A 72,089-nucleotide genomic window follows, 5' to 3' on the forward strand; every position below is an offset into this window, starting at 1 on the left:
CATCCTTTTGGGGCTGGGGTGAGCTTGGTTGCGCTTGTTTTTCCGCGGAAGAAAAACTTGTTGGCTGCAACCTGGACCATACAGAGTTCTGTTTGGCCCTCTTATCTTTGCTGCGCGGTGATTCAGCCTGATGCGCTCTTTCTCTTGCCCTATCTTGGGCAATCTGTTTCTCATTTCTCGCGAAAACTCGCGATGCCTCCATTAACTTGGCCCACGTGGTGGGCATACCATCTTTGCTTACGAGAGCTCGTCGTAACTGATCACTGCGCGCGCCTTGTATAAAGGCCACGCGCAGGAGCTGCTCAGTTATGCCCCCGATTGCCAGGGACTCCTGATTGAAACGAGTGATGTAATCTTCAATCGTTTCATCATTCCTGCGGATGCAGTGCATGATGTCATCAGGATCGCGCGTGTGCCTGCGCTGCTGTACGAAGTGGGCCTGGAACTTTTCTAATAGTTCCTCGAACCCATCAATTTGCCCTGTCGGCAAGCTCTCGAACCATACTCGCGCTGCGCCCGTGAGGCAGCGGGCAAACATATGACACCATGTTGGCATCGTCCAGCTCTCTAGGTTTCCCGTGTTATAGAAACCTTGCAAAAAGTCATCTGGATCTGTCGTGCCATCATATTTCCCCAGACCACTTGGCATCTTGGTCTTGTGCTGGATGGGAGCCTGCGCGATGCGCGCAGTAAACTTTGAGTGTTTTACCAGGATGGCTGGTCTGTAGGGTGTGGTTACGTCCACTTGCCCTCTGACCGGTGGGCTGTATGGCATGTGCAGATCCGGATCTGCTCTGGCTCCTGGCGCCATGTTCACAGGCGCGCGGAGCTGCGAGCCTCCTGCATGAGTATCCCTTGTCTTTCTCATGCTATGCACCTCTTCATCACTGAACTCTGTGTGTGCAGTGTGAACAGAATGCCCTTCTTCCGGCGCGCGCGGCCTTTTTGTGGGCTGCTTCTCCATCGCTTGCCTTTGTGTTTGGTCGGCTAGCTTCTTCTGTTTGATCATTTCAGTGTACTTTTCCATCAGACGCCGCTGCTCATTTATGAGCCATTCATTCGGATCGTCTGCTTCATCTTCTGGACCCATTGGTCCCTTCAGCTTCGCGCCGGCCATATTTTGTAACGTGTGATCGTCTGGAGGAGTTTCAGTCTGGCCGTGAGGGGTTGTGACGAAGGGACGGTTGCTGGTGGTACGCGTAGAATCACGCGGAACCCTCAGAACCTGCTGTCCGTCGTTAACACCCTCACGTTCAATATCCTCCAGAGCTTGATCAACGTTACGAACTCCAGAAACCATGGTGATTGAATTTTTTAGATCTGGATGAGATCTGATTGCCGTTTGTAACAGTGGATGGCGCCAATGAAGAAACGTGGATCTACTCACTGGTAGCAGATCTACTTTCCTCGGGTGTGATTAAACTATTTTACCGATGGTTCTTCTGGATCCGAGTTCTTCCACCTACAAAATGAACAGCGCCGTTACTTACCCCTCAGAAAGGGACAGAGGGGTCCTCTTTGGGGTAACCCTCTGGCGTGAGAATCAGTATCTTTTGGAGAAGATAATAATGTTGTATGTAAGTGAATCTCAAGAGTATTGCTGAATCGCTGAATACTCTTGATTTGTGTGACTGTGTGTTTTTCTGTAACTGACTGTGAGTGAATATAATTCAATATGATTGAATGTGATATCACTGCTTGTAACTGTCAATGATTGAGTGTGAATGAATGTGTCATCAAAGTGGAGTTGATGCTGTATTTATAGTGCTAGGGTTTCCACTGGTTGGGCTCAGCCTCGTTGGCCTCCTCCAATCGCACTGCGCCATGTGTCCTCTGGGACACCTGGCGCTTTCTCGTTGGTTGTAATCATGTGGTAGCACATGTGTCATGCTGAGTTGTCGACCTTTCATTTGGCAGCTGTCAACATCAGCATATTCTTACTCCTTAAAAAGATGCCTTCTAGAAGATTGTCTGACGTGCACAATCAAGGTTGCCCTAATCCTGATTTGGATAAGGACGAGGTTGATTATGTGCACGTGTGATATGCGCCCATCCTGAGGATGCGCGAAGTCTTCTTTTTATTCTCACGCGCAGATATTTCATGCGCAGGTGTGATATGCACGAGCGTGTGATATGCGCCACGCGCTGGTGCGCCATGCGCATATGTGACGCGCGAGCATATGTGATGTGCAAGAGCATGCGATATGCGCCGCGCGCATATGTGATGCGCGAGCATATGATGCCTGAGCATGTTTTGTATGCGCCATGCGCCTGGGTTTTGGCTTTGTGCCTTCATAATGTCTTTATCTTGTGGGTTGACCCGCCTTGCTTGGTGTTGAGGCGGGTACATACCTCTTCATGAAGAAATGAGCAAGATTAGTGTTAACAAAGCTGCTAAGTTCGCTAGGAAGCACACAAGGTTTGTGTACGAAAGTGATGGGGAATCCGAAGGAGAGCGTCATCAAAGGGGAGCATTTGAGGGTTGTTGACTCTGCTAAGAGTCAAGATGCTCTTTCACAAGCTGGAAACATGCAGGTGAGCCATCATCAAATTACTATGTTTTTTCATTGTTTTACTTTATATAAACTAATTCTTTTTCCCTTCTTTAAACTACTTTTTAGAAACAAGTAGCAAAACATCTACCTATACTATTAAAGCAATAAGCTTTTTGGACAAATATCTATCTATTGGTGTATCACTATAGTTTCCATACATATTAAGACTTCTTAAATTTTTTGATAATTAAATAATTCAAAAGTAAACATTATTTAAAAGTAAGCAATTCAATTCATATATTAATGCTAATGATTATGATATTAAATAAAATAGTACCTCTTAATTTACATGTGGAAAGTTGAATCTTATTTAGCTCTACATATTTTATTCATATACTTTCAACACACAATGTTGGTGGGTTAGACGCTTTTATATTAACGATTTTATATTCCTCCATGTCTTTTGAAGTTAACCATTATTCTTCGTATGCAGTAGACCGACGTATGTTATTTATGTTTTTTGGGAATTTTTATAATTTCTATGTTTTTACAATTACATTATGAACATCCAATAGAAAAGCCACAATTGTAACTAAACTTAATACTCTCGGTTGTCCTGTTTTTATAATTATTATGTTTTGTGTATTAAAATTCTTCATTAAATCAACAAAATTAAACAACACGCTACATACATTTTTTTCTGTCAACATTTATGGTGTTCCTCATTTTCATATGGTAACCTTACTATATTGTAATACAGTTATCCTCATTTATGGTGTTCCTCATTTTCATACTGTTTCATTACGAAAGTTGATTGATCAAAAAGTAAATATATGAAACAAAGTTGAGATGTCAAAAAAAATATAAGTGTAAAAACCATTATGTCAAAAGTCTAAAAAACCAAAGTTTGTAATAAAAGTTGAGATGCTAAAAAGATAATTATTTGAAATTATTATGATAAAATTATAAGAAAAAGAACTTTAGTATTACCTTTAAATGTATATATAATACTTGTGCAATGGTTAGTTGTACATTATGTAAGAATATTTGAATATTGATAAATCGTAAATGTGTGAGTGTAGAAAATAATGGTTTTTAATATATATATATATATATATATATATATATAATGTATAGTCAAATAACAATTGATTTTTTTATAGTATCAATTATACAAAATATAACATATGTAATTAATCAATAATAAGTAAACTAACATAATGAAATATGTTGTAACCATATTTTAAATATATTTTAACATTAATGCCGAAATTTAACTTTGGATATTAGCTTGTAATAAATAAAAGAGTAACATAAGATGTAATAATGTCACCAACCTAAACCAATTAAATTATGATGTTTATTTTAAGTGAATGTGATAAATACTAACTATTAAAATTTTAAAGAGTATTATTTAAATATTCCTATTGAAGTTATGAGTTTTTAAAAATATATTATTTTCTACAGATATTAACACCGCATTAGTTTACTTTTCTCAGTACAATTGACAACATTTTTTGGGTCCATTATAAATATTTAGCCAATTCGCTTAAATCCAATTACATTATAGTTATAGTGTATAATCAAATAATAATTGATTTTTATAGACTATCAATTACACAAAATGCAACATACATAATTAGTAAAAAAAATAAGTAACTAGAAATAACGGAATATGTTGTAACCATATTTTAAATATATTTTAACACTTAATGCTGAAATTTAACTTTGGTTGTTTTTGTTAGCTTGTAATAAATAAAAGTGTAACATAAGATGTAATAATGTTGCCAACCTAAACCAATTAAATTATTATCTTTATTTTAAGTGAATGTGAGAATGCTAACTACTAAAATTTTATAGTATATTGTTTAGATATTCTTACTGAAGTTATGAATTTTTAAAAACATATTATTTTCTACAGATATTAACACTGCATTAGTTTACTTTGCTCAGTACAACTGACAACATTTTTGGGGTCCGTTATAAATATTTAGCCAATTCACCTAAATCCAGTTAAATTATAATTTTCATATAACGTGTACGTATTTTTCGACATGATGCTACGCAAGAAAGACAGACATAATAAGTTTCAGTTATCTTTTTTACAATATAATTTCTTATGTTAACTCCTTAAGTTCTATATTATGTGTTTGCAGTATTCATTACAAAATTTATTTGTGAAATATATATGTTTTTATAGGTTTTTTTCATATTTTTATGATTCTACATTATATTTATTTGTGTATTTAAGTTACGTACGTAATAATATCATGTTGTTCAAAAAAAATATACTACAAATTATCTTGTCATTTAAAATTATATGCGTTTGTTAGACGATTTCTATATTTCTACCCGTGTCGTACACGGGTCAATAGCCTAGCTGTTCATCATAGGAGTATTGCTTAATATTAACGTATGACTTTCTAGCTTTCTCATCATCTGAATAGATGGCATAACTTTCCTATTTTGTTCAATGATTTGAGCTAAAACAAGAAACCAACAAGTTTTCTTAATCAACATAACTTGAATCAACTCAATTATACATAAATAGGTTGAGACTATATATTTATATTACTTAATTACACCTGTGTAACAAGCATCCTATAGCGGTAGTGAAAGACTGAAATCCTTGGCTCGAAAAGCATTGCCCCCATGCTTCTTACTGTTTAATGTATCATGTAGTTGATTAGTCCACATTTATACCGAAAGTTACAACAGATAAATGAATAAATAAACAAGCGTTAATGCGATTTTATAAACTAGCTTATGATCGTTTGAAATAATAATACCTCATATGTAACCCCTTCATCGCCACTATATCCAATCTTTTCCAGTATCTCGTGTATGTATGGAATGGCGGTTAAATCCATTCTTGAGTAAGCACCTCCAAGTGGTGACTAAGTCAAGATTTGTATTGCGGGTGTTCGTTTCTTACTAATTCCCAGTAATACAAGGGATGAAATCTGTTTAACTATAACAAAATTAAAACAAGAAAATTTGGCTCTAATAATGCTCACGGGTGTCTATTAATGTTGTATTTGTAGGGTCTCTTTGTATTTAGCTCATGGGCCCAAGTTACGTTTCTTTAGGGTTTATGATTTCTTTTCTTGATTTAGTTAAAATGTGCAGTCATTTTTTGAATAATATTGTAACATAATATATTATAATGTACATGAGAGGAGTAATAAGTGCACTTACATCTGTTTGTTTCTGAAGAGTAGTAAGGGCAGCCACAACTGACACAACATTTGGCCTCTCTTGAGGTTCATGTTGTAAACAATGTGATGCAATTCTTATTAGTTCAGTTGCATCATCTTTAGAGTCATTACCCTCCATATATGAATAAATTAGCATCTCCCAGTCATTTCCTTCTATTAAATGTTGCCCCTGCAAACATAAAGTGTTTAAAGAATCATGGTTTAGGTGGTGTTTGTTTTCTGAAAAAACTCTGTGGGAGCTCTTTTGTCTGCGTCGTGTAGACAAAGCTTCTGCAGACGTTTCATTAAAAAACATCTACGTAGGCTATTCTTGGTGCAGATCTGGCCAACTTCTTTTAACCTCATCTAACCTCATAAACCATCGTTTTCCTTCACAGACTCAACCCTAGCCATCACCCCTCGCTCCTCCACTGGTCATCGCCCCTCCACAACCCCTACCCCACCTATCGAAATCCAACACTAAAGGCATAAACCTACTGTACTCTACTTTGCTACCTCTCGTCCCCTCTGCTCTCCACCAACGCGTGTCATCTCTTCCGAACTTCGACGTTGACTGTAAGTGAAATTAACAACCTTCGAATTTTTTGTTTGCTAAATTTTCTCATGATAAGATTAAAATTAGTCATTAGGTTTTCGTGTATTTGAAAGTTGAAATCAATTATATAGCATTTGATAACTCATGTTGAAAAGACCTAGGTTTGATTTTGTTTGAGGAGATTGAATCATTAACCCTAAACTAGATAAGTGAAATTGAGAGGGCATGACATAAGAGGTGATGGTCAACTTGAGCATTTGTTGATTTTTTAGTGCAAAATAGAGTTAGATTGAAGGTTCTTATGGTGATGGTTAATGTGTGCATTTGTTGATTTCCTGGAGCTTATGCAAAATACAGTTTTTCTCTGGCTTCTTGTTTTTGGTCAAGTTCATGTGATATGAATATGCTCAACTGCTTTGTCTGATATGTTGTAACTTGTTTGAATATGCTCAATTGATGTGAAATATGTTCAATTGATTTGTGCCTTTATGTTGTTGCTTGTTTATTGATTAACATAAATGGGAGAGAAACAAAAATATTTTCAAATGAGCATCTAAAATGTTTATTAGAGACTTACATTGAAAAGATAAATATTGTGGGTAAAAAAGGATTGAGTTTGCACAAAGACTCATGGAATAAGTTAGGAAGAGTTCTTAAGGAAAAGTTTGGCTTGGATTTGACTTAAAAACAAATGAAAAATGCCTATGATAATCTTAAGGGATTTTTACATATTTCCCCTTGCTAAATACCTTTAATTACATATTTCCCCAAGCTCAAAAATCAATTACATATTTTCCCTTTTCATATAAAATTACCTATTTACCCTTATACATCAACTCATATCATATTCTTCAACTCCCTCCCACTTATTTGAAACACCGCCATAGACCCAGCCCCTGCTACCACTGTTCGGCACCATGGAACCGCTAAGGAGTTAATCAATTTGAGGAAGCATTGATCTCATCTTCTGTGCATGAACATTTCATTTTGGATATGGATAATCGCCAAAGTGAGAAAAGATGTGGCGACAGCTGTTAAAGATATTAGGGCAGCATTTCATTTTTGGTTGTAATTAACATATTCAATCTTGGTACTGAAAGTCTCCATGTATTTGATTTTGAAATTTTAGTGGTTTTGGTACTGAAGTTTTGCTCTTGGTTCTGAAAATTATTAGGTTCTGAATAAAATTTTTGGTTGTGAAACATTTCGGGTTTATGAAAATATGATTTGATTATATCCAATATTATTTCTATGTGAATTGTATTCAAAGTTATTATTATAAACAAGGCGGTGTGTGAATGGAAAATACACCGATCATTTGATTGTAAACATCTATTTGGTTCTGAAAATTGGTTTTTAATTATGAAAAAGGTAACCGGTAATAAGAAAACTCATGGGTTGAAAAGATGATGCTTATTTTTATTTTTACTTATTTGATTTAAGGGGATTTTGAAAGGTAAGAGTAATTTAGCTCATCAAAAAGTTTATTTTAATGTAATGGGTAAATATGTAATATATATGTTTTAGAAAAGGGATATATGTAATTAATTTTTTAATTGTGAGAAAATATGTAATTAATGATGTTAGTAAGGGGAAATATGTAAGTACCCCTAATCTTAAAACCAAATACGTAGAATGAGTGTATTTGAAAAACAAAACTAGCAGCATATGCAATGCTCAAACAAATACTTTTACCTTAGCGAACGAATGAGGAAGAGTTTAAGAAGGTATGTTCCTATATATATATTTTTTTTAATATCTACCTATAAACAAAAACTGGTACCATTTTTTTTTACTTTAGGTTTAGGGGCATCCAAAGGCTGCATCATTGAAAATAGTTCTATTGCCTTTTCCAGAACTTTGTGCACAATTGTTTGATGGTAATACTGCCACTAGAATTGCAAATGGACCTCAACCCAAATAACATTAGTAGTCAAATCATCTTCTTGTCATTGTGTCCAAACACTTTTGATTATGGACACCGTTTTCATGACACAAAAGATGATGCCGACACTTCTCATCACACCTCTGAGTCTACACCTGAGCCTACTTCTAAGCCTAATCCTGAGCCTGCCCCCCAGCCTAATCCAAACAAAAGAGCAAAAATCTCAAAATCATCATCTATCAATGCTGATGATTTAGCACTTGATATGCAAAAGGCTATGCAATATTTGATTAAAGGCAAAGAAGGGCTAACAGTTGTTGAATGTTCTGAGAAGTTAAAGTTGGTTGGGTTAGAGAAGTAGACCCTCAATTCTTAGCTGTTTTTCATATTTTTTGAGCGTCCTTAGACATGAGAGAGGCATAGATGATATTGCCAGATATTCCTATTCCTGGCGTATTAAGAGGATGGATCGCGATGATGACTACAAGTTTAGGACTAATAAAGTAGTGAAGAACATGTGAAGAAACACTAACCGGACCCCGGGCAGATTACTGGTAACCTGGGGGTTAGATAGATGTTTCCCACGAGGGGTTAGACCCTTGGAAGATGGTTCTTCTGATAACCTGCAAAACAGACACCGTGAGCTCGTCACTGAGAAGGGGGGGGGTTCCTCCTTGTGACCACCCTCCGGCGTGAGAATCAGACTAGATTGCTCTTTAAATATAAAAGTATATTAAGAGATTGCTAGAGCAGATATCAGGTATATATATGATGATAAGAGATAATGTGATGTTGAGATGATCATACCATTTGGGGTATTTATAGCCGAAGGTAGGTTCCCAAGGAGGTATGGCCGGCTGCTACAGTGTTCATGTTCATCACCAGTAGCCTACGCACGTGCCCTGCTGGTAGTTGGTGGGTAGGCAGCGGCTGATAGTGACCAGGCTTGCTGTGTACTATTCCCTTTCCACCAACTGCCGGCTACGCACGTGGTATGACAGTAGTTGGTGAGTAGGCAGCGGCTAATAGTGATACAGTACAGGAGCATGCTGCTCGCCATACTGTATCAGTGAGCTGTCGTATCTCTGATCAGATCTTTCGCCCATACCTCGTCAGGTACAGTAAAAGATCCTTCAGTATACGGACTGGCTTATTTGGGCGGGAGTATTCCCCCTCCCGCCTCTGTGCGGGATTGCTCCCGGCTTGGCTCATTCCTACAGGTGACACTGAATGATCGAGAGCTAAGTGCCTTGTGCGTGTAGCCATGCTGCGCGGGTGGCCTTCCCTAATGGCTTGTATCCGAGGCTGCGGGGACAGGCGGAGTCCTTCACCATTGGGAGGCATTTCCTGCTGGACCAGCTTGCGTACTGCGCGTAAGGACGTCACGTCTCTGAGCATGGTAGGTCCTGCGGATCCAGTTGGTCTCTGCGCAGACGTCCCTGTTTAAGGTGAGTCTTGCGGGTCCAACTGGGCTCTGCTGGGACCTACCTCTTCAAGTCCCCCCAGTCCAATGTTCTTCTCCTGAGTGTTTAATAAAGTGAGGTGAACTTTTGGACTTGAGCAAAGGGTTTTGAAAAGGGTTTTGTAAGGTTTTCCATGGGGATTCTTTCCGCGGAAGTCCTTGTCACTTGCAGAAATGCCCGAGTTTCCTGCTTGGTCTTTGGGTATGATGCGGGTAGGTCTGTAACCTCCTCGCAAGTCAGGAGCATTGAGTCCCAGTTGTATGGATTTTCCATGAGGTTTTGGTAGTTTTGAACATAGTGATCAATTATGTTAAGACCACCAATTCCATCCTGGAGCTTCAAACAACGTAGTTCTCGACGTTCCCGCTATGCGGGGATGTTATTTCCGTTTCCGCAAGCATTGCCCAGAAGATCCTTCTTGGTTTCAATTCCCAGCGGAGCGCTAGGTATGTGAAGGGTTTTGCCTTAACACTGTACCTGCGCTCGTCTTACGGTTACTTTACTTACAAGGTATTCCTGGCGTCAATTCCCTGCGGGTGCTAGGTATGTGAAGGGTTTTGCCTGAACACTGTACCCGCAGCCGTCTTATAGTTACTTGGTTGCCGAGGTACTTGGCTTCAATTCCCTGCGGGTGCTCGGTATGTGAAGGGTTTTGCCTTTACACTGTACCCGCATCCGTCTTACGGTTACTTGTTTGCCAAGGTTTATTTGGCTTCAATTCCCTGCGGGTGCTAGGTATGTGAAGGGTTTTGCCTTTGCACTGTACCCGCATCCGTCTTACGGTTACTTGTTTGCCAAGGTTTATTTGGCTTCAATTCCCTGCGGGTGCTAGGTATGTGAAGGGTTTTGCCTTTACACTGTACCCGCAGCCGTCTTACGGTTACTTGTTTGCCAAGGGGTAAAGGGGTATTTTCCCGCTTACTTTTTAATATTTTCGAATTTTGAATTTTGAAATTCGAAGAGTTGGTGAAAAGATAAGAACAGTCCAAACCTCTGAAACGTCGTGCGACGGTTTCTTCTGACTGTGTCAGGACGTGCAGGAAGTTATGGTGACGTGACAGAACATGGTCATTCCAGTCGCTTTTTCAGGCGCGTGGGCGCGATTTTTCGGGCGCGTGGCCGCGAAATTACTGGCACACGTCCTTTCAACAGCTGTTTCCAGCTTGCTTTTTGCCACGTGTCATAGTTTCATTGCACATTCGATTTCTCTCTCCTCCGCATTAAATTCACCGCATTAATTGCGATTACTATATAAAGGGGGAGTGGGTTATTTGCAATTCACACTTTTCACTCTTCTCTTCATCTTTAAGGCGATTTCCGGCGAATACTCCTTTATTCAATCGAGCATTCTCTCGAAATCGTTCTCTTCTTCCTCTGCAAGATGTCTTCTCGTGATGCTGAAGCTATAGCTGACGACAGGGGTACTGCTGGCGAGTGCCAGTGTGCTCTGCCCGGCGATCAGTACCGGTATGTTGTCAGGAAGTTCATGCTCGATCATCTCGAGCCTGAGTTTCCTGAATCCCACCAGACCGTGTACGATGCCCCCAGAGGCAAGATCGGGGTTTATGCTGCATTTTTTGTCTATGGGAATCTTAGATTCCCATTGACAAAATTTGTTTACCGTGTCCTTGAGAGGCACGGTGTTCATTTGACCGAGCTGCACCCCATGACGATCGCCAAGATTCGCCATTTTGAGTGGGTGTGCCGGATTTTGGGCATCGAGCCCCATGTGGACCGCCTGATGACCTTCTATACCTGGAGGTGCATCCAGGGGTGGTACACCCTGACGACCCGTATTAAGGGTCTGAAGATTTGCGACACCGAGCGCAGTCTTCGCGCGTGGAAGCAGGAATTCTTCTACATTTCTGCCCGCGCCATCCCCCTTGCCATGAAGTTTAAAAATGGCCAAGCGATACCGAGCCTTCACGCCCCCAATTACCAGGAAGCGGAATGGTTTTCGAAGATATCCCGGGTCCAATCTCCGGTTTACCGGTTTGCGGAGTCCGGGATGGTCATTTTAGGGATGAGCCGGGTGTGGAAGGATGCGTCTCAGGTTCCCATCCTTCTCGAATACGGTTTGAACTCTATCCCCTATGGTATGTCTTGTCTTTTCTTTTTGATACGAGTTTGTCTTCTAACTGTTTCTTTTCTTTCAGAGGGAAATGATTTAGAGTCGCTTCTGTACCCGCGGGAAACCGACGGTCCTGCGCGGATGGGTACTCGTGCTCTGGACGAGGGCGAGTTGCCCATCCTGGAGCAAACGGCGGATCGGTTTGTGGAGGTCTATCCGCTGGGCCACGAGATCCTGAGCCACCGGCGGCCAGGTAAGGCGATATTCTTTCCTCAATCCCTCAATGCTGTACCCGCTGCTGGAATTCCTGACCCGTCTTCTTCTGAGGAATCCTCAGATGCTCCTCCGTTGGTGCGGAAGAAGAAGGCTGCTGCCGGCGTGAAGGGGAAGGAGAAGGCCTCCACAGCTGATCCAGTGGTTTTATCTGACTCGGAGTCAGATAGTGAAGAAGTGGCGGGGAAGCCCGGTGGTGAGAAGACCACTGCTCCGGAGGCTACGACCGTTACCTCCGGAGAACCAACGAAGACGACGGTAACCGGTACCAAGAGGCCGGCTCCATCGGGTTCCTCCCCGCCCGTCCGTACGTTCAGGGTCAAGAAAACCCGTAAGTACAATCATAATGTCTTTGTAGATTTATTACTTCATAAATTTATCTAACACTTTCTTCTTTGTGCAGGCGTGGATGTTGACGCATTCCGGGGTGAAGCGCAGGGGAGTACCTCCCCGCCAATGACGGTAGGCTCGGTCAGCCTTCCTGAGGCGTCGACCCAGGCGCCTGCGCCTGCATCCGCTGGTCCAGTTGCTCGTTCCTTTGAGCTAACTGTTCCGGCCGAGATGACGTCACCGCCGGCCGTGCGTGCGATTTTTACAGCATCCTTCACGGAACCGGCGGTTACTGCTGCTGCTGAGGAGGTGGCGACCGCGGCGGCGACCACAACGGCGACCACGGCGGCTGCCACCATGCCCGCGCCACCGGCACCGACGGCCGGACCATCAGGTACGCGCAGGGCTTCCCGCCGATCTTTGCCCCCTTCCCGTCTGCCTGACCTGTTGGATGGATTTCCTTTAGGTTCAGGTGATGGGTTTGGCGGCTATCGGCCTGTCATTGACCCTACAGGTGCGTAGGGTTCCTTTCTTTTTCCCTTATGTTTTTTATCATCTTTTCCTTACTGCCTTTGTTTCTTTTGCAGTGTCGGATTCCAATGAAGTGTATGTTCCACGATGGAACATACGCCGAGGAACAACCCTTCGCACACCTGTGGAGTGCGTGGACTGGGCTCGCCACGCTGCTCCCCCGGGTGCGTTGGGGGAAGCCATGGTTAGCTACCAGGAGGGTAGGCTAACCAATGAGCTTCGGGTTCTCCAGGCCCGGATGCAGCCGCGCGTCGAGCTGCTTTGTCGTGAAAACGACAAGTTGAAAGCAGCTCGCGCCAAGGACGTATCTGAGGCGCGTGCTCTTCGGGAGGAGAACCAACAGCTGGCGGCAGCTGCCGCCGACAAGGAGAAGGCCTTCAAGGCCCTCGAGGTTGAAGTTCAGGCGCGACTCGAGGCCTGCTCCAAGGCTGCCCAAGCTGTGAATGAACAGCTTCGGCTGGCCAGGGAGACTGCGCGAAACGCAACCGAGAGGGCAGCCAAGGCTGAAGCCGTTGCTGAGCCTTTGCGTGTGGAGAATGAGGAGCTCAAGGCCAAATTAGAGGCTCTCCAACGCGCTCATGATGCCTTGGCAATGGAAGATGCCAAGAAACTCCAGGAAATCTTGGACCAAAGGGGGGTGCTTGACCACACCGAGCGGAAGCTTAAGGGCGTCGAAGAGGCTGCCGCAAAGGAAGTTTTACTTGCCAACCTTAACAAGAGCGAAGCCGAACGCGCCCATAACGAAGCTCAAGCTGCCCTCCAATGGCTTCTTCGAGAAGCGTTGCCTCAGGTATGTTTAGTTTTATCTTCACGCTTTTCTTTTGTAAGAAAAGGTTCTAATACTTGTGTTTTCTTTGTAGGTTGTGCGTCGGGTCTTTTCAGAGTCCTCTTACGATGATGCTATGACCGCAGCCCTCAACGCTTCTCATGAGGATGGGGAAAAGGCCGGCTTCCTGCTTGGTCTAGGGTTTGTTGAGAAAGGCGTCCCGCCTTCCAACTTCCCTTTGTTCGATGTGGATACCGAAGCCATTTATGACCAAGCATTGAACCAATACGCCGCCTTCCCGCATCCAGTGGTGGAAAAGGTGGGCGAAGTAGCTGCTGCTGATGATGGGTTAGCTGTCCTCAAAGCGTTCCTCGAACCACCCCGTTCTTCTGACGGAGCGGGTCCAAGTGGAAGCGGCCCTGAAGCTTGATCCTGAAGATCCCTTCCCATTGCTAAGATGACTTGTATAGTTTTATTCTTTTAGGCGGGTAGTTACCCGGCCATTCTTGTAATAGTTAATTTGTGAAATATAAATCTTTTTGCGTATAAGATTGTTATTTCCTTCTTTGGGTTCCTTGCTTTATAAACTTATGACTTGCATACTTAGTTTAAATTAGCAATTTTCCAAGTGTTTAGAATAAGAACCTTTGAACGTGGTTGATAATGGGTTAAAGTTTCGCTTCCTCCTTCGTGATTGTGCGGGTAGAACCGTCACTTGCACTTGGTAGGATGGCTAAACTTTAACCTTCATCTGACCTGCGTGTAGGTTTTCCTTTTCGAAATTTCTAAGGCATTAAGATAAGTTAACCTTTGAACGTGGTTGATAATGGATTAGAGTTTTCGCTTCCTCTTTCGTGGTTGTGCGGGTAAAACCGTCACTTGCACTTAGTAGGATGGCAAAACTTTACCCTTATCTGACCTGCGTGTAGGTTTTCCTTTTCGAAATTTCTAAGGCATTAAGATAAGTTAACCTTTGAACGTGGTTGATAATGGATTAGAGTTTTCGCTTCCTCTTTCGTGATTGTGCGGGTAAAACCGTCACTTGCACTTAGTAGGATGGCAAAACTTTACCCTTATCTGACCTGCGTGTAGGTTTTCCTCACCTTTTGAGGATAAGTTAACCTTTGAACGCGGTTGATAACAGGAAGTCTTGCTTCCTCTTTCGTGATTGTGCGGGTAGAACCGTCACTTGCACTTAGTAGGATGGCAAAACTTTACCCTTATCTGACCTGCGTGTAGGTTTTCCTCACCTTTTGAGGATAAGTTAACCTTTGAACGCGGTTGATAACAGGAAGTCTTGCTTCCTCTTTCGTGATTGTGCGGGTAGAACCGTCACTTGCACTTAGTAGGATGGCAAAACTTTACCCTTATCTGACCTGCGTGTAGGTTTTCCTCATCCTTTGAGGATAAGTTAACCTTTGAACGTGGTTGATAATAGGTGTGAAGTTTTGCTTCCTCTTTCGTGATTGTGCGGGTAGAACCGTCACTTGCACTTGGTAGGATGGCAAAACTTTACCCTTATCTGACCTGCGTGTAGGTTTTCCTCATCCTTTTAAGAATTGTTTTGAACCGTTCGACGCGCGGTTGTCGATAGGTTAGTGTTCGGTTTCCTTTCATGATTCATGCGGATAGACCGGCACTTTCATTTAATGGGATAATTGAACTCTTCCACTTCAACTGACCTGCGTGAAGGTTTGTCAAGTTATTGGGTTCGTGCGGGTAGGACCGCCTTCCCACGCAACGACTTCACGTAATGTGAACGCCGTCACCAGTGTTGCATAGTTTAACCGTTCGACGCGCGGTTGTTGATAGGTTATTATTCAGTTTCCTTTAATGATTCATGCGGATAGACCGGCACTTTCATTTAATGGGATAATTGAACTCTTCCACTTCAACTGACCTGCGTGAGGGTTTGTCAAGTTATTGGGTTCGTGCGGGTAGGACCGCCTTCCCACGCAACGACTTCACGTAATCATGCGGTGAAAACCGGCATATTAGTGTTCAGAAAAGTATAAATGTAAAATCATCAGCTTCGATGTTCTTAAAGAGAATCATTTCCATTAGAAGTGGCTCTTGGCCTTTTCTTTACAGATTGGAATTGATTTACATGCAAACTGTGTAAATGAGCTCCCTTCCATGTTGTTGGGATGGGAGTGCCATCGAGCCGATACGCACCTGGTTCGGGATCTCGTTCTTTACGCAGCATGTAGTCTCGATTTTGAAGCTGGAATTGATTCGTGTTTTCCCCAGCTGGGGTTCTATACGCACCCGCCTGCTCAGCCTTTATTGCGCCACGAGGTGCGCGAGCGTCCCATCTCTGACAAATGCTTCGACCATGTCCTTTACGTCTATGCATTCTTCAGTGTTGTGGCCTTTTGTCTTGTGGAAGTCACAGTATTTGCTCCGATCAGCATCGTGACGATGTCGGATTATTGGAGGCTTTGGCCATGGGAGCTCTTCAGTGGCGAATATCTCAGTGACGCTTTTGGTGAGTGGCGTCCATCTGGAGTTCCGGTGCGACTGTACATTATCCCTTCCGCTCAACCGATGTTGCAAGCCGGATGAGGTGTCAAAGTTTACCCTTGACTGCCAAATGCCTTGCTTTCGTTTTTTATTTAGTCGGGCGGTGAGGACGTTGTCTTCTCTCGTCCTCTGGGTGTAGAGGTTTGTGCTCTGTGGGAGATCTTTACCCAGTTGCTTCTCTGTTTCCGCATAGCGTTTTGCTGCTGTCATGATGCCATCCCATGTGGATGGCATGCCGTCTTTACCCGTTAGGGTGCGGATGAGCTCTGGGTCATGTGCGCCCTGGATGAAGGCAGCGCGAACAAGATCTTCGCTGATATTGCCTAAACTTAGCTTCTTTGAGTTGAAGCGAGTGATGAAGTTTGGCAGAGATTCATCTTCCTCTCGTATGCATTTGAGGATTGTCCATTGCTCCTCGGTATACTTTCTTTGCTGGCTGAAGTGTTGGCTAAACTTCTGCTGGAAGTCTGCCCAGTCGTAGATGTGGTTGACCGGTAGGCGATCAAACCAAGCTCTAGCAGCCCCCACCAGCGTCATTTGGAACATGTAACACCACGTGGGTTCCGTCCAATTGCTGACGGTTGCCCCCGCTATGAACCTGTTCAAATGATCGTCTGGATCAGATATACCGTCATATGTGCCTATGTTGGGCATTTGTTTGGCACTCTTTGGGGCGATTGCTTCAGCAATGTCCCTTGCAAATTTGGACGTTCCTGCATTTGCAACGTTTGGTCTGAACGTTTTGGAGAAGTCTCGTGGACTTCCACCTGTGCTTTTTGGTTTGAAGGCTTGTCCAAAATGCCTTTTCGGTTGGGATTCCGTTTCCTTACGCTTCCCTTTTGCCCTATGGCGAGGGTTCGCGTCGGAGTCGGATTCCTCCGAGTCATCCTCCCAGTATTCGAATTCGTCGGCCTGTTGCACGGAACGCAAGCGTTCGTTCAACTCAGCCTGGAATTCCTTTTGTCGTGCCTCCGCCCATGCCTTAACTTCATCGAGAGTCTGGCGGGGGAGTCTTCGTTTCTCAAACTGGATATCGGTGGATCCCAGTAGGTGATCATTTACTGCACTTGCCCCAGCTTTGGTAAGTGGGGTAGTGTTCGTAAAATTTACTTCACTTGCCCCGGCTTCGGTAGCCGGGGTAGTGTTTGTAAGAACTGTGTTGCCGGTATTCCCTCCAGTAGCTGGGGTTGTGGTTACCGGAATTTCTCTAACCATCTTTGTAAAAGTTTGAAAAAACTGGAGAAATTCTAGCTTTATGCACGGATGGCGCCAATGAAGATACACTAACCGGACCCCGGGCAGATTACTGGTAACCTGGGGGTTAGATAGATGTTTCCCACGAGGGGTTAGACCCTTGGAAGATGGTTCTTCTGATAACCTGCAAAACAGACACCGTGAGCTCGTCACTGAGAAGGGGGGGGGTTCCTCCTTGTGACCACCCTCCGGCGTGAGAATCAGACTAGATTGCTCTTTAAATATAAAAGTATATTAAGAGATTGCTAGAGCATATATCAGGTATATATATGATGATAAGAGATAATGTGATGTTGAGATGATCATACCATTTGGGGTATTTATAGCCGAAGGTAGGTTTCCAAGGAGGTATGGCCGGCTGCTACAGTGTTCCTGTTCATCACCAGTAGCCTACGCACGTGCCCTGCTGGTAGTTGGTGGGTAGGCAGCGGCTGATAGTGACCAGGCCTGCTGTGTACTATTCCCTTTCCACCAACTGCCGGCTACGCACGTGGTATGACAGTAGTTGGTGAGTAGGCAGCGGCTAATAGTGATACAGTACAGGAGCATGCTGCTCGCCATACTGTATCAGTGAGCTGTCGTATCTCTGATCAGATCTTTCGCCCATACCTCGTCAGGTACAGTAAAAGATCCTTCAGTATACGGATTGGCTTATTTGGGCGGGAGTATTCCCCCTCCCGCCTCTGTGCGGGATTGCTCCCGGCTTGGCTCATTCCTTCAGGTGACACTGAATGATCGAGAGCTAAGTGCCTTGTGCGTGTAGCCATGCTGCGCGGGTGGCCTTCCCTAATGGCTTGTATCCGAGGCTGCGGGGACATGCGGAGTCCTTCACCATTGGGAGGCATTTCCTGCGGGACCAGCTTGCGTACTGCGCGTAAGGACGTCACGTCTCTGAGCATGGTTGGTCCTGCGGATCCAGTTGGTCTCTGCGCAGACGTCCCTGTTTAAGGTGAGTCTTGCGGGTCCAACTGGGCTCTGCTGGGACCTACCTCTTCAACATGGTTTTTGTTTCCTATGTTAAAAGCATTATCTGCTTTTGGTTATATTGAAAACATTGTATACTTTTGGTTATGTTGAAAACAGCTTTTTTCGGCTATGTTAAAAACATTACATGGTTGTTTAGTTGTTTATGTTTAATGGTTGTTTAACACGGGATCATTATGAATTATGTTTTATTAACACAGGATCATTATGAATTATGATAAGAATTATGTTTAAGCGATGAGTTCTTTACACAATACGATCAACCCAATGTGTCGTTACGAAATAGTCATATGCACGCTGATGTTGATGAAAATGAGGTTGAAGCATGTGGTACTGTATCAGATCGAGAATATATGACTTGGTTACGAGATGAATTGCTGAGCAGCTGATGCAAAGTATGGAATAAATAATTTAAAAAAAATGTTATTATGGTTTAATGAATATATTTCTGTTTTGTATAACTATTATTTAAATTTCAATGTTGAAAACTCTTTTAAGTTAAAAAAATTGATTTATTTAAATTTCAGTTTATTTTAGCAATCTGCAGAAGTTAAAAAAACAAAGAGCCTTCTTATTACATACTGCAGACCTTTGGTTCACTTCTTCTTCTACAGAGGTCTGCAGATGTGATCCGCAGACTGCAGATATTTTACCTTTAAAAAACAAAGAGCCTTCTTATTACATACTGCAGACCTTTGGTTCACTTCTTCTTCTACAGAGGTCTGCAGATGTGATCCGCAGACTGCAGATATTTTACCTTTTAAAAAACAAACCGTACCTTAGGACAGAATCGGATCGCTAATTAGATAACCAGATGTATGAATCTGTAAGATTATTATTTGTGAAACTGACTGACTGTCTCAACTGATTATTCAACTCTAAATGCCCAGGAGCATAATTTGTTCATCAAAAAATGTTAAAAACTGACTAAAATACCGGCTCTAATACGCAAGTAAAACTCGAATGAACTTACCGGGGTAATATGTTTTCCGCTCAGAAGTTGAAGTATAGTACCGAAGCTGTAAATTACACCTTCTGCTGTCACTCTAAGACCTGCCAAACAAGAAAATTAACAAAAGTTAAAAAGTAGAAAATTAACAAAAGTTAAAGTTACAAAATTTATTCAAACTATTTTACTATTTACGACCAAAGTGTTATACCCGTTTTAAAATATTCTGGAGGGCTGAAACTAATTAAGCCCATTCCATAGTATTTACCATCTCGTCTATTCTTCATTAGGCCAAAAGACGAGAGCCTTGGATTGCATTCCTACCATATACAATAATAAGATCACAAGATAGCTAAAGAAGTTTATTTTGTCTTAAAACGAAAAGTCAAGTAAAAGTAGACCAAGTCATTCGGGTTTAAATTTACCCACGGTCTATATTTTTAATGCACACACCGCTTTATCTTTATTTAAAAATTATGATTATTATTTCCAATAATGCTGTTTTTTGAATTTTTTTTAATGGAGTATATTTGAGATTCTTAATCACTTGAGGGGGTTGGCTTTCTTCTTTCACAAATAGGTATTAGTTTTTACTAGTTGCGAGTAAGTAATGTGGGTATAGGTATGTAAGACAGAGAATATAAGAGCGGTGTCTGATCAGAAACCCTTTTCTGTACTTGGTAGCGGCGAACAGCTTAGTTTCTTTCAATAGTGGTGAATAAGGGTGGACCAATGCTATTTGCAATTGATATTGGCGAATAAACATAATAACATTTGATATTGGCGAACAAGAACTACCATCTATAAAACCTATGAAACCTTACATATTGCATTCACATTCAATAAAATATAAAAAGAATTTTAAAAAAGCATTTCTTGCATGTTTCTCTACTGGATTGAAAACCATTCGAAGATGAAAAAGCATATACACGTTTAAAAGGTTTGATAAACTTTGTATACGATCCACTTCACTAAAACCGACAGACATTTCTTTTCTTTCGAAACCGCCAGTAATGCATACGATCAAGAAACCATGAGAAAAACAATGGTCGCATCATATGATCTTAGAAGAGATTGATTTTCATTTCTCCATCTTTTATCGGTCCAGTATTGAGAATTTCCATTGTCTGCATATCTATACGAACGAGTAATCAGTCCCCGGAATAAAAAGAAAAATGGAATATACACTTGATCAACCTCCTAAAAATGTTACTGGCTTTTTTTTCTAATTTCTTTATATATTTATAAGGAATGTGAACGCAACATGTGAGGTTTTATAGGTGGTAGCCCTTATTCGCCAATATTAAATTGTATTAGGTTTATTCGCCAATATCAACTGTAAATAGCATTGGTCCACTCTTATTTCCCACTATCAAAATAACTTAAGCTTATTCGCCACTACCAAATAAAAAAAAGGGTTTTTGATATGACACCACTACCATCTCTTACACACTTATACCCGTATTACTTATTCGCCAATAGGAAAAATGATACCCTGTTTGTGATTTAAAAAAAAAAGAGTTCAGCTCTCCAAGTGATTAAGAATCTCAAATATACCCCATTTAAAAAAATTACTTAAAACAAATAATGTGAAGTTGCCTGATCAAACAAGACTCTGGAAGTATTAAGGTCATGATACAGAGGATGGCCTTTGCTGCTGCAATAGTCTAAAGCTTGTGCCAAATACAAAGCTACCCGTAACCGCATTGCCCATTTTAATGGCTGGCTTTCCCCTGAATTTAGTTATACATTATAAGTTGGTTATAAGTTATGAAAGTTTGCAATAAGAATTGATAAAAACTGACAATGAAATAGATATGTGGGTAAGTTCCCATGAGGCATGAACCCCGCCACTAGCAATCTTTCATCTCCTTCAAAGCAGCATCCCAATAAATTGGCTAATCTTTGGCTCCTAAGTTGTCCAACAGCTTTTGCTTCATCCTAAAAACCCAATTAACACATAAATTATTTTGTTTAATATTGATGATGCATATGCACAAAATTAAAGTCAACACAGAAACATTCATAACAAGATTAACCACCCAAATCAACAAAAAACCATAAAGGGGAAAAAAATGCAAAACATCTTCTTGAGATAACACACAAACCGAAGGGATTTTAATTTTAATTTTGATTTCTTATTCCACAACTGATTTATTAAGGCAAGAATGGAAATGTGAAATTCGATAAAGACAGATAGATATTAGGTGAAGTACCAAGAATTCGTAACCATCAAACCAAGGTGATCTGTTGAACCGCTTAACCGCAATCAAGCGTTCATTATCTTCAAGTTTTCCTATATAGACAACGCTGGGCGCCTTTTCATCATCCCCAGACACGATATTCTTCGCGGAAAACCCACTAGTTGCAGCTCTGAGTTGATCTAGCGTGTACTCTTTAAAAGCTGGCAGCCTTAGCTTACCACCATCCTCTGAGACAAATCAACAAACACATATATACGCATACACAAACATATATTTGACGACACCATCATCAAACACATACAAGATTATTAAACTTTGCATACCAAGATCAGAAGAGTGATATCTTTGGATATAATCATTATATGACAAATACATACATACATACATATATATATATATATATGGACGACTGAAGAAAACATATCACCAAATAAATGATACATTACCTGGAACATGATTCAAAGGATCTTCTTTTGATGATGAGGACCATTTAAACATTTTAGCAACTGAGAATACGCCTGCGGCTGGCTTTACACGGCTGTCAAATTTATTTTGTAATGTCAATGAAAACTCAAGAGCCACCAGAACCTCTGCCATGGTAGGCCGTTTCTTTGACTCGCTACTCAGACAACGATCTGCAATCTGCACAAATACCTTCAAACACTTTGGAGAGATCTGATTTTTGATATTTAAATCAATGATCTCATTCACTTTCCCTTCCTCAATAGATTCATGAGCCCACTTTGCTAAACTGCACCTATCATCATCAAGATTATTATCCAACGCTGCCCTCCCACACAACAACTCGAATAATACAACGCCAAAGGCAAACACATCGGATTTCCTAGTCAATCGTCCAGTCAAAAAATACTCTGGATCAAGATAACCAAAGGTACCCCTAACAAGGGTATTGACATAGGCACCTGATGTGTTTGTTGGGCCAATTTTGGATAATCCAAAATCTGATATCTTAGCAGCATAACCTTCATCTAACAGAATATTTGAGCTTTTGACGTCCCGGTGTATGACTCCATGTTGGGTGCCAGTTCCAGTATGAAGGTAATGTAATCCTCTTGCGGCACCTATGCTTATCGTTAGTCGTTGTACCCAACTCAGACTAGTTCCATATTTGTGCAAATGACCATCAAGGGTTCCATTTGGCATAAACTCGTAGACAAGGGTCATCTCTGAATTATCGTTACAGTATCCAATCAAAGACACAAGATTACAGTGCCTCAACTTGGTAAGCATCTCGATCTCGACCCAAAATTCAGGTGCTCCTTGGTTGGAACTGGAATCCAATCGCTTAACGGCAACAATAAAAGTTGACCCATTTTCAGCATTGATAGTGCTTTGTACACCTTACCAAAGCCACCCTCCCCTACCACCAGTGCATCATCGAAATTCTGGGTGGCTGATTGAATCTCATCGAGCGAGAATTGGTGGCATAGGTGTGCATAAGGCAATGATGACATTTGAGTTTCCATTCCAAAAACAAAATGGTTGCTATAATTTTGAGAAAAGGTCTTTCTGCCATAATGAAATAGAAACATATTTGGGTCCACCCCTTGAAAGATACTAGGCACCTAAACCAATTGACTTTACCATAAGGTTCTAATAGTACACGCCTAACAGTTTTGTACACATTATTTTATGCAACTAATATAAGCAACAATAAATTAACAAAAACGTCAATTCAAATGACATAGACGGAGAGAAATCTTGAATATTTACTACTAAACAAATGAGTGCGTATCACCGACAACCCAATCCATCGTGACACTTTGACAGAAACTAGGGCGTGGGTAATCTGACTTCTAATAGATTACTATAAAAAGTATGAAAGACAAAAAAATTAAAAATCTTTTTTTAAAAAATATTAAAAATATTTTTTATTAGTTCTCTAGTTCTATGTCACACCTCAATTTAGGGTCTAGAAATGTGACTACCAGTTGGTACCTATCAAAGTTGCAGGGTATTTAGCGGAAGGCTTTTTAGCATATTAATTTACACTGAAAATTCTCGAGAATTAAATACCCAAGTATTCAGTTTACAAAATAACTATTTCACATGTTTACAATGATTTAATTATCAAAATTGATCCATCTTCTAGTTGCGTGCATCTATCTCCATAAAGACTCATAATCCACGTATGTATCGCTAAATCTTAATTACCTTAAATGTTTATAAAATAAGTCAGTGATATGCTGTTGAAACATTGGCAAACTCTAAAAGAATTTAATAAGCTTTCGTTAAAACACAATGATAGTTTTCTCTACAACTCAACAGGGATATCTGATATGTTTTCCCTAGGATTGTCCCATTGTCCTACACGAACAATTCAAAGGTTCTCCGAGAGTTGTGCCTGTTGGAGAACCGGTTGAGACTGACATATATCATGCTTGCTAGTCAGTTATGTTTGAATCCATATACATGTGCAATCGGTCTGGGTGATTTTATTTTCTATTTTGTATTATAACATTTTAGAGATCACGTAATCTCATGAAAATGCTTTATTGACTCTTTAAGACAAACAATCTATTTATCTTATAGAGTAAAATCTACTTGATCGTTCGTAAAGGTTTAACATATTCTCATGTTCTATTTTGTTGTGGTGACTCGTTTGAAAACCTTATGTTATCTGATGCTTAACATATAATAAATTAGATTTACATAAATACCCGGATTGTCTTGATCCACCTGCATACCATATTGGCCTGGTTTTATCGTTTCAAACCTCGTTTATAAAGACTGGTTTGGTTTATAAGTTCAAAACTTAATTACCATTAAAATAAAAAATTTTATTATGAGACGGACCATATCATGGTGAGACGGTCCGCATCATCTTTAGTTTGACTCTTTTGACAAAAAGTTTATGCGAGGTGTCACAAAGTTTAGACGGCTCATTTGAATGAGATGGGTCATATGTTAATGAGACAGTCCGTATAACTTTGTGACAGGTCGTATATGTCACACCCCAACCAAAGCAGCGAAACATGTTAGTGCGAGACGTTTGATTGGACATAAACGCAATGACACTATTAAGTGACAATAATTAATCAACTCATTTCTTTCATTCAACATCAAGTACAAATTGTTTAAAATGTCAAATTACAAACAAATACAACAATATTTAATTCATTAGAATATCCTAAAGATTCAATCTAAGTGATAAATATTTAATCTTCAAAATCATCCCATAATAAACTTGTAGCATGCATGAAAATAATATTTGATCAACACGAATATTGGTGAGCGATACATTATATAATGAGACAAAGACACAATTCATATGTGTAAATAGAACATTGCAACAACCATTGTAATATAATGAAAATAACTGAGGCTCCATTCTAATATTGCAAGGAGAATGTAATGCAGCAACCATATTAAAAGGAGAATGTAAATGAAGCCCTATTCTATCTAGCACAAAGCCGCAATAGTTACGGGCGTATGATCATACTTAACTGTGGATGAGGTCAAACCAAAATAAACACATAAGCGTATAATCATCAACGAGGCATGAAACATAAAACATAACAAAACTCACACATTTAAACTTTAAAGAAGGGGTTTTATTCCAATAGTGTTATAAGAAACAAATAAACAGAAAACATAACAAAACTCTACCCGAATTGGATTGAAAAGCAAGCAAAGGTTCTGTTTGACTTTTAAAGTCAACTTAGGCAAGAACACTTAGAATGCTTGCCAAATCCGAAATTAAGAGAAACGAATGAGATGAGCAGCTAAGGAAGGATAAGAATGGCTCATATTTATAGGCAAAAGACCAGTGGACAAGTTTGCATGGGTGGTTGGGCATTAAACCAACTTACATCCATTTTAGCATTTAACTGAAAAGTGATTAGGAGATCTTTTGTAGGGAAAAATCCAGGTTTGAAAAGTGTTATGGGTGCGAAATGAGTTTATAATAATAACTTGAAAGTTTGGCATCGATCAAAATTAAATTCGGGCGTTAAATGAGTCAAAATAAACAAAAAAAACAAGACATGCTGACCTGCAGTTCGGGCGCGCCACGTGCCCGGCTAAGAAGGCTCCCTTGTGTGCGGGGGGGGGGGGGGTGTTCTGTGACATTTGAGCCAAAACAAGGTACACCTCAGTACGTATTTACCGATTAAGCAAATAAACGCCTTTTGCGTAACAAACGAACGATTAACCGAACGGGTCGGGTTATGACCCAGATATCTCGGGGGCCATCTATAAGTGATATACGATCTATACAAGCTAAAACATTAGAAATATGGCCTTAGTTTGATAGCAAACAAGTTAAACGAAAATATGCTCGTTTAACTACCCGCTATAGATTTAAACGCAAAAGATAGTTATAAACCAAGCATTGTATCATCCGTTAAGCCGAAAAAGACTTACCAAACACTTATTTGAAATGTTTTAAGTGATCCGTGAAAATATTTTTGATTTTTACAAACATATAGTATGTTTTTATAATTTTACACAAAACTAGTCGAAAAACACTTGTTTTCGCGCTGTTTGTCGCACCCGATAGGTTTTTCGCGCCAAAAACCGAACCCGAACTAAATTTGGACCGGGCTTTTCGTATTTGGGCTTGAGAAATTAGAAACTTGGGCCAAAATGGGCCCAAGGTGGGCCCATGGAGCTCCGATCGCAACAGCAGCCCCCCCCCTTTTAGTTCTTTCACATATAAACTAGATCCAAGGTATTTTCAACATCATTTTCTTGAAAACTCTGGACATAAGTTCTGCTCCAGCCAAAAACCTTCAAACCCTAAGGTAAGGAGCTTAAATAAGTAGCTTTTGTACTTGTTTAAACTTGTTTAATACCATAAAAACATGTCTTGGTTACTAAAAATCATTCCTAACCGTGTAAAAATCCTAAAAATGGTCCATAAACATGTTTTGATCATAAAAACGGTAAGGAACCTGTTTTGATAGTTTTTTTTGGCCATAAACACAGATTAAAGGGTTGAAACGGCGTTTTTACGGTTCAAAAGTTTTTGCACACTAGCCGAAACCCTAAGTTAAGGGCTGTTATGTTGATGAAATATTGCTTGGTTTGTGATATAGGACTTGTACCTAGATTGCTTAGAAGCACAAGAACCTGAAAACTTGATTAAAAAGTCGGAAACGAGCCAAACCCGCTAAGGTAATGCCGAAACACTCGATTACGGGCTATTTAGGTTAAGGTTGTGATGTGCATATTGTTAGGACTTGAAATTTTTCAAGGACATCAGGGACCATGTCAATAAGTCCCTGTTCAAATTTGGTAATTTTCGACCATCCGAGAATATTTGGCGAATTTATTACCGAATTGGGACGTTTATTTGGGAAAAATAGCTAAAATACTTCCAAAATTATGAAATTTTTCTGGGAACTCAGATTTGATGTATTTTGATCACATATGAATTTTGGGATCATTTGGAGAAGTTTAAAGGTGTTTTGTTTATTTACGTTCGTGTGAATTTTTATAGTCGAATTTGGACCGAAAAGAATATCACACGAGCTTTTTACATTCTGGAATTGATACAGGTTGATTTGGAACATTATTTGAGCATTCAGGAATTTTTGTAGAATTTTTGGAAATTGTTTGGGGTAAACGGACGATTTTCAGGCAAAATATAGCTGATAAAATGAATTTTTATAAATTAATAAATCAGTAAATAAATTCCAGAAATAATTTTATAAAAATCTACATATTTTAATTGATAAGTGGTTAAATTTTCATAATTTAATGATTAATGGTTAATTAATTATGCTAAATTGAATATTAAACAAATTCAGTTTTTATAAAAACCGGCAAGTTTGCGACTAGCGAACCTGCGGGGATATCAAAACACCAAGAATAATCAAAAATCATATTTTTTGACTAATTAAGTGAAAATGAACTTTTCTATGAGAAACCTGGACAATCGAGGTGGATTGTGTGCGTTTCTTATCAAATCAAACTGAATAAACGGAAACGGGCCCCGTGGCTAATCCGGGACCCTAGTATGTGATCCTTCTTTATAACTTAATCATTTTATTAACCAATACATTTACCCAAGCTTATTTTCCCATAACTGTTTTCTGAACGTGTAAACGAGCAACTTGGCCCAGCTGGGAAAACGGGAATCTGAGCCAAGTTCGGTTTTATGTATTAGACATTGAACAACATCACAACCTAAGCCTATTGCCACTTTCTGGACGTTCCAGCTACACCCAAATTAGTTATACAGCCCAGTGTAGTATTGAGATTATAATAATATTAAAATATTAATATTATTATAATATTGATTATAGGAACTATTGATAGCGGACCGAACAAACCACGAGCTGATATAGTACTGAATATCTACTAAACCGTGAGTTTCATGACCCCACTTTTAAACTGCTTTTACGAACTTTTGGGGTGAAAAGCATGTTTGCTTATATCTATATGCTTATCTGAAACATGTGATGATGTGAATTATCTAAGTGCTAATACACGAAAGTCCCCACGATCACAGTGATTAACTTCGAGCCGGTGGCTTGTGAATAGTACTATTGGTTTGACAAACCCAGACGGGGCCAGCACGGTTGCTGAGACATTATCCCGTTTGCACATGTCCATATTATTTTTACGAACCAGCTATGTAGTGTTAGACATAGCTACCGGGGTATGATGTGGGCGGAAAGGGGCCACAGTGGTTGATTGAGCGTGGGAAATGGAGGCACGCAACACGAACAGTCCAGGCTTCACTGTAGCTTAGCATAATTACATCACATACATTATTTACATACATACATACTTATTTCATGATTAAAAGTGTTGACTTGTGAATACTCATTACTGTTTCTTAAAACTCGTGAAACTCACCAACTCTAGTAGTTGACCTGTTTTAAACTGCTTTTCAGGTGTACCTAAATCGGAATGATTGGGTGATCTGTTACTTGCCTGAAGTGTGTGGTTGATGCTATGTGAATAGAAGCAAGGGTGTTAGTAGTAAGAACGTATAGTTAATGAACCAGTTTTGTTTGTATCGCATAGACTGTAAAACAATAATAAAACAATGAGATGTAATATATTGTAAATTAGTTTGTAATGTTTCTTTATAAACAATGTGTTGATATCAGAGGTGTCTGTTACATTCCCGTTTTACGCTTCCGCATTGTGCTAGTCGGGGTGTGACATGTTCTGCGCCAGAAAATTTGGTTTTTGATTATTTTGGTTCCTGAACTTTGCCTAAGGTCGACTACGAGCGTTATTTAAGCAAGTTAAGGTATGATATGAATATATAATGGCAAGGCAAGACGTAAACACAATGAATAACACAAAATAAAATCTTTTATTGATAATGAGAGGTTCGATTACAAAACAAAATTTTAAAATGGGTCGGATTTTCTGTTTGGAAAATCACGAATGTCACTATATACTCTTTTGAACTTGACCCATATGAAAAAGAGTTGAGACACACTGTGCCATTGGTCATATGGTATGTCTAATATTCTATTTTGACCCGTTAAGGTTAAAAATCATTTTAACAGCTTTCTTATATCTGTTTAAAGTGTTCTAAGACCTTATACATATTTAAAACAATTACTATGACTTATGCAAATAATTTTGACCGAGGTTTGATGTATCTTACCTTGGATACTCACTTAAACGAAATAAACGGTACTATACCTTACTTCCAAGCTATAACACGACCTAAGATTGATTCGTAATGACTTATAGTGCTACTAGAATACTTGATCAGCCTTTGGATTTGGTCAGAAAACTTAATCTCCATGCCACTTTTGATACAAACTGTCTAATCCTAGCTTTACTTATTTATGGATTAGAATCTAGACTTTAAGTTTGACCAAATGACAAATTGGTCATTCAACTTTAAAAGTCACAAAAATGGCACGAAAGTTTATAGGATGTTGCATTCTCTCTTTAAATAATAGTTATCTTTTGATCCTGCCCATATATATATGTATGTATGTATGTATGCATGCATAATAAAAAACTAATTTTTTTGTTTAAAAAACTAACGTTTTGTTTAGAAGTTAGAACCACTACTCAGACACCATTTCAAAACTACTGTTAAATCTATAGCCGAATCTGATGGACAAATCCAAAATCCAAAACATTCAAGAAGGGTATTCGGCATGCTATTAGTTTTAAAATTTTACACAAGTACATGATGAGTATGAGATTATGTAATACCCACCCCAATTATCTGAAAATGTATACTCAAAATCATAAACATTTGGGACTGGTAATGAACAAGTATTCGTGAATAGGTTTGGTTTTAAAATTTACGTCAGTATGTGATGAGGTAATACCCGACCCCTTTACCGAAATAGTTCACTCACTTTTCCATTATGATGTGTTTGATAATACTAGTAGATTCCTTGACTAGTTGCGTCGTAGGTGTCTAACACATGCCTTTTTTTACCACAAATTCTAAATGTAAGTAAAAATAAGCAAATCATAACGGTAGAAAGTAACAAAAAGTAAATTAATTAAAGTTTATGGACTATATATTAACTTTATTAAAGTTTAGAGACAACAATTTAAATACGATGAAACTTCAAGGATGCAGTTGAACATTTCTATCTTAATATGTTCCCGAGTCTCATTTAACGAGGGGATGGGAAGGAAAGGAAATTAAGAGAGAAATGAGAGGAAAAGCTGTGAAATTATTTCGTGTTCCCGAGCTTTGGTATTGGAGTTAAAATCATCCAGAAATATTTTCCTCCCTGATCTCCCCAATTTGGGAGGATGGATATTGTTTTATTTTTTCCAGCATTTTCCCTCCCCTCCCTTTCTCCCCTTCAAAAATCTCTGGATCATGACTTTTCCAACTTTTCCTTTCATTTCCTTCACCTCCCCTCACTAAAATGGACTCGGGAACACAGCGTAAAAAAAACAACTTAAAATTACATAAAAGTTAGAATGGTAAGCAAAAATTTACTTAGAAATCTCATTGAATACTCGATGCGTCTGCTTAATACAAGGCGTGTAATTATCTAACATATACTTATTAGTTATTAAGCCATGTATGAAAACATTTATATGATTAAAATAAGACTGAAAATACAAATGCCCGTCCCGTGTGAGTTCTCCGTTAATATGATTAATGGGGGACAAAATGATTTACGTCTAATAAGCTTAAAGAAGATTCTTAAAATTATCCTAAACTTAGAGGGATCAGTTTGTAAATCACTTTCTTCAGTGCATTAACGAGTCGTACCATCAGCCCCTACACAAATAGGGATGACAATGAAACCCGAACCCGATGGTAAAACCCGAAATCCGACATAAATGAGACAGGTAATTCCATTACGGTTTGGGATTAGTTTTGAAATTTTTCGCGGGTTTGGGAAGTGTTTGGGATTTCTAATATACCCGATTACCCGATAACATAGACCATTTACCTGATTATATACCCGATGTACTCGATATAGCTTATTATATTACACACACATACTATATTCCAAATATATTATTTGTCGAAACTTGTTTATGTCAATTATTTGAGATATTTTACCTTTATGGTAACCATCTTTGTAATTGATTGGTTATATTTTTGTCAAAACCCGCTAGAAACCTGATGGGTTTTGAGCCGGGTATACCCGACGAGTATTTTATCAAAACCCGATAGGAAACTCGAAACCCAATGGGAAAGCCCGAAACCCGACGGATAATTACCTGATTAAAACCCGACAGGTTTGGGACGGACTTAAATAAACATGTATGGGTTTGGGAATACCCGGTCCCGAACCATTGTCCATCCATTTACACAAATGCCCCCAAAATTAGATCCCGCACGTAGCCCTATTTCTTTCGCAGTCCGTCGAACAAACCAAACCACACCTTCATCACCATCTCTTTCAAAACCCTAGAAGATGTCCGGCGGTTTCTTCCGTGTAAGTACCCTCTCAATCTCACACAATTCACATTCAATTTCATGATCAATAACTTATTAGGTCAAGCTAATCACTCAATTAAACGATTCTATTCGATAACTGTAGACGAAATTGATGAAATTAATGGTTGATTTTGTGTTTTATCAGGGCACTACGGCTGATCAGGATACTCGGTTTTCGAACAAGCATGCCAAGCTGCTTAAATCGCAGAAGTTTCCGCCTGAATTGGAGAATCTGGTTTGTTCTTATTTACCTCATCTAGGGTTTTGATTTTGTTATCCAGTTTTATGCGTAGGAGCCTTATGTAACTGAGATTGTACTATAATGAGCTATCAGGAGCTTGTGTGAGTGTGAATTTTGTGTTTTCTAACCCTAGGTTCAAATGCCAGATTTCAGTGTGCCTTATCGAGAAAGGTTAATATTAGATTTGTGTTAAGATAGTATGAATTTTTAGCTTCAGTAAGAATATCATTAACGTTAAAAGTGAAAATGCTTGTTGATTATAATGAGTGGTCAATGTTTTGATGATTTGTGATTTGACATTAGGCGATAACCTAAGAAATTTGTGTCTGTAGTTTGTTTACTAGCTTACAATATAAATGTGATAGGAGGCTAGGTTTTGACATTAGGCGATAACCTAAGAAATTTGTGTCTGTAGTTTGTTTACTAGCTTACAATATTAATGTGATAGGAGGCTAGATTTAGGACTGGGTTGTCAACTTGTCTCCAAGGGTATGTGCCAGATCGATTACTACCTCCCATGAAAGTAGGAATTTTGGCATGGAATTTTTTAGGTTTTCAACTATTTATCAGATTTTGCATGGCCTGTTAAAATGGGCCTATGCGCAAGAAGCTAGGGCTTTTAATAACTATGATTATAAGCAAAATGAATGAACTCTTTATGCTTTCGTTTTAAATGCTTCAGTACCTATGCTTATTCTAGTGATTAAGTTATTTGTGACTATACTTGTGTTTTATGTTTAGGTGGATATGACAAAAGTCAAGATGGATGTCATGCGACCATGGATAGCTCACAGGGTGACTGAACTTCTTGGATTTGAGGATGAAGTTCTCATCAACTTCATTTATGGTCTTTTAGAAGAGAAGGTAACCTACTACTTTATATGGTTTATTGTTTATGAACTTAAAAGTCTGACAAATGGTTGCACATAAATGCAGGTAGTTAATGGTAAAGAAATTCAAATTTCACTTACTGGGTTTATGGAGAAAAATACAGGGAAATTTATGAAGGAGCTTTGGACCCATCTTCTCAGTGCCCAACAGAATGCAAGTGGTGTCCCTCAACAATTCTTGGATGCGAAGGAAGAAGAAACTAGGAAGAAACAGGTATTGTTTCTTTATAATATTTGGTAAACTTATGTGCACGAACATTTCATCTCATTATAATGACATCATAAATATAGGAGGATACGGATCGTATAACTCGAGAACTAAAGAGAACAAAAGAGAAGGAAGGCCTAGAGCACGAACAAGAAAGAGGGAAGACGGTATTAATTCTTTCTATGCAAGAGTTGTTACAATAGGGCCAAGTTTTTGGTTTTGACTTATGATTTTCTTATGATATTCAGCGCGCTTCTGCAATTATTTGGGTTCATGTCCTTTCCTCAAACTACTGTAGGACAGAGATGCTGTTGATGTGAAAGCTGCTGATTTGGAGGGCCGCTCAAGGAGACGCACAAAGTTTTCTAGCAAGTGGTCAGCTGATGAAAAAGGGATGGATGAGACAAATGGATCAAAAGAAACGGGCAGGTTAGTGGAACACAATCATTTATTAATGTATTTGTATATGTTTAGAAACATACGTAAAAATGATTAATTTGAAATGTTTGTGTGAATAAGAGTACATCTATACTTACGGCATTAAGACGTCCATTATTTACTTTTTCTTTACAGAGTTTCTCGATCTCCACATCCTGCTGATCGTTCTATGTCACCACCTAGGTATCTATTCTGATTGTTTTTAATATTATTATTATTATTTTTTAATCTAAAGCTTTTTTAAGGGTCTCGGACCTTTATATGATCTTTTTTTAGAATTTCTTTTTTTACTCATAATGACCCAATTGTTTTTTGCATCCACAATACTTAATTTGCAGAGGTATGCGCTCGAGATCAGTTAGCAAATCCTTTTCTAAGTCCAGAAGTCGTTCAAGGTGCCATTCCAATTTTAAACCACAATACACACACACACACTATCTTTTCTTACTTTGTCTTCTTTATGTATCCAATTACGTTTATCTTAGGTCAAGAAGCGTGTCAGCATCACCTAAAACCATAAGGCGCTCGGTTTCTGTTAGGAGATCCCGCTCTCTTTCAAGACGATCTTCTACACCTCGCAGAATGGGCTCACGTCGGCGATCCCCATCCCCTGCACCTTCACATGGACGATCACCTTCACCTGCAAGGCGTAGGCTGCGCTCTCCATCCCCTGCTCCTTCATGCGGGCGATCACCTTCACCCGCAAGGCGTAGGCTGCGTTCTCCATCCCCTGCACCTTTACGTGGCCGATCACCTTCGCCCTCAAGGCGCAGGCTGCGATCTCCCGCACGCCGCATATCACGGTCTCCTGTGCGACGAAGGTCACGCTCACCTATATATCGGAGATCACGCACGCCCATTCGAAGGAGATCTCCCATCCGTAGGAGGTCAAGAACCCCCATTCGAAGGAGGTCGCGAACTCCCATCCGAAGGAGGTCGCGAACCCCCATCCGACGTAGGTCACGAACTCCCATCCGAAGGAGGTCGCGAACCCCCATCAGGCGAAGGTCACCATACCCATTTCAACGCAGGCCACGATTTCCTTACCGACACAGGTCACAATCTTCTGAATCTTCACCAGTTCGTGGCAGGTCCCCATCTCCTATGAGGAGGCGGTATCAAAGAGCTCCATCAACACCACGTCATCGGTCTCCTTCTCCAATCAGGCGAAGGACAATCGTCCCTATGCAGCAGAGATCTCCAACTCCTGGAAGCAGGTCTTCTTCACCATCAGGGCGGGCTTCCATGTCTCCTAGACGTGGTCCACCCCCCTCTTATCTAAAAAGGGGTTCACCAAACCGACAACAGAGATCACCTGTACAATCGCTTTCCAGATCTGTATCTCCGCCAGCTGCTGGGAGAAGTCCTCGTCAAGAGAGGAGGTATTGCAGGCTATATATTTTCTTTCGTTATTGTAATATCATGCGTGTTATTCTGTAAGCTGTTACTTTACTATGTCAAGTTTTTATCATGTGTGTTATTCTGTAAGCTGTTACTTTACTATGTCAAGTTTTTATCTTGTATAACCAACTAATAAACGATACTGTTTTCTGACAGCCCCATTCCCCCAAAGAGCCAAAGAGAAAGTATGAATGTGAAAGACCGTTTGGGTCGTGTAGATGTGGATGAAAGGACTTTTTCCAGGTACGTTCTCTATGCCATAAACATTTAAAGGCCCTTGTATATAATGTGCTAATTCGAGTTATTGTTTTTCCAATGGGTCAAAATATAGGTTCCACTCATTTACCAATTTTCAAATAATGGGCTATGTTGAACAAAATTAATTGTATTTGGGTTTATTTGGTGTATGGTGCTGTAGAAATGCTCAATGCCCTTTACTGTTACAAGGTGATTTTGGTGGTGGGGGTATTTGTACAATTGTTTGTTTTTTTTTAACTTAATTAAAAAACAAATTTGGTATTCTTTTCTAAAAGACTCATTTCAACCCGACTAATTTGGCCGAAACCTTTTTTGACTTGAACTCATTTGCTTAGAACATGTTTTGACTTGAACTCATTAGCTTAGAACCTGTTTTTGACCCAGGCTAATTTTGCTTAGAACCTGTATTGACCTGAACCCGAACTCGCCCGACCTGCCCAGTTTGCCAGGCTTATGTCAAAAAGGAAAAAAAAAAACTAGACAAAAGGGCCCCGGTCGAATGAGTTGAAAGGCACCCAAAACTCTTTTTAACACATACAACCAAAAACAATTTTACTGAATGATTTAGAGTATTATTGTTTTTGAAATTGTGATTAATGTTTCATTATTTACAAGAGTTTGCTATAATTTTTTGGCTAGCCAGTTGGTTTTGACTCATTCTAGAAAACCACATTCAAACCAAACCTGACTAGTGGCCCACCAACCCTGACCTGCACGTCTTGCCACCTCTTGCATGTTGATTTTAATTTGTAATTAGAGGATTCAAAATGCATGTCAATTTTTCCAAAAAAAATTTACAGAGTGAAGGAAGACAGATGTGAGAACAAAGATCCAATCAATGATAAACATGACACGAATAAATTTTCTCCTGAGAAGTTAAGCAGCCATCGCCCCAGTGGAGCTGAAGTTCATAACAACAAAAGGTTTTTTCTTTTACTATCATGTTATGCATCACGCTTAATGAGATGGGTTCTAATCTTTTGTTATTTGACAGGGCTCACGACTTACAAAAAGGATATAAGCCTGATGAGATGAACCAGGAAGCTGTAAAATCGGCGAAACCCGAGAGGCATACTCAAAGTGGCTTGATGGATTCTGGCTCTGAAGAAAGTGACCATAAGAGAAAGCACAGAAGGTCAAAAAGGAAAGATGCTACATCAGATGATGATACAAGTCATGATTCCCGTACTGAAGACAGAAAGGAAGCTAAGAGAAGACGCAAAGAGGAAAAGAAACTGAGAAAAGAAGAAAAGTATAAGCGACGGGAGGAAAGGCGTCGCAGAAAGGAGAGCCGACGGGAGGAAAAGCTGAAACTGAAAGCCGACAAAAATGTTTCACCGTCTTCAGATTTTGATAAGAGTCATGACAGTCAAGACGAGTCAACTTTGTCTGATCAGAAGAAACTTGAAATCGAGTTGCGGGAAAAAGCCCTTGAATCACTTAGAGCCAAAAAGGGCGAGGGTCGTTAATTTTGTTGTTGATTTAGAAGTTTATTTTTATCGTTTAAATGACTTTCTTCATCTTCACCACACCCTCCTCTCTTTCCGTTAAAACTTTTTCGTTTTGGTTATGTACTGTATTGTTGATATTTGCTTAATACTGTGTTTAATACCGGTATGTGTTTACTGATGGCAGCTGAAACGACTGAGATATTATCTTGAGTGCATTAGGCTGACTTTCTTTTAAGTTTTCTGGTAATCAATGTCTGATTTGATGGTTATGCTGAAATATGTCTGTATATGGATAATGCTACTGGTGATGATATGGTTACTAGTTATTAGTTAATAAATTGAATTTGTGGTTTGACTTTTAGATGAAAGTATTGTTGACTAGATGATGAGTCCGCTGAGCAGATCTTATCTGTTGTACATTTGGGATCATCAATCATTAAAAGCAGGTGAGTCTTTAAGAGGATCTTATGATTTGATGTTCAATACTGTCTTGAGTTTGGATTAACCCTTACTTGGTTGGCAGGTTTAAATTTGATTCAGAGCTTGGCTGTTTTTTTCTGAGTGCCTTAAGCCTCTGTTTGTGGACTGAGTTGAAATAGGTAAGTAAATAATTTATTTTAATGTCCGTTTGTGATTCGCTTGATTGGGAAGAATCCCTACCTTCTTCTGATGAATATGCTTCTAGTGTTATATGCACTTGTGATTTGGTGTTGGTCTGAAATTTTTTGTATTTGAATACAAATCCTGAAGCAACCATAATCAAACTCTTGAGCTTTAAAAAGATGTGTGTATATTTACTGTGGCTACAGTCTGTTCTATCCATAAAATCATATATTCACACGAGTAGGAGACTGCTTATTGAGGAAGAGAGAACGAAGAAGTATTAATTATCTTTTAGCCTAACTCATTAAGATTTATTGGAATCTCATGGAAGCAGTTAGAGATAAGCGTACAATTATAAATGGGGCTTAGTTGCCATGTATATAATATAAGGTTAAATACATAGTTTCAGTTTTTTGGTTGATTTTACAGAAATTCAATAAGTAGAAATGTGATTGTTTTAAGTTTGCAAATCAAATGTGCAACTGGGACTAGGGTATTATGTGTGATGTATAAATGAATGAGTTGCCGCATGGAAGAGTTGCTCCTGATGTGAAACACCGAGTGTATAACTAAGATTAGTGTTTTTTTGTTTTGAATGTATAGACGTGTAATTGTGATCGAATTTCTGGGGCGATGATACATGTACTATAAATGAGTTCGAGTTGAATAACTATTTAAAGGGTTGCGTGGATGAGGGTTTTAAGATCACTGGTTCTGAGTCTTCTGACGGTGATGCGTCTTCACCGTGTGATCATGAGAAATTAATGGATAATACTTCTTGTGTTTGGTGGAGAGTCCGTATGATTGTAAGTAGTTAATTTCCTTCTTTGTTTGGTTAGTTGCCTTGATATCAAATGCTTAAATGAATATATCATGATAGGAAGATGATAAATTTAGTAGCTTTTGACTTTGTTTCAAACGAAGTTTCGATTTTCTTTGAATTTGCACATTCGGTAGTGTTAGTTATTATGTAATTAACAAGTTAGTTTTTTTTGGTTTCAAATGAAGTTTAGACTTTGTTTCAAATGAGTCTGCCCCTCCCTCCAGACTTTGTAAATTTTGTTAGATTTGTTAATTATGTAATTATCATGTCTACAAGATATCTATTGTAATAACATACTACTCAGTATGCATACTACGTACGTATATTTGATGCACTATCCATAGATAGTTATTCTTCTTGGTTTAACTTGGTGTCAAAGCCATGTAACTATGGAAGATTTAAACGAGTCGAGTCTGTGCTCAAGCTTGCCTTGTTTTGAGTTAGGTTTCTAATACTCGAGCTTAGTTCATGAGTAGTTATTTGTAGTATATCAATATACAAAATTTTCATAAACTATATATATTTTTGCAGATAGTGTAAGTTAAGTTTGTTCTGAATTTGATTTATTTCTTTATTAATCAGTTTGATTTTTCTCTTATAAATTTGCTTTTGTTAACATTAAAAAAAATTGAATCTGTAGTTGTATTCGCAATAGAATATCTTCTTTTATATCGTAAGCCAAAGCCTGATATCATCCTGGTAACGTGACAGACCAAATTGATATCATCCCAGCAATATAGGTCAATGTCGATATCATTTTGGGATTTTATCTCTCGGTTACCACTTCCATACCAAGTTTCAGTGCCATACCCGTAATGAGGTTTATGGAGTATGACATATTGATTGTATGCTTATAATCTTCTATGAGGATGATAATATGACAAGTTGACAATTACCTTCATAATTTTATTTGTTTTATCCAATAATCTCTTATATAAATGTCTAGTAACATGTAAAAGACACATATAATAGCAATAGTGAATAATCAAAACAAGTTATATTCACCGTTATAATGTCTAATAAAACCGCAATAGCAATACCTTTGCAATAAGAACAATTAGACAACATTCTCAATCTTATCAACATCATGTGATGATAAACCGAAAGAAGGCGAGGATGATGTCAAGTCATCATGACCCTTATGCCCTGGGCGACTAGTGCATGACGTTAAGAATCAGAAAGAGGTGAAACTTAAAAATACATAGGGCTCGATAGTAAATGAGCTTTCTTATACAAAGCTCGAGCTCAAGCATGATAACTAACAAAGCTTTATTTGAGGCTTGGGCTCAAATCAAGTTTGAAAAAACTTGGCTCATTTCAAGCTTTTATCAATCCGTGCTCAAGTAGTTCGCAAGCAGCTTAGCTCGTTTGCACTTCTATATGCATGCATATATAAATGTAATTTATAAAATATGATTTGAGGGTGTCATTCATCATGATCAATTTTGTTTACTGAACAACGCTTCTATGTGTTAAGTTAGCTTCACAGCCGAGCTTTAACTGAACTTTGGCTTGCTTAAGGTATTAAAAAGAGCTCGAGTTGACCCTAACTCGTTTAAGGTTTTTCTCAATATATAAAAATAATTAAAAAAAAGCATATAACTTAATAAATAAATAATAAGCATGTCGAGCCTCGAGCTTGAAAAAACAACTCATGATCCTAGCTTCAACTTTGGAAAAAGAGCTTGAAAGTAGCCGAGCTCGATTCCTTGTATGTCAAAACAAGCCGAGCTCAAGCATGGTCTTCGGCTCGGCTCATTTACACCCCTAAATGCATATGAAATTCATGCTTGAATCTACTTATACACAAATTATGTTAATACAATGCAATCAAATCTCATGAAGTAATGACTTTTTATGAAAAACAATAATAATATGTATAAAACTATTTCCCCCTAAGTATTAATTAATTCAAAGTTTCAAACTCAAAGTCTAAATAAACAAATGCTCTTGGTTCCTAAACCCTAATCATCTTCAATGACAATGAATCAACTGAGAATGTGTGATGCATATGTCTCAGCATCGTCTATACTAATCCCCAGAAAGCTGCTTCCAATTCCAATTCCAACCCCCACACATCGTTCATTCAAACCCCCAAGACACCCAAATATTCATGCCTCCGTGAATCCAAATTATTCTTCTAAAAGATGGTCTCTTCAAGGGATGACGGCTCTTGTTACCGGCGGCACCAAAGGAATTGGGTACATTTCGTCTTTCACTTATTATTATTATTATTATTATTATTATTATTATTATTATTATTATTATTATTATTATTATTATTATTATTATTATTATTATTTAATGTATTTTGTAGAATTTATCAAATTACAATGTGATTCTTTGACTTTGCGAATGAATAAAATGTGCTGCGATTAGGCTTGTAAACCAAACTAACCAAGCAATTAAACGAAAGGGATTTTCTTGTTCATGTTTTCGTTAATAGTATAAACCAACGGTTCACGAACATAAACACATAAACATTAATGGGCGTGGGTGAACAAACATAACTAAGTTAACACCATTTAAGAGTAAACGTCCACGTCAATCCATTGGCCTAACAAAAGCTATATTAAATTGTAATGGACTAATGGCTGATATTTTAATTTCATAAAACCAGACTATATTATAGTGTGTCTAAAATATTCAAATGAATATGTAACGAACAAACGTAAATGGGTGTAAACAAACAAGCATAAGCGAAGTTAAATGAACGAACGTAAAAGAAACATAAATGAATGAACAAGATATGCGCTCATGTACGTTCATTTATGTAAATGAACAAAAGAATTTGTTCATGTTCGTTTGTTTAATAAATAAACGCTCGTTTCGTGTATAGGCCTAGGCCTAGCTGCAATTCAACATCAACACTGATATTCACTCTACAATTTGGATCGGGTATTGTGCGTGATGTATAGATGATTTTGTTTTTGCATATAAGAGCTGCATTTTGGTTTATGATGTCAAACTCTATGAGTATATGATTTAGATTTGATTTTTTTTTTTGTGCTTTTTTATGTATAGACGTGCAATTGTGGAAGAATTGGCTGGACATGGGGCGATCATACACACGTGTGCTAGAAACGAGTTGGAACTGAATAATTGTTTGAGGGGTTGGTTGGATGAGGGCTTTAATATCTCTGGTTCTGTCTGTGATGTGTCTTCACCGCGTGATCGTGAAAAGTTAATGGATGATGTTTCTTGTGTGTTTGGCGGAAAGCTTTATATTCTTGTAAGTACTTAATTTCTTTCTTTTGTTTGTTTAGATGTGTTAATGTTGAATGCTTATACGGTTATATATCCCGATAGAAAGATGATAAAGTTAGTAGCTTTTGTTTCAAATGAAGTTTAGATGATGCTTTTTTTGAATTTGTACATTTGGTGTTGTTAGTTTTTGTCATACATAAATTTTGTTAGACTGGTGATGTATTATCATGTATAGAAGGTATCTATGTGTAATAATATACTCTATATATATTTGTACACAATCCGTATACAGTTATTCTTCTCGGTTTAACTTGGTATCAAAGCCAAGTAGGGGTGGTTTCGAGTTGTATTTCTATAGCTCGAGCCCAGCTCGTGAGTAGTTTTCCTTTTCCATGTTCGAGTTCGGCTGTGGCTTAACATGTCTATTATTCATTAATTATTTCATTAGTAAATTTGTATACGTTTTTACATTTTTTTTCGTATATTTGTAATTAGAATTTCTATATATAACACAATATATATTATTTAGTTACTTTTATCATAGTTTTATATATGATTATTATTATTAATTTATTATTATTATTATTATTATTATTATTATGTAAATATGTTTTTAATACATTAATAATCTATATAAATAATGGGCTTGTTTAGGCTCGTGAGCCTACTCGAGCTCGACAAGTGAATAAAAATATTTATAAAAACATAATTTGAATCAAATCACATTTCTTTAGGCCGCCTCCAAAAAAATGGCACATGATTTGTAAAATTTTAAACATTTGATATCCACTTGTGATCTTACAATACTATTTTGTGGATGGCATCAGTAGGTAAACAATGTTGGGACAAATATTCGGAAACCTATGGTGGATTTAACAGCCGAAGAATTTTCCACATTAATGTCAACAAATTTTGAATCCGTGTTTCATATCAGTCAACTTGCATATCCGTTTCTCAAAGCTTCAAAATCAGGCAGCATTGTGTTCACTTCATCCGTCTCAGCATTTGTTTCACTCAAATCCATGACACTCCAAGGAGCCACCAAAGGTAAACTAAATTCTGATATTGTTATATGATAAAACATATACGTTAATCATGTTGATTAATCGGTTTTAGGGGCTATTAATCAGCTTACAAGAAATTTGGCTTGCGAATGGGCAAAAGATAATATTAGAAGCAATGCTGTTGCCCCTTGGTATATCAAAACCTCCATGGTAGAACAAGTAAGTTTTTGACTTCTTTAATGAAGACATTTATGTTTTTTTAAGAGAAAACAAATTAAGCTGGGTCGGGTTTGATTTAGGTATTGAGTAACAAAGAGTATGTTGAAGAGGTTCTTCATTGCACGCCACTTGGGCGACTCGGGGATCCAAATGAGGTGTCATCACTCGTTGCGTTTCTTTGCATGCCGGCTTCCTCGTATATAACTGGGCAGATTATATGCGTTGATGGCGGGATGACTGTAAACGGTTTCTACCCGCGGTATGGCTAGGTTTTTTTTTTCATTCAAAAACAGATTACCCCACCCTCATTTCTTTTTAAGATAGATTCTTAAGAACAGTAGTACCCTCTTCCAACATAACATTATCAGTCTACTGTATTAAACCATGTACCCCAAAACTGTTTTAACGACATCTTTTTGGTTTTTGATTGGCATTATGTATAACTTCAATGCATTTACACCTACATTGGCAATGGGTCGGGTTTAGCCATTCCCAAACCCATACCCGATTATGAAAGCTTGTCCCAAACCCGCCGGGTTTTAATCGGGTAATTACCCGTCGGGTTTCGGGTTTCCAATCGGGTTTTGTCAAAATACCCATTGGTTATACCGGGCCCAAAGCCCAACGGGTTTCTATCGAATTTTGACAAAATATAACTAATCGATTACAAATTAATGATTACCATAAAATAAAATGTCTCAAATAATTGCTATAACAAGTTTCAACAAATAATATATTTAAAATATTTCAAGTATACTATATATAAATATAGAAAAAATTATGTCGGGTACATCGGGTATGTAATCGGGTAAATGGGTTAATGTCATCGGGTAATCGGGTATATTGCAAATCCCAAACCCGTCCCAAACCCACGAAAAATTTCAAAACCCATCCCAAACCCTAATGGGTCAGGTATTACCCGTCCCATTTATGTCGGGTTTCGGGTTTTCCCATCGGGTTCGGGTTTCATTGCCATCCCTGGCTTAATGCATCTCTTTCTTTTTCATTCGACACCACTATTTTGCAAGTAACGCCCAAAACACCTGGTTTCTTCGGCCCAACGAGTTCGATCCGCTGCATCTAAACGTGGGTTTGGTTACATCTAATATGGTTTGAATGAGGTTGGACCCGTTTGGTTAAAGTCTTCCTCTATGTTAATATGTTCTTGAAGGAAAATAATATTTAAAACACAAACTAAAAATTAAAGAACAATTTAATATTTGGGGAATAATCACAAGAGCTAATATCTTATACAGTATGTTAATTGTTAAGTATGAGTCAACTAGTTACTTGAATTGATTTTAAAAGGAGGATGGAGTTGGTTATCTAATTACTTTTCTTTAGTTTTCTTCTATCAAAATACAGATTTATTTACAGTTCATCAAGTTAATATTCATATATTTATGTATACCTTGTTGACATGACATTGTCATCACTTTAATATTTTGTTAAATTAAAAATAAATAATCTCACATTTTATGTATTTGCCGATAATAATCTCATCTTTAAAAATCACTACCAACGGCCAATCTTTTAACTATTTTTGTCACTGTCCTCCGTTAAAACACTTAACGCCGTTACGTTTTTTCTGAGTTTCAAACCGATGTTTTAAGACTTTTGATCAGAAAATGGATACGAGTCAATTGATATAAAACTTATCTCGAAACGATGATTCAAAAGGATTGATTTTTGTTAACTGGAAATTCAAGCACCCGAATTGAAACATTGTTTCGTTGTATGGATCACTGTTTTGAGATAAGTTTACATCCGTTGACTCGTATCCTTCTTCCAATTAAAAGCCCTAAAACTTCCGTTTGAAACTCGGAAAAAAAAACGTAACGGTGTTCAGTGTTTTTTAACGGAGGACCATTGAGACAAAAATAGTTGAATGGTTGGACTGTTGGTAGTTATTTTTAAAGATAAGATTATTATCGGTCAATACATAAAATATGAGATTGTTTATTTTCAATTTGCCTAATATTTTTATACTCAATTAATAATATTATTGATTATAATATTGTAAACGATATTATTTTTTTAACACTAGTGTGAAATATTCTGGTAAAATGAACTTAAATATGCTTAATTATATAAGAATAAAAGAAACTATTACTAATATAGTAATTAAAAATAAATAGAACCAAAGGCCGTTAATTGTTCTAGCGGAAGCCTCATTTTTTTCCTTATGAGAGGTCCTGGGTTTATGCTCGTCTGAAGCAATTTTTTTTGGCTGAACCAGAGAGTTTTCATTTGGATAAGCGTCTTTGGTACCGGTAGTGAATTTGGTACCATCAGTATCAAGTTTTGAGTTTCGGTATCGGTACTGTACTTGTATTTCCCAAATTTTACATGAAATACTGATGTAGCTAAGTGTCTGACTCTATTGGCCATAGTTTCCTGATGTTGCGGCCAGTGCTCGTTTTGCGCGAGCGTGAACCAACCCAACAAACAAGGAAAGGATGCCTCTCGGGGCATCTGAGAATGATTCGAGTACATAGCCCCTGTTCGGAGACAACCTTCCCCTAGGCTATGTAACCCAGTTGGAGAACTGGTTATGACTGACTTGGTTTTGTATGCCAATTATCAGTTATGTTTGGATCCAGACACATGTGTATTCGGTCTGAGTTGCTTTTTATTATCTATTTTGAATTGTAACGATTTTAGAGATTATATCTCATGCAAAATTTATCAGACTCTTTGTAATAAACAACCAGCCTGTTACAAGAGTAAAATCAGTTCAGACAGTAAAAGGTTAACGTGTTCACCTTGTATAATCAGTGAGTAATATATCAAACTTCTTGGCTTCGATATGCTATTAACCTATATATCATAATAGGTTCGCATAAGTACCTAGTTGGTAATATTCAGCAGAATTTAAGTCTGTTACAGTTTCAGCAGACTCGAGGTCTGATCAGCAGACTTGAAGTCTGATCAGCAGACTCTTAGGTCTAACCTAATCTTAGTATAGATATAGTCGTTTATGAAAATACTTTGGATTTACATATGACGTTTGGAATAGCACGCTTTGGCCTAATAAAGGATATCACGTTGGCAAACTTCTCCAGGTAAGCAAATGGGTCCCGCGGTTGATTGTGATTTATACGAATTGCTTTCCTTAGGCAATAAGAGTCTGCTAATGATACCCCCTTCCAGTTATTATGTGCCCGTCAAAATAATAGTTTTGGTAACATTACTTCACGTGGAAGTAACGTCTTTGCTTTATAAAACATTACTTGGAAAATATTAACAGTTTAACGACTATACTTTTAACTAAGTTATAACTAGATATTTAAAGTAACTAGTAAAGTAACTTAACCTTAATCCTACCTTAAACAGCTTGACGGAACTTAATAACTTTAAGAAAATCAGCAGCAGTTTGGCTCGTCTTTCGTTTACAAGAACAACAGCTCGTTATCAGCACCTCGACACCTCGTTTCTTCGCAGAATCGGACCCTCGGAACCTTGGAACTAGCACATTTCCCTAGGTTATATGTGTGAGAAAAGTGTGAAAATGGGATGAAAACGACTGAGGTCATGGCTGCCCTATTTATACCTGTTTTTGTGCATCTTCGCGATACGCGAAGATGTTCGCTTGAGCCAGTTCGCGATACGCGAAGGTGCATAAGTCGGCGCCGCAATTCTGCATGTCAACCCCGTGCTGCCACGTGTCACCTCGTTACTGGTGAACGTTAAGATGTGTGCCAGCATCTTCGCGATACGCGAAGATGTTCTTCTTTGCATCTTCGCGATACGCGGAGATGTAAAATTTTCAGAAATTCCATTATAGTCCTTCCACTTCCAGATTTAGCATTTTTAGTCCTTTAACTTCCAAAATTTACAGTTTTAGCCCAAAATTAGATGGGGTATTTTCACGATGTTACATCCTCCCCACCTTTAGAATAATCTCGCCCTCGAGATTTATTTAAAGAGATGTGGATACTTTCGCTTGATCTCGGATTCAAGTTCCCAAGTATACTCAGGTCCGCGCCTTGAATCCCAACGAAATTTTACCAATTTAAGTCTTTTTCGCTTGAGAAATTTAATCATACTATCTTCAATTTGAATTGGTTGTTCCACAAACTTAAGATTTTCATTAACCTCCACATCTTTTAGTGGCATTGCAAGAGTTTCATCGGCTAAACACTTGCGTAAGTTCGATACATGAAATACATCATGTAAGCCTTTCATTTCATCGGGCAATTCTAGCCGATATGCAACAAGTCCTATTCTTTCAAGTATTTTAAATGGTCCTACAAATGCGGACTTAACTTTCCTTTCTTTCCAAATTGTACTACACCTTTCCAAGGTGATACCTTAAGTAGTACTTTGTCTTATACTTGAAATTCCAAAGGTTTACGACGAATATCAGCATAACTTTTTTGTCTATCTCTTGCCGCTTTCAATCGTTCTCGTATTTGGATTACTTGATCAGTGGTCTTTTGAACAATTTCAGGACCTGATAACTGATTATCTTCAGTTTCTGACCAACATACGGGTGTCCTACATTTTCGCACGTATAGTGCTTCGTATGGTATCATCTGGATACTCGTATGATAACTATTGTTATATGAAAATTCCATTAAAGGTAAATGAGTATCCCAGCTTCCTCCTAAATCAATTACACATGCACGAAGCATATCTTTTAATGTCTGGATAGTGCGTTCACTTTGACCATCTGTTTGCGGGTGATACGCAGTACTTAAATTCAATTGCGTTCCCATAGCCCTTTGAAAACTTGCCCAAAATTTTGAAGTGAATCGACTATCTCTATCGGAAATGATAGACAATGGCACACCATGTAAAGATACAATATTTTCCATTTATAATCGTGCCAATTTATCCATGCTATAAGTTTCTTGTATTGAAATGAAATGAGCCGACTTCGTTAAGCGGTCAACGATAACCCAAATTGCATCATTTTGACGATTGGTTTTTGGTAACTTCATAATAAAGTCTATGGTTATCATATCCCATTTCCAAATCGGAATTTCCAGTTGCGTTAACAATCCCAACGGCTTTTGATGCTCGCCCTTAACCTTTGAGCATGTCAAACATTTGGCTACATATAAATCAATCTCCTTCTTCATTCCAATCCACTAGTAATCATCTTTAAGATTATGATACATCTTGTCACTACCCGGATGCATCATATATTTTGATTTGTGAGCTTCTTCTAAAATTTTCTCTCTCAGATTCCTATCATAGGTACCCAGATTCTTTTCCCTAATATGAGTATCTCATCATCTCCTTTAATTAATTGATCTATTGTACCATTTTCTTTTTCAGCCCTTATGTTATCTTGTTCTAAGGCTAACTTCTGAGCTTCCTTAATCTCGGTGAATAGATCAATCTTGAGTTCAAGTCTTAGAGCTCGGGCTCTTTTTGGCTTATCGTGCTCCTTTCTACTCAAGGCATCAGCTACACCATTAGCTTTACCTTCGTGATAGATGATTTCACAATCATAATCATTAAGTGTTTTCATCCATCTTCGTTGCCTCATGTTTAATTCTTTTTGATCAAATATATGCTTCAAACTCTTATGATCAATGTAGACAGTAAACTTTACACCATACAGATAATGTCGCCATAATTTCAATGCAAAAATTATAGCTCCAAGTTCAAGATCATGGGTGGTGTAATTTTTCTCATGTACCTTTAACTGTCGTGAGGCATATGCAATTACCTTCTTCCCTTGCATTAAAACGCACCCCATACCTGTATGTGACGCATCACAATATACGATGAAATTATCTTGTCCTTCCGGTAAAGCTAAGACAGGTGCATTTGTCAATTTCTGTTTAAGAGTTTCAAATGCCTCTTCCTGTTTCGGTCCCCATTCAAATTTCACAGATTTTCGAGTTAGCGAGGTTAAAGGAACCGCTATTCTTGAGAAATTTTGTATGAATCTTCTATAGTAACCGGCTAATCCCAGAAAACTTCTCACTTGTGTTGGAGTCTTGGGTTTCTCCCATTTGGTAATGGCTTTAATCTTTGCTGGATCAACTTGAATGCCTTTCTCATTTTCAATATGCCCAAGAAATTGAACTTCGGACAACCAGAACTCACATTTAGAGAATTTAGCATACAATTTTTCCTTTCTTAATGTTTCCAGTATGATCTTTAGATGTGTTTGATGCTCCTCTTTCGTTTTGGAATAGATAAGTATATCATCAATAAAGACAATAACAAACTTATCCAAGTAGGGCTTGCAGATTCGATTCATCATATCCATAAATGCTACCGGAGCATTAGTGAGTCCAAAAGGCATAACGGTGAACTCATAATGTCTGTATCGCGTTCTAAATGCAGTTTTGGATATATCTTCTTCTTGAACCTTCAATTGATGATACCCAGATCTAAGGTCAATCTTTGAAAAACAACTTGCTCCTTGTAATTGATCAAAAAGATCATCAATTCTTGGCAACGGATATCGATTTTTGATTGTAACTTTATTCAATTCCCGGTAGTCAATACACATCCTCATCGATCCGTCTTTCTTTTTAACAAACAATATTGGAGCTCCCCAAGGTGAAGAACTTGGTCGAATAAATCCCTTTTCCAATAACTCGTCCAACTGCTTTTTCAGTTCCTTCATCTCAGTCGGTGCTAATCTATAAGAAGATTTAGCAATCGGAGCTGTTCCTGGAACTAAGTCTATTCTGAACTCAACTTCTCGGTCGGTGGTATTCCAGTCAACTCATCAGGAAATACATCCTTGAATTCAACGACAATCGAGACTTCTTCTAGTTTCTTAGGCTCGGCTTCCTTGGTTACATAAGCCATGAATGCTAAGCAACCTCTTCCCAAGCAATGGCTAGCCTTTATTTTTGAAACGATTCCTATTTTACCAGAATGTTTATCGCCAGCTATTCAAACTATTTTCTTATTTGGAGTTAGAATTTCAAAAGCCTTTTCATTACATAGTATTCGGGCTTGGTTGGCGGCTAACCAATCCATCCCTAAAATAACATCAAATCCAGCTAACTCTATTGGTAATAATTGTACTGGCATTTCATATCCGGCTAAGGTAATATAACTATTTAATACCTCAGATATTGTGATTAATAATCCATTAGCCGTTTCTACTTCATACTGCTTACTTAACTTAGCTAGAGGTTCATTTAATAAATCACAGAATTTATAATCTATAAAACTCTGATTAGCTCCAGAATCAAATAAAACTCTAGCATAAGCATTATTAATAGGGAACGTACCAATGATCACGTCTGGCAATTCTCCGGCTTTTTGAGTGTTAAGCATGAAAGCTCGTGCATTTCCCTTTCTCCCCTCATTCCTGGCACCACTACCACTGGCGTCTACAACTACCTGTTTCTTCTTCGTGCATTCCGCACTGAAGTGACCCTTTTCACCACACTCAAAACAAACAATCAACTTTTTCCGACAATCCTCCTCCTTATGACCTGGTCTCTTACAGAAATTACAGGTTGAGAACGGATTCAATTTACGAACTTCAGACCTCACAACTGGTCTCATACACTTTCCCTCGTGCCTTCTTCCACAACTTTTACACAGTGGTCGATTGAACACCACCGCCCTTTCATTTCCTTTCCCATACTTTTCTCTTTTCTTTTCTACCACCATCTTCTTCTTTTCATCCTTGTTTCGAATCATACTTTCCATCAGATACCCTGCTAATTCAATTGCAGACTCAATGCTAGCAGGCATGTGTGATCTTACATGATCACGAATTTCTTTTGGCAATCCATAAATGTATCTGGTTACTTTATTGTACTCCGGTGTAACCAGATATGGTACAAGCCTACAGTATTCAAGGAATTTTGTGTTGTATTCCTTAAGATTAGTGCTGATGACCTTATGATTCCATACCCTTGGTCTGAATTTGATCAACTTCATGTACAGGACAGAATCTTTGTTTGATCAGTTCCTTGAAAGTTTTCTATTCTAGGTTATACATGCTACTTCTCCTCTTGATCTTGTAAGGCCCTCGACCTGGGAACCCTACTTTCTCGCTGGTTGGCTTTACTCATTCACATAATTCGGAAAATCAGAGTTAATTAAAATATTTTGCGGAACATAAACATCAATCATCAAAACAACACCAAGTACTGTTTTAATCAAAATAACGTAAGTTTTAAACATTCAATATAAATAACATATGACTCTCTTCCTTTTTCTTTGATGCCAGTCTTTCTTGATTCGCCACGTGTCTCCCTCAAGCAATCCGTCACATACTACTCACCTGCGTGCATACTAAAAGTCAGCTACGCTGAGTGAGTTCTAGTTAATTAACATACATTACATTCGCTTACTTACTAATACGCGTCCAAAGATACGTATTGATACTTACTTACTAATACACATCCGAAGATACATACTAATTACTTACTTACTAATATGCATCTGAAGATACATATTAATTTCTTACCTGTTCTTCTAACATTCATTCATACACACATACATACATACGTACCTTTATTCGTACAATCTTCCATACTTTATCTAACTTTCTTTAGTTAATACATACGCATCCTTTCTATATTTTAAAGAGTCTTTCGCCCTATAATCTTCGTAGATATTAGTAGGGTCCGCAACCCTCTATTCTTCGCAGATATTAGTAGGGTCCGCAACCCTTTACCAACCGTTCAAACATAAAGTCATACATTCGTTCGTTTCACACCTTTATCCTTCAATTATAATATACTTAATTATTACTAAGGGCGTACTAAATTAATAAATCCATATCATTCACATTCATACACAAACATATATCTAATATACACTTACCATTTAAGTTAAGTGTATAAAACTAAACACATCGTAGTATGCACACAGCCCCGAAAACATAACACATACAAGGGGCTAGAACTCACCTGGATCCTGTTACGTTCACCGTTAATAGTAATTCCCTTCCTGAGTTGTGCGCGGCTAACTGTTTAACATATATACTCATTAATTAACCACGTACTAACATAATTAATTAGATTTGTATTTATTAATCTAGCGTACTTGATAAGCTAGGCTCGTTTGTTTGGGCTAACAAATCTAACGAATTAACTTTATTTAACGACGGTCTTTATTTTGCGTTCATATCCTCCCATTATTATATGTATATATATATTTCTCTTCCTCATTAATACATGTTCCTTTCCTTTAATATACTGTTGTGTGTATATAGATATATATGTACCTTTCTTTTAACTATGTGTGTGTATATATATATATATACAAGTATATTCCTTTTCTTTAATTGATTATTTTTCTTAAAATATATCGGGTTATACGGGGATAACGAAGTTGGTTGGTTTGGTTCATTTTGTTGGATTATCTTGGATTAACTAGGAATGGCTCAGTTCACATAGCATGACTCAGTTTGCATCACATGAATCCTCAGTTCGCTTCGCTTGGACCTTTTCGCTTCGCTTGACCCATTTCGCATAAAAAAAAATTTCACGCGAGAGCTGGGATTCGAACCCGCTCCCCCACCTCACACTCCAACGTTCTAACCATGCTGCTGTAGTAGTTGGTTGATATTATTTTCAACTAAATTCTTTATATGTTGTTAATGGTAAAAATGGGAATGTGTGGGTTGTTACTGCAGCCACTTGTTTCTTTATTATTATTATTATTATTATTATTATTATTATTATCAAAACACAAGGTGCCTATTATTATTATATATATTATTACTAACCAACATGCCCAACATGTTGCTGCCGTCGGTGATATTATTATTATTATTATTATTATTATTATTATTACTTCCTTTACCATTATAAATTAAAAATCTCCACTTGATTGTTTCAAGTTTCAATCTTTTACCCAAATTTCGTTAGATCTATGAACGCCTCAAACTTAACTAACGAGCTAAACGAATCCGACTCTCAAAGTTCACGTTTTTACGTCAAGTTTATATTTTTATTAACCTTTAGGCCCCGATCTATGGTTCTACCAATTTTCATGGAGAACCGACATTAAAAGAACCACATTTACACTACAAACGTACCTCTAAGCGTAATCCGGTTTAGAGTTTTAGTCTTGACACGAGCTAGATCTTGATTCTCCTTGTCATTTGGAAGCAAGAATCGCTAAAACAACTTGGACCTCGTTCTCGGGTTTCAAGGTAGGGAGAGTGTGTGTTGGTAACAATGGAAATGTATGGAATTATGAGATCTAGGGTTTTAGGGAAGGTTTAAGGGGTACTTATACCCTAGCTCATGGACCTTAGGCCCATTAATCCACTAAGTCCATGTTTTATTGTTAAGTCCATATCCATTAAGCCTACCATCTCTCATTTTAATTTATTTACTTATTATACGGAATTTAAATAACAAAGTTCATTTAAATATTACTTTATTTATTACTTCAGAAAGTCGGACGTTACAGATCTCGATTAACGTGTTCCACTACTCCAGTGCCTCTCCTTTAAACATTTGATAAGAGTACTGGATGCTTTCTTCTTCGGTACATTTACTTATAATCACTATGGATTCCATTTCCTCAATCCATCTGAGAGTTGTAATTGCTCCCTTATCTCCATAAAACTCTTTCGGTTTATAAACTTGGAAATCTTTGAAGGTATATCCCGCATTAGTTTTTACTCTTTTCGTTTACTGGGGACGTGCTCGGCAGTAGAACTTTCACAGCCTTCCTCTTTCTTTTTATTATCGTCTTTAGTTTTCTCAATTTCCTTCCTTTTTGAGTGCACAGTCATGCTGTGACTTGGTTGTATTGGTTTCATTGATTTAGATCTCGCTAAACTCTTTGAATTTGTTGTATGTTCTTGCACCATTTTTATTAAAGGAGTTACAACTTCCTTGATTAGTGGGGAAACCGTTTCCTTTATCATATCGCGAATACCTCCAATATATTCTTCTGGAAGAAAATTATTATTTTCAGGGGTCTTCGCTTTGTCAGCTTGACTCCCTCGACTAACTCGGGTTTCTTGTTGTTCAGACATTCTGTGAATCATATAAATACACAAATTTAAAACACAGAACACAAAGCTTTTATTCATAGTAGTACAAAAGGATAGAAATACAACAGTTATATAATCCTAATCCTTAGCCCATTTCTTAACCAACTTCTTCATCTTGTCACATTTTTTTATGATCTTATTGCTAATCTTTTTCTTCTTGATCCTTTCGTTTCTTAACTCGTCCATCACCGAGTTGGGTGGGTTGGGATACCCTACCGGTGCGGATGCCGCAGGAAAAAGATACGTGTTTTCTCTCGGATATAGGTGAGGATTTGCTATATAAGTTTGCATTTCCTCATCAGGAAGGTTGGTTGTATAAAACTCTTCAATCAAACGGGCTTCCTCCCGTATTTCATTTGCTTGTTCTGAAATAGTCGGTACGGGTCCGTGATACGGTGGAAAATTAGGATTATCAGAATAGTAAACCTGTCTTTGACTGGGTTCAGCTAAAGTTTGAGCACCTGGTGGGAGTGATCCAAAATGCCATAGACTCTGGTTGGAATGACAGTTCATCCAACTCGAGGATTCAGTACTTGTTTCTTGTTTGACTCTATTTTGAACTTCCATATCTCTATATGGATAGTAAGTTGGAGTACCGGTCATTGGAACACTTTCAGAAATGTCACTGGATATTTCGATTGGCATTTCTGGACTTCCCGGAGCATAAATTGGTTGGCTTTCGTAAGCCAAGTAAGGATCGATTTGATCAATAGTATTTTGCTGGTTCGGATTCATCGGGTTAAAATTATTCAGATCAACAGGGTTCACGTACACCGGTTCAGTCGGATTTACCGATACAGTTGGCCACCTATGTAACATCTAAGAAAAACCCATAATTATTTTGGGCTAAAGTTGCCAACTTTGAAAGTCGAAGGATTAAAAATAAGACAAGTAATGGGAAAAATGAGATAAGAAAATTAAACTATCTCATGTTAAGGAAATGAGAAAAATTCCATCCCACATGGGAAGTTGGAAGAAAGTGGAAGCATTCCACATGGGTATAAATAAGGAAAAATAACTTTCATCCAACATGGAAACAAGTAAAGAAATGGAAGCTCTTTATAAGAAAGCAAGTTTCCATAGAAATGTTTTAATGTGGTTAATCACTCTCCATAGTCCTAGCGGAGGGTGCGAAGCACCCGATGCGCACGGACACGGACTCGGACACGGGCGATGGGTGTAATGTGGCGTTTTGGTGGCACACTTGGCACTTCGCACGCTTGCATCGCCGCGAGCCGCTTTAGTGTTTTTGGATAGTACAAGGATTGAAAATGAAATTCTGAGACTTATACATCTTCGCGTATCGCGAAGATGCAAAGAAGAACATCTTCGCGTATCTCGAAGATACTGGCACACAGTTCAAAGCTTATCCAGTGACGTGGTGACACATGGTAGCACGGGGTTGACATGCAAATTTGCGGCGCCAACTTAAGCATCTTCGCGTATCGCGAACTTGCTCAGGCAAACATCTTCGCGCATCGCGAAGATGCACAAAAACGGCTATGAATAGGGCAGCCACGAGTTCAGCCATTTTCATCCCATTTTCACCTTCTTTACACACACATAACCTAGGTAGTCGTGCCAAGGGTGTTCCGAGGTGTCGAGGGCTGATTTTTGCCAAGAAACGAGGTCGTTACGTTGTTAAACGAGCTGTAGAGCAGTTAAGCGAGTTAGGAACAAAGCTTTGCCAACTAAGCAATCATTCTGCCTTAGCATAAGTATTTCAAGCATCCACTAAGGTAGGATTTAAGTCTAAGTTATTGTCAATTATATTATTTTAAGCTTAGACTCAGTCAAGGCTATGGCCTTTAACCTTGAAAGTATTTTCAAAAGCATTCACAAACAGTTTTCAATAAACGTTACTTCAACAAGAAGTAATGTTATACAAAACTATATTTTGACGGGCATGTAATAACTGGAAGGGGGATATCATTAGTAGACTCTTCTTGCCTAAGGTAAGTAATTCGTACAAATCCCAATCAACCGCGGGACCCGTTTATTTACCTAGAGAAGTTTGCCAACGTGATAAACCCTATTAGGCCAAAGCATGCTATATCAAACGTCACACAAAATACAATCATGATTTCTAAAAAAAAACATTCACAATCCAAGTCAAGGTTAAAATCAGACTAAAGGTCTACAGCTGGATCAAGAGACGATCTGGGTATTTGTATAAACTTATTTTATTATAGATCAATCATCATTCATTTACAAGGGTTTTCAAACGAGATCACCACAACATTCAGAAAAGACAATCATAATCACAATCACAGGTGAATACGTTAAACCTTTTACAGTCAGATAAACATATTGTTTATCTTAAACAGTCAGTCAAATATGAGATTACGTGATCTCAAATTTTAAGGGATTACGTGATCCCTAAAGTCACAAGGTAGATAATAAAAGTAACTCAGACCGAGTACACATGTGTCTGGATCCAAACATATCTGTTAACCTATCAATCAAGGCTACGTGGCCGCATGCTAATAGACATAACGAAAGTTCTCCAATGGGCATCAGATATTGGAGAACCACAATTGTGTGTGTATGGCAGTGGCACAAGTTCCCAGAAATAAGAGACGTTTCTGCTGAGTTTGTTCCAAAACTATCTTGTCAGTCAAATGTTTTTAGAGTCAACGATTCACTAGCATATCGCTGACGTATTTTCCCCCCTCATTACAGGAAAGTAAGAATAGCACAGGTAGCAAGGGAATAAGAGTCACTCTTGAAGTTAGATGCTCGCAGGTAGAGATGGCTCAATTTTAAATAAATAAAATATGGTAAACAAGGATAAACAAAAGTTTGTAAACCAAATACTTGGATATTTATCATCCAAGAGATTTTCAAAGTAAATTAATATTTTATTATAATCAAAGACTTCCGCTAATAACCCGCAACTCTGATATATTTTCAAAACAGGTACCAACTACAGGTGTCACGCCTAGGCCCTAAGTCGGTGTGACAACCTAGGACCAAAATTTGTAATAACTCGATCAGATGGCTCAGCATCGGGGGCAGGGTTGGATCGCCTTGCAACCCGACGTTTTTGTCCATAATAGTTTGTATACGACATCTGCATATATATAAACTTAGGGATAGGTAGACTACCAATCATAACTTATCCCTACTTATCAGATAAATGGTTAAATCTTAGGTACTAATTATTGTTAATACCTAATTCGCTGAAACCGATGACTCTGATACCAACCTGTCACACCCCGTTTCAGGGCCTAGAAGTGTGACACCCAGTTGGTACCTATTTTGTAAATATATCAGAGTAGCAGGTTTATTTTAGCGGAAGTCTTTAATATTAAAATATTAATTTACATTACAAAAATTACTCGGGAATTAAATACCCGAGTTTCGGTTTTACAAACAGTGGTATTAGTATTACAAGGATTTATAGATATTTAAAAATGAGCCATCACGAGCGGTCTTCTATGAATCCGATTCCTTGTAACCATCTATAGTCATCTTAATTACCTGCATGGGTGGGAAAACACGTCAGCTATATGCTGGTGAAACATTGACTCGATAAAACAGTTTATAACAGTCATTAAATACAAACATAGTTTTCTGTTCACAATCTCAGCAAGAATGCCTGTCCATTCCCGGGATTTGTACCACTGCCATACACACACAATTCAAGGGTTCCTCGAGTACATAGCCCCTGTTCGGAGACAACCTTCCCCTAGGCTATGTAACCCAGTTGGAGAACTGGTTATGACTGACTTGGTTTTGTATGCCAATTATCAGTTATGTTTGGATCCAGACACATGTGTATTCGGTCTGAGTTGCTTTTTATTATCTATTTTGAATTGTAACGATTTTAGAGATTATATCTCATGCAAAATTTATCAGACTCTTTGTAATAAACAACCAGCCTGTTACAAGAGTAAAATCAGTTCAGACAGTAAAAGGTTAACGTGTTCACCTTGTATAATCAGTAGGTAATATATCAAACTTCTTGGCTTCGATATGCTATTAACCTATATATCATAATAGGTTCGCATAAGTACCTAGTTGGTAATATTCAGCAGACTTTAAGTCTGTTACAGTTTCAGCAGACTCGAGGTCTGATCAGCAGACTTGAAGTCTGATTCAGTTCAGCAGACTCGAGGTCTGATCAGCAGACTCTTAGGTCTGACCTAATCTTAGTATAGATATAGTCGTTTATGAAAATACTTTGGATTTACATATGACGTTTGGAATAGCACGCTTTGGCCTAATAAAGGATATCACGTTGGCAAACTTCTCCAGGTAAGCAAACGGGTTCCACGGTTGATTGGGATTTATACGAATTGCTTTCATTAGGCAAGAAGAGTCTACTAATAATACCCCCTTCCAGTTACTACGCCGTCAAAATAATAGTTTTGATAACATTACTTCACGTGGAAGTAACGTCTTTGCTTTATAAAACATTACTTGAAAAATATTAACAGTTTAACGACTATACTTTTAACTAAGTTATAACTAGATATTTAAAGTAACTAGTAAAGTAACCTAACCTTAATCCTACCTTAAACAGCTTGACGGAACATAATAACTTAAGAAAATCAGCAGCGGTTCGGCTCGTCTTTCGTTTACAAGAACAACAGCTCGTTATCAGCACCTCGACACCTCGTTTCTTCGCAGAATCGGACCCTCGGAACCTTGGAACCCCCTAGCACGCTTCCCTAGGTTATATGTGTGAAAAAAGTGTGAAAATGGGATGAAAACGACTGAGCTCGTGGCTGCCCTATTTATACCCGTTTTTGTGCATCTTCGTGATACGTGAAGATGTTCGCCTGAGCCAGTTCGCGATACGCGAAGGTGCATAAGTTGGCGCCGCAATTCTGCATGTCAACCCCGTGCTGCCACATGTCACCTCGTTACTGGTGAACGTTGAGATGTGTGCCAGCATCTTCGCGATATGCGAAGATGTTCTTCTTTGCATCTTCGCGATACGCGGAGATGTAAAATTTTCAGAAATTCCATTATAGTCCTTCCACTTCCAGATTTAGCATTTTTAGTCCTTTAACTTTCAAAATTTACAGTTTTAGCCCAAAATTAGATGGGGTATTTTCACGATGCTACACGAATCCTGACGTAACAGTAGGTACCATAGGAGATCGCTATGACGTTACAGTATTTGTATCGAAGAGATGCGACAAAGTGTTCGGATCATTGGGCAATGTCGTTATGTTCTATGATATCTACTATATAAATATTTAACATTTATTTTTTATTCTGTATTATATTCCTTAATATAGAACTGACCGGTACTGAACCGAACATTTCAGTATCGGTACCGGTACCAAATATTTTTGAATTTCAGGATTGGTACCGGTTCCATCCCGAGCTCATCCATAGTTTTCATAGTTGTGACTTTCCTTCTGGGTGAGTGGGTTAAGTCATTACCTTCTGTTCCTAGACAAAAAGTTATCCGTTTATCAGGGTGATTTCGGATGTCCGGGCTTTCAGTGGAATAGATGTAGACGGACTTATTTTCCCAATTAATTCCATTAATTAATTTGTACCACATTTTATTATTTTCTAGCAATATAAAAAACAAAAATGAGGAGACATGCAATCACATCTTTATTTAATTAAAAGAATAAATTATAAAAACCTTTGGAAGATATTAGGACTGATGTTAGAATTCTTTAAGCTTTTTATATTGTTGGGAGGGCCAAGTTTGTGCCAGCACATAATCGAGATAGTGACACAGCATCCTCTTAGGGTCCCACTATTATCTCGCCTGTTCCCACAATCCCACATGACATACATACGTCAACCTTTAAAGCATTCCCTTCACACCCTCTGTCTCCAAATAAAAAATTACACTAAATTCACTTTATTTTCTCTTTCTATTTTAATTAAATAATACTTTTTATGGCGAAAGTCCAGTAGCCGAAAGCATCACTAACTTACGCTCTGACCCGAGTAGCATGAGGCACGTGGAATCCCGTGTGAATCAGCAAGGACCACCTTGCAAGGCTAAATACTCCTGGGTGACCGATAGCGAAGTAGTATCGTGAGGGAAGGGTGAAAAGAACCCCCATCAGGGAGTGAAATAGAACATGAAACCATAAGCTCCCAAGCAGTGGGAGGAGCCCGGGGCTCTGACCGCGTGCCTGTTGAAGAATGAGCCGATGACTCATAGGCAGTAACATTTTCTCTTTCCTTCACTCACAACCACTTTCAAAATATATTAAAAAATTATAGGGGATGAACAGTAACTTTTCAAATATACAGAAAAATCACTACTTTTTCTAAAATATAAAAACTCTTCACTCATAACATCCTGAATCACTCTCTAAATTATAAAAGCACCACTCACATAATATGAGGGATGGGATGAGAATGCTTAACACCATGTCATCTTCATTCTTTTTAATTTTTTCCAAACTTACGTATTAGCTAAAATTTCAATAGGTGCCTTTCTTATTTAAAGATACCGATGGAAAAATAATCAGGTTTTAGGTTGTTTAATGTAACACGTTTTATTAAATAGATCAACTGAAAATGAGTTAACCTCTTAGTATTTAAGGGCATGTTTCTTTTACGGAATTGAAATTTAAAATCCCACAAAATGGTGCGTTTTGGGTTCCGGCTAGGCACGGAACAGGTTTTACGTTGGAACGGTTTTGGGTTGGATCAGCTTTCGGATTAGAACGGGTTTAGGCTCAACATGTGTTCAGGTCTTACCAGAGACCCGTTCCAACCCGAACCAAAGTAACTGTTTTTTAATTGACCTGTTACAATTCTAAACCAAACTGCCCAACTCAACCCGTTTGTCATTCCTAAAGGGATGAAGGAAAATTACAATTCCATCAACAAGTTTACCAAACAAACACATTATGAATTTTTTTGTAACAAACTTAAATTATTTTTTTTAATATAGTTATTAACTTGACATTAGAAATATCATCTTTTTGTCAGGTTGGATAATATTAGCACATTTCGTTACAAACTTGCATACAATATGGGTTTTTTTTCTTAACCTCATTACATTATGAAAATAGATTTAAGTCCGTCTGTTAAAAACATTTTAATAGATAACCCAAAATTCTAAATTAAACAAGTCATGTTACTTATTTACTTACCATTTCAAGATTTACACAACTCATAATCATAGCATTGTTCGTTATCTTCATCGTCACACTTCGTAGGATTTAAGTGATGCCCGACATGATTACTACATCTATGCACTCACAATCCTAGTACAATCTATCGCACGACTTGGGTACCCTTGCCTCGAGCATTATAAAAGATGTGTTTGTACAATTGTGCATTCATGTTCCTACTTGTGCATTACATTATGCAACAGCATTCCTAGTACTATCCACTTATATTCATAGCATTGGCCGGCCATTATACACTTTAAACCACTTGCTTTCCTAGTAGGATCCACAAATGCAAACACTCATCATTGATCATCCTTGCACTATCGATATGGCAACTTTGATACTAGCATTCCCCTCAGGTTTTGAGCACACGCACGTTTTGTGACACAAAAAATGGTTTACACATACTTTGTCAAGCATTATAAAACATTTTCCATCACTTACTTTAAAGTGCATGATTAGAATATTAAACATGTTATGTTTCATGACTTACAATTAATACCAAATTAAGAAACATCCCATCACATTTGGCATGATTCAAACAAGCATTCATGATTCATGTTTCTAATTAATACCATTTTTGACGAGGCCACAAGGGTGAAGGGTCCAATTCGATCTAGGATTCAAAACATGCATTCGCAATGCGTTTCATATTTCAATCAAACAATGAATTAGACGGTAAAAGAGAAAACTTTGACACTGTAAAAGGACAAATCAGCCAAATCCATTAGTAAGCAAACCATCCTTTATCACTTATCGATGTGCGTTAGAGAGACAAGTTTTCTTTGATGATTTAGTTGTCTTTAAGTTGGTAAACACTAAACAATATTGAAGGGATTTTAGATAAATTTCTTGATCATGAGTATGGTGGACTTTACATCATTGAAGCCTTGAGCCATTTGAGTTTGTTTCATACAAGTCTTAGTTTGAACTTTTCCAGTCAATTGAAGATGATTGCTTCTTTGATCTGCAATCACTAGTTATATGTTCAATTTTGTTGAAGTAATAACACTCAATATCTCGTATTATTGCTGCAGGTATACTCGATCTCAAGTCTCAACGATTTATATACGTTACCTTACTACCTGAGTACATCTATTTAGTAACGGAGATTTGTGTTGGTTCATTCATGTCTTTCATGACACTTTCCTTTTTATAATGATCGTGCATTATTACTTCGGATCCATTTGCCTATATTACATTATTGTTTATTTCCTATTGATTTGTTACGTATCAAAGAGAGATTCAAATGTTTATACAAAAGTCCATTTTGCGTATTTATTAAATGTTGACATGTAACTACCACAAAAGGCATGCTTACTAATAATACACGATTCGAAGTATAATGCATAGTGCGTGTTCACGTACATATGACTTAAGTATGCTTTTGTAGGTGTAAAACGTTCGGGACAATGACATCTCTAATGTTCTCTAAAGATTGTCATTTGATCTAAAGAAATCATAATTATGCATGACTTACACCATCTACAATCCACAATCATATTTCAATTAAGGTTGTAGCATATATCGCCTAACAAATTAGTAACACTTGCATCTTTTACACATGGATTTTTTTTCAAACAATCCACTAATCATTTTTAATCCTTTCAAATTTTATGATCATCACCGTGATTACTTTTAACGCTAATAACCAACTTATTATTATAATAAAGTATTTAGTTTTATATCATATAAATAAACATAATGATTTATGTTTATAAAGTTTATATATAAGTATATTGAGTAATTCTTAATTATTATTAAAAAATAACGTAAATTTTATTGATAAAAGTAATAAAATTTAATAACCTGTTATATTTATAAATATATAGAAAGTTAATTTTTTTCAAGAAGAAAAATTAAATAAAAGGGGCTCTAAATTTGTTTTTAAGCTCCTCTGTAACCGGCTGTACACGTCCAGCTGTGCGTCCATTGCATGTGCTTAAAACCCACAAAATATAAGAAACTATAACCTTTTTCTTTTTAGAGAAGAATGCGTTGCGTTAGCCCATGTTTTTTTCTCTCAAAATAGATAATTTTAACAACCCAAAAATACGTTACCCGTGATGCATGTCTAAATTGATTATTATTATTATTATTATTATTATTAATCATACTAATCTTTTGATTAACCAATAATACTACTTAAATCCAAATAATTAGATTTGAAAAGAATTATAAAGTAATCATAAGAAACCGAACTACCAACATAAGCAATTAAGCATTAAGCAATACAATCATCTTTTAATCTTAAATCTTAAATATAACATTATAATCTTTCATTTCTTCGATATCATAACGCATGATACTATTATTTACGATGTCATCTGATTTTTGATGATATTATTTATAATGGCATCCAATTCTTAATTCTTGTCCGAGTTTGATACACAAACTATTAAGATTTTTGTTCACTATCTGATCTGGTTCAGAGTTTAGATGATTTTGAAAACATTGACTGTAACGCTAGAAAAGAATAAATTAATGGGAGGATATTTGAGAAAACACAACCATTTAATTTGATTTAAGAATAATTACAATGGTCTAAACTTAGATTATCATGGAAGACAAATTCTTTTCCCCCCAAAACACTAAAAACCCATAACCCACACCATTTTCATTTCCTCCTTAGATCTATAACCACCACACTAACATTATCAGAGCTTCGTCGTGCCAACGCCAACTTTGTTAGCAACATTGATGCATCCGAGCACGCTTTGTCCCACTTCTCCGACCCGGCCTGTTCATTCTCCCCCTGACCTCTCATGCTTGCTGGTGGTCCCTTCCCTTTTAAACACATCCTCGCCACTCCACAAGCGGTGTCATTTGACACCACGTCCCACAAACCGTCACTTGCTATTATCAAACACTCGTCCTCTGGCGTCCGGTCAGTAACTGTCACCTCCGGTTCACAACTTACATATGGTTTCAAATAATTGTCACCTGAAAATGTGACAAGAGATTGCTTTAAGTTTAAAAGGGTGTCTTGACATTGTTCAAAGAAGTTAGTTAACATTAGTACTGGCATATCAACTACAAACAACTTTCAACGTAAAAAAACGTACAAATAACTTACTACAATTATAATTACTTTACACTATTTGAACTAAAGATAATATTATTACTCTATTTCATTTTCCATAGTGTAAGTACTTTAGTAAGGCTAATAATGATTCTTTTAATTATTTGTATGTATGTTTAGCATGTTAATCTCATTTGTACGGGATACGTTAAGCTAAATCTCACCGATAGCTCTTGACATGGCGAGAACACCGAGAACTCTAGCACCTTCCCAATATATAACCCGCCCGCCCGCAGCTTGAATCCGGTTAAGCTCATCCGGACGATCCGGCTACATACATAAAAACATATCAGAATTCTAACGTACAATCTTATACATCTTAATAATCACCAACTGACAAGTAACCAACCTTGTGATCGTTTGATAGAGGAACCGCTTTACCGTTTCGACAAAGCACGGCTCTTGAATCCCCACAGTTGGCAACAATAATTTTATCTGGTGTGGTGATTGCAACAACAGCCGTTGATCCAACCGCGTCAGAATCCGGAGCTTGAAGCTCACACCGGCAGTTACCACCGACTGTGCCTTTGTTCAAGTCGATCACTTCTTTGTCCATCCGGTTAAAGCTTCGCTCCATCGTTTTCGTCCATTCGGTTAATTCAAGCTTCTGGTTCAGTTCTTCTTTCACTAACACGTGCAATCGATCCTTACACCCCGTTGCCACCTGTAATTAATAATTAAGTTTGTTACATGCTGAATTTCAAATTATGTAATTTACAGTTTTATTTTTTTTAACGGGACAAATTTTATTCAAATAAGTCCGACTAGTAAGTGACAAAATTACAATACGTACGTGAGAACAACCATGGCCGTCGTACACTCCAAAATAGTGAAGGCTAGACGTTTGATTATTATCATTATCATTACTTAAAAACGACGGATGAATCGCCACCGCGTCTTCCATATCCCTCCGTCGTCCACAAACCGACGCAACGCCGAATTTCGGAAACGCTTCACTGTTAACAAACACCGCTGATCCTACGGGTCTCAAAATAGCAGCAGCTAACGGTTTATGTTTAACAACAGCACCAGTATCATCCTCTTCGGAGCAATTACAGCTCGGAAGAAAACAGTTGCAAGACATAGCCGACGGATGCACCGACAACCGCGCTTGTTTAGCTCCGTTCTCCGTTTCAAGCGCGGCTGCCGGCGTTCCGGAGACAAAATTCACGCGGCGGAGGTCCATGCGCTTCCGCCGCGTGGCTTGTGAGTTAGCTTGATGTTGTAAAGCTAACTCACAAGCAGGAGAGGCGTCGTTAGCGTTATCGCTAACGACGCCACAACAAATCTCCGCCATCTTTTTTTTTCACCACCGGAGAAAGAAAAACAAGAAGCGTGAGGCTAAACTGGAATTTGATTAAGTGACTGACATCATCAATCACTGTACACAAAAAACCACACAGAGTCTGAAAATAATAAGTTATGAAGAAGAGAAGAATTGAAGGCATAAAAACTTGAGAAGTGTTTAAAGGGGACAGTGAGGGACCTCAACGGAAGCTTTTTGGTGTCGCCACGGGGTAGCTGCCCGGGCTGACCGACGGGCAAGGGGCCACTGATCGAGAGACGTGTGGGAGTATGTTAAGAGAGTGGTTCCCTGCCTAAAAACCTAGCTGGTTCATCTGGGCCGTTGATGTGTGATCTGATCGGACGCGTATGCTGTGGGCTTTTTCCGTGCTGGCGACGTGGGCCAATGGGAACGCAACACGGCGGGTGGAGAGTAATTTCACGGTCTGACACGCATGTGGTCATTGTTTTGAATAAAACACAGCTTTGGTTTTTAATTTTTGGTTTAATTTGGGAATTGAAGTCAGCCTCTGATGGGGGTACGTGGCAAAGATCGTCAAGTACGAGATTGTGTAGCTAGCGCTGTGGTTTTTTTTTTAAGCGAATAATAATGACATGAAAATATCTTGGGGTGTCAATCAATTGCTTTGGGACGGCATTGCTTAAACCCAAATTGCAACTAAAATTGTGATTTTTTTTGTTTTGCTTTGTTTTGGTTTTTTAAATTAGACCTAATTCTCACGTGATCTAAACATAGCAAAACTCTCAACACCATTTGAGAAGAAATACTTGATATAAGTTTGATTCAGTTATTAATTGTTTTTGATATGTAATTGGGCATGAAATACGTTTTTGTGTGAAAAAATTAGTCTAAGTTGAACTAGATACTAATTTTTAACCTAAATCTTTTGTTGTGTGTATTAGTGAATTGGGTTCTAAAACTTTTGCTCGAGAATAATAAATTTGAGACATAACTTTAATACGGAGCATCAAACAAGTTTGGTTGGATATAGTGTGCTCGGTTTTTGAAAGAGGTATAAAGAAAGTAATTTGTAATTTTTGATTAAAAAGAATAGCATAATTGCTGGTTATTAGTTGTTTTGAGTATATTAGTTTTTTAGTATGCTATGTTGGTTAATTCAATGATTAATCGGTTTCTCTCCACCCAATATTATATAAAGTATTGGTTATAACAAATGAAAAAAAAAATAAGATAAAGGTATAAAACCCTTCCTATATCTCTTCATTAATCTTCAAGCATGCCGTTCTTGTTTATATTGATGTCTAGTTTTTTTTTTATAATTAGACTTGTGATGTGAAGTTATAAAAATGTTTTAAATTGTCGTATATTTACATGTTTCCGTTGCTTCAACTTAAAAACGTTATAAAAGGCTAATAGTATCATGATATTATATTATAGATATAAAAATTAATAACTCACGTTACAACTAAACAACTCCCACATTGATACAACTCAAAACTCTCCTTTATGTTACACATTCGTATAGTTGTCTAATTTGATCGATTCCCTAGCTGAGAAGGGAGTTTATGTTGATAACAATACACCAAATAAAATCGCTTGATAAACAGATATGAATTTATATTATAATAATATATATTAATATATAAATAGTTTCTAAATATATTAATAAATTCTTGTAAATATTATAATTAAGAACCAATGTTTTCTTATTATAGTTTTCTTTCTATTTCAAAACCCCACTTGACTAGTGTTATGGTAACATCTAATTCTTGTGAATGTTGTTGGGGTTAAAGGGATTCGATTAATCAAATCCGTGATTAATTTTTGCCCCATGTAAAAAGATTTTGGGTTCGTAAAATAATACCTCTTTGAGCGTGATTCCTCCCGAGTTCAAAAGGGAGTTTATGTTGATAACAATTTGATGTACATGACATACAATGATCACCGGAAAAAATCGGATGTTAATTATATAAGAGTTTATTATAATATTAATAAATTATATTAATAATATACATATATATATATGTATATATATTAATAATTTCTAAGTAAATTAATAATTTCTTGTAAATATTATAATTAAGAACCAATGTTTTATGATTATAGTTTTGTTTTTATTTTCAAACCCCTCATGAGTCATGAGTAGTGTTATGGTAATATCTAATTCTTGTGAATGTCATTGGGGGGTGGAAAGGATTCAATTAATCAACCCCGTGATTAATTTTCGCCTCGTAAGAAGATTTTTTGGTCTATCACTAGTTGCGATTGTATAAAAAAAAACTTCAATTCTCTTTCATGGGCATAGTATATTATATTGCAGTTGACGGGTAAAGTTAAAATACAAAGAACAACAAAAATGAGAAGTGTGAGAATGAATTTAATCCATTGATCTTATATTAGAATGGTAGATATTAATTTAAGAAAATAAATTGATGGAAAGAGCATAAAGTTAATAACTCACTTTTGTTGACTTTCTCTTTTCAAATGCAAAGCACATGTCAATTCCCCCATCACTTTAAAACGTTCATAACTTTTTCATGCAACATTATTTTTAAAAAAAAAATTCACCATAATAACAAGCGTTATTTTATCTTTAATATGAGTATCATATTGTTATATAAAAATTAAAAAAAAAATAGTGGGTTTTTTATATTGTGTTACTGGTTGTTCATAATGATTTTTAATTGGGTTTTTCTATGCACTGTGTTATAGATTTTGGTCATTGTGTTATCATATTAAAAATAACAATTAAAACAAAGATTACGCATTATGTCTTTTTGTTTGTCATTGTATCTTTGTGCTCATCATTTGTCTTTCTAGTTATCATTGTGTTTTAGTCATTTTATATTACATTCATGTCATTTTCATAATATGTAGTTTCTATTGTGTTTTACATTTCAGGTCATTGTGTTATATGTATTCACCATTGTGTTTTTCGTTTCAGATCATTGTGTTATATGTATTCATCATTGTGTTTTACGTTTCATGTAATTGTGTAATATGTATTAATCATTGTTTTATATGTATTAGATAATTTGTTGTTATTTTATCATTGTATTTACGTATTATTATTACACAACCGTATTATTAACATTTAAAAAAACACAATGATGATTTGAAAGACACAATGACGAAAAAAACACAATGACAAACAGAAAGACATAATGACGAAAAAACACAATGACACAATGACGTAATTTTTTTTTAGTTTTTATATAACAAAGTCATACTCATATTAAATATAAAAAAACGATTGTTATTATGGTAAAATTTTTTTAAAAAAATGATGTTGCATGAAAAAATTATGGACGTTTTAAAATGATAGAGGAATTGACATGGGACTTACATGTGGATAGAGAAAATATGTACTATTACTTTTATACCCTTTTACCTTTGGTCTCCACTTGACATATTGAAATCAACTATGGCTTCTCACACTTCTCATTTTTATTCGCATTTGTAAAATAACTCAACCCTTCAATTGACTTCCTTATTCGCTCAAAGCATGTCCAATTACATCTATTTTTGTCTTTCAAACCAAATGATTTTTTGTATCGTTTATATAAATATTTTAATATTAAGTAATAATAAATAGAACACCAGTTTTAACAAGAACATTCAACAAATTGAATTTATCAAAATTTTTATTTATTTTTTTATACGAAAACACTCTTTGTGTATAAGCTTAAGTTATATAAATCAATGACTTATCAAACAACTTTGTTCATAACTTTTATATTGTTTTGTTTAACAACATATGTGCAAATTATATATAAATAAAAGATCAAATTGATTTATACATGTGTTAAAAAAATTTTAAATCACTTATTCAAACATGTTTAGATTATATACACTAGGGGTGTTCAACAAATTAAAACGAATTTTCATGTTACTCAAATCGAATAATCTAAATATTTTTTTTTTGCCAGGATTCGATTCGTATTCAATTAAAAGTTGGTTTATTCTATTCGAATTCGTATTATATGCCATATTTGAAATTCGATTTGATTTGATTCAAGTTCACCTATGTTAAAACTTCAAAAACCAAAATCATAACCGCAAAACACACAAATATATAGTAGCTGTAACACCACATGATAATAAGTTCAAAATTAAAATACAAAGAGTATGAGATAAGAAACAATAGTATTAGATATTGCGTTTAAATATTTTGTAATTGACATTTATTATTTAGGGATTTGGCCAAAACCAAAAAATCATATATATATATATACATGGGATATTTCAAATGAGAACCCCTTTAAGTTTTAAGAACTCGAAAGAACTCAGTGTAACGATTTTCTTTTTCGAATTTTTTTTTACACATGCGTAATATATGTAAGTTACATACATGTAAAAAAATTATAGAATTTTTTATGCACATAGCTGACTTTTTACACATGTGTAACGGAAGTAAAAGTTAGCGTAACCACTTACATCTTTATTCTCTCTCCTAATTTAACTTTTTTGCCAGATTTAATCTCAACCACATATTCCAATCCACCTGATTAAATGTGTGGCCTAGAATGGAGTTCTTAAGTTATTACAACTCAACATGGTTCTCAAAAGATCCCTCCCCTATTTAGTGCGTAAAAAATTATGTAATTTTTTTACGTGTATGTAACTTACATATATTACGCATGTGTAAAAAAAATTCGAAAACGAAAATCGTTACACTGAGTTCTTTCGAGTTCTTAAAACTCAAAGGGGTTCTTAATTGAAATCTCCCCCATATATATATATATATATATATATATATATATATATATATATTGGTAGGTTCAAAAGGAAACCACAAAAAAGTAAGGAACAGAGGAACATGTCATTTACATGTAAAAAAAAAATAAAAAGTTCATTTTTACACGTATAAAACACATTTTTGCATAATCTTTTTAGAGAATTTATATACAAACACATGTAGAATCAATTTAAAAATAAAAAATAAAAAAATCGGCTGAAAAAAGGTAAAAAAATATATATTTTTTAGAAAATTAACTTTTTTGAATGTCTTCTATATGTATTTATAAGCAAAAACTCTAAAAAAATTATATTAAAACTAACTTTTTACATGTGAAATCGAGCTTTATATTATTTTTTTATATGTAAAATGCGTGGTTCCCCAGTTTCTTACTTTATTGGAGTTCTTCATTTAACCCTCCCCTGTATACTCGAATTTTGAATTCGAATTTTGAACCCTCCCCTTTTTTGAATTCGAATTTTGAATCAAATCGAATAATAAATTATAAATTTGCATTCGATTACTATACTCGAATACGAATTGAATTCGAATTTTTTAAAACCGAATTTCGAATCTTAATGATCGAATTCAAATCGAATCGAACCGAATTTCAAATGTTTCGAATTTGAATAAAATTTTGAACATCCCTATTATACATAAACGGACAATTGGAACATCTTGCTAGTAAAGTGTTCCATTTCAAGTGGTTGTGGGTTCAAATCATACTAAGTGTCATGTTTGATAATTTTAATAGTGAAGAAGGTATATGTAGGGTGTGTACATCTGTTGATAAAAAGATAACATATGAACATTTTTTTCCTTTCAAATTCAGAGGTTATTATTACATATATAGAAGGCGACAGCAAATTGCGCCGCTACCTATTTTTGAATTCGTAAAATCAAGTCTACATGTTCAGTATTGGTAATATACCCACCGCAAAATCAAACAAATCTAACTTTATTGGTTTTCATGGGAAAATTAGTTGTGTATAAATAAAGATAGACCCACTGGTGGGTTGGCAAATGGTCCGACGTGGCTGACATATTATCCGCATGACACCAGAGAATACCGCCCCGCCCAAGAATGATTTACTAGTGACCTGAGGGGAATGACCGTGGTCATTCAGGTCATTCACTCAATGGTGGTGGGGCTAACCTTTTTAATGGCTTCATTTCCTTGTTAAATAAAATCTAATTTAATAAAAAAAGATAGAAAATGAATATTGATGGATAATGAGAAGAATGGTGTATGTCCTTAGTTGAATGATGTTGAACGATGACGGGAAAGTTGACGTGACGAATGATGGGAATGGTGTTGAGGGGGTATACCCAATGTTTTAAAAACCGGTTCAAACCGGCCGGTTGAACCGGTTAAACCGGATTTCGCACAACAGGCCGGTATTTTGAGCCCGGTATTTTTGGCCGGTTTGCTAGAAAATCGTACCGACGGTTTTTTCTAAAATACCGTTTTTTACCGGCAAACCGGTTTTATGTTCAACAAATTAATGATATTTGCGGCCCGTATTTTATTAAAGTTACTTTTAACTCAACAATTAATATTCAAACAGTGTAAACTTTATGACTCTTTTTTTTAAAATTGAGTGCTTTGGTTTTATTTTTTTAATATAGATTAACTTTTAGCAGGCTCGGCTCTTGGGGTGTGCCAAGTGGGCGACCGGCTGGGGTACGTTTTTTTCGGGGGCATAATTTAAAAAAAAATTCCTGATGTTATATATATAAAATACCCGAATGTTTATAATCCCACTATTTTTATAACACTCAAACATCTTTTAGACCATTTTTTTTAAATTACCCAAAAACTTATAGGCCCACTCAAAATTAAAAAAGGTCAAGTACTTTTAATTAATCAATATAAGTTAAATAAATAAATAAAATGTATAGGCGGGATAACAGCAAAGTCGACTTCAAACACCAACGGTCACGGTAGCATATGCATAAATGAGTTTTCGAAATTATAGTTATTGAAATTTTATTTATGATCCACAATACCCCAGCAACTGGTTGGCGATGATAGCTATCGAGAACGAAACGTTAGAGAGCATAAACCGTGAAGAATTGATGTAACCAATTTGTTATAAAAAATGTTAGGAGAGCTTCACAAATCCATTAGCTATTAGCCTATTAACTTATTAAGTATGCTATAAACTCATTTTAATACCATGATGTTGCTAATTGTTATGTTTATCGCTATAACCTTAATCGGCGTATAAAAAATATGTTTACATTACTTAGTACGTTAAGGTTTAACGGGTATATTTTTTCGGCTCGGCCGAGGCACGTGAATTCTCAGAGCCGGCCCTGACTTTTAGATTATTTTTTGTTATGAAATCATTTAGTTTTGGATTATTTTTGGAGTTAAAGTTATATTTATAGGAAATTATAAGGTAAACTATTCAACCGGTTAAACCTCCTGGTATAACCCGATTCAACCGATTATACCTTTTTTTAGTGTAATCCAGTCCGAGTAAAAAACCCTTTTTTAAAACATTGGGTATACCCTTTAGCCTTAGTAAATAAAAACAAAAACAACCAATTATTCGGGAAAATGCAAAAAAGAAAAGAACACGTGTAAATAAGTGAGGGGTGATGTTGAGAAGTGGGACCAATGGTTTGACGGTCTGCGGACATAAGTACATCTCGATCGGAGAGGTAGATCCATAGATGGTTACCTTTTAGACACGTGTTTTGTTTCAAGCTAAATTACAATTATATTTTTTTTACAATAATAACACATAAATTCCATATTTACTAGTTACTACGCTTGCAATTAGTATTTGAAGTTTTGAATCACAAATTCACATTTACTTTATTTTTATGCTT

The 72,089-nt window shown here is 37.2% G+C and overlaps 3 protein-coding genes and 1 pseudogene across 4 annotated transcripts; 2 read left to right on the plus strand and 2 right to left on the minus strand.

The window, feature by feature from the left end:
• Positions 1-5,096: 5,096 nt before the first annotated feature.
• On the minus strand, positions 5,097-22,932 carry LOC143552586 (serine/threonine-protein kinase BSK6-like; annotated as a pseudogene). The gene is made up of 10 exons (XR_013138683.1): positions 21,928-22,932; positions 21,494-21,708; positions 21,083-21,218; positions 20,877-21,010; positions 19,489-19,597; positions 19,302-19,381; positions 9,944-9,949; positions 5,694-5,882; positions 5,287-5,458; positions 5,097-5,206 (listed from the first exon to the last, which is right to left on the minus strand). The product of XR_013138683.1 is annotated as a serine/threonine-protein kinase BSK6-like (transcript).
• Positions 22,933-31,271: 8,339 nt separating this feature from the next.
• Positions 31,272-36,515, plus strand: LOC143552599 (uncharacterized). Its single transcript, XM_077042772.1, has 12 exons — positions 31,272-31,350; positions 31,498-31,587; positions 32,335-32,457; positions 32,530-32,697; positions 32,775-32,858; positions 32,990-33,120; positions 33,265-33,312; positions 33,468-33,524; positions 33,615-34,511; positions 34,687-34,773; positions 35,589-35,711; positions 35,783-36,515. The coding sequence occupies exons 1-12, from the start codon at positions 31,330-31,332 to the stop codon at positions 36,255-36,257; spliced, it is 2,304 nt and encodes a 767-aa protein (XP_076898887.1). The 5' UTR covers positions 31,272-31,329; the 3' UTR covers positions 36,258-36,515.
• Positions 36,516-40,602: 4,087 nt separating this feature from the next.
• LOC143552600 (tropinone reductase homolog At2g29260, chloroplastic-like) lies at positions 40,603-42,370 on the plus strand. The gene is made up of 4 exons (XM_077042773.1): positions 40,603-40,897; positions 41,703-41,919; positions 41,989-42,095; positions 42,176-42,370. Exons 1-4 carry the CDS (start codon positions 40,682-40,684, stop codon positions 42,362-42,364), a joined length of 729 nt encoding a protein of 242 aa, XP_076898888.1. The 5' UTR covers positions 40,603-40,681; the 3' UTR covers positions 42,365-42,370.
• A 20,244-nt stretch (positions 42,371-62,614) lies between these two features.
• On the minus strand, positions 62,615-64,540 carry LOC143552569 (putative protein phosphatase 2C 24). Its single transcript, XM_077042747.1, has 4 exons — positions 64,037-64,540; positions 63,593-63,907; positions 63,408-63,513; positions 62,615-63,104 (listed from the first exon to the last, which is right to left on the minus strand). The coding sequence occupies exons 1-4, from the start codon at positions 64,538-64,540 to the stop codon at positions 62,779-62,781; spliced, it is 1,251 nt and encodes a 416-aa protein (XP_076898862.1). The 3' UTR covers positions 62,615-62,778.
• Between the last annotated feature and the right edge of the window lie 7,549 nt (positions 64,541-72,089).

This window comes from Bidens hawaiensis, unplaced genomic scaffold (genome assembly GCF_021521415.1).
Source record: "Bidens hawaiensis isolate Kalapana, Puna unplaced genomic scaffold, B.hawaiensis_p1.1 tig00016945_1, whole genome shotgun sequence".
Classification (NCBI taxonomy): Eukaryota; Viridiplantae; Streptophyta; class Magnoliopsida; order Asterales; family Asteraceae; genus Bidens; species Bidens hawaiensis.

What these genes read in the sequence shown, in the direction of transcription:
- LOC143552569 (XM_077042747.1), bottom strand. Translation starts at nt 64,540, where the DNA reads ATGGCGGAGATTTGTTGTGGCGTCGTTAGCGATAACGCTAACGACGCC. An exon ending in CTCTATCAAACGATCACAAG is followed by an intron (nt 63,514 to 63,592) that starts GTTGGTTACTTG and finishes TTATGTATGTAG; the next exon opens with CCGGATCGTCCGGATGAGCT. An exon ending in CGCCATGTCAAGAGCTATCG is followed by an intron (nt 63,105 to 63,407) that starts GTGAGATTTAGC and finishes TCACATTTTCAG; the next exon opens with GTGACAATTATTTGAAACCA.
- LOC143552599 (XM_077042772.1), top strand. Translation starts at nt 31,330, where the DNA reads ATGTCCGGCGGTTTCTTCCGT. An exon ending in AACAAGAAAGAGGGAAGACG is followed by an intron (nt 32,859 to 32,989) that starts GTATTAATTCTT and finishes AAACTACTGTAG; the next exon opens with GACAGAGATGCTGTTGATGT. An exon ending in AAGTCCAGAAGTCGTTCAAG is followed by an intron (nt 33,525 to 33,614) that starts GTGCCATTCCAA and finishes CGTTTATCTTAG; the next exon opens with GTCAAGAAGCGTGTCAGCAT.
- LOC143552600 (XM_077042773.1), top strand. Translation starts at nt 40,682, where the DNA reads ATGTATAGACGTGCAATTGTGGAAGAATTGGCTGGACATGGGGCGATC. An exon ending in GCGGAAAGCTTTATATTCTT is followed by an intron (nt 40,898 to 41,702) that starts GTAAGTACTTAA and finishes TGGCATCAGTAG; the next exon opens with GTAAACAATGTTGGGACAAA. An exon ending in AAACCTCCATGGTAGAACAA is followed by an intron (nt 42,096 to 42,175) that starts GTAAGTTTTTGA and finishes GGTTTGATTTAG; the next exon opens with GTATTGAGTAACAAAGAGTA.